The 67,939-nt window shown below is 46.9% G+C and overlaps 6 protein-coding genes across 14 annotated transcripts; 4 read left to right on the top strand and 2 right to left on the bottom strand.

The window, feature by feature from the left end:
• The first annotated feature begins 3,545 nt into the window (after window positions 1–3,545).
• METTL17 (methyltransferase like 17) lies at window positions 3,546–9,951 on the top strand. 2 transcript variants are annotated; one of them, XM_055537172.1, is made up of 14 exons: window positions 3,546–3,702; window positions 3,862–4,015; window positions 4,102–4,236; window positions 5,111–5,189; window positions 5,444–5,525; window positions 5,847–5,920; window positions 6,384–6,478; window positions 6,804–6,874; window positions 7,064–7,171; window positions 7,446–7,514; window positions 8,209–8,259; window positions 8,494–8,586; window positions 8,810–8,994; window positions 9,068–9,951. In XM_055537172.1, the coding sequence occupies exons 1-14, from the start codon at window positions 3,622–3,624 to the stop codon at window positions 9,168–9,170; spliced, it is 1,380 nt and encodes a 459-aa protein (XP_055393147.1). In that variant the 5' UTR covers window positions 3,546–3,621; the 3' UTR covers window positions 9,171–9,951. The 2 variants fall into 2 exon arrangements, with proteins under 2 accessions (XP_055393147.1, XP_055393148.1); XM_055537173.1 differs by lacking the exon at window positions 7,446–7,514.
• Window positions 9,952–10,095: 144 nt separating this feature from the next.
• On the top strand, window positions 10,096–26,745 carry SLC39A2 (solute carrier family 39 member 2). Of its 3 annotated transcripts, none has more exons than XM_055537174.1 (5): window positions 10,096–10,277; window positions 23,230–24,299; window positions 24,490–24,620; window positions 24,845–24,895; window positions 25,840–26,745. In XM_055537174.1, the coding sequence occupies exons 2-5, from the start codon at window positions 24,185–24,187 to the stop codon at window positions 26,470–26,472; spliced, it is 930 nt and encodes a 309-aa protein (XP_055393149.1). In that variant the 5' UTR covers window positions 10,096–10,277; window positions 23,230–24,184; the 3' UTR covers window positions 26,473–26,745. The 3 variants fall into 3 exon arrangements, with proteins under 3 accessions (XP_055393149.1, XP_055393150.1, XP_055393151.1); XM_055537175.1 differs by lacking the exon at window positions 25,840–26,745 and adding an exon at window positions 25,189–25,763; XM_055537176.1 differs by lacking the exon at window positions 25,840–26,745 and adding an exon at window positions 25,189–25,286 and having other exon boundaries at window positions 24,850–24,895.
• A 7,514-nt stretch (window positions 26,746–34,259) lies between these two features.
• Window positions 34,260–42,901, bottom strand: NDRG2 (NDRG family member 2). 5 transcript variants are annotated; one of them, XM_055537166.1, is made up of 17 exons: window positions 42,813–42,901; window positions 41,114–41,180; window positions 40,317–40,397; window positions 39,934–39,975; window positions 39,463–39,568; window positions 39,084–39,204; window positions 38,840–38,902; window positions 37,912–37,972; window positions 37,631–37,717; window positions 37,396–37,452; window positions 37,127–37,230; window positions 36,615–36,659; window positions 36,276–36,327; window positions 35,843–35,890; window positions 35,552–35,587; window positions 35,347–35,398; window positions 34,261–35,104 (listed from the first exon to the last, which is right to left on the bottom strand). In XM_055537166.1, exons 3-17 carry the CDS (start codon window positions 40,389–40,391, stop codon window positions 34,938–34,940), a joined length of 1,116 nt encoding a protein of 371 aa, XP_055393141.1. In that variant the 5' UTR covers window positions 40,392–40,397; window positions 41,114–41,180; window positions 42,813–42,901; the 3' UTR covers window positions 34,261–34,937. The 5 variants fall into 5 exon arrangements, with proteins under 5 accessions (XP_055393146.1, XP_055393141.1, XP_055393144.1 ...); XM_055537169.1 differs by having other exon boundaries at window positions 42,785–42,849; XM_055537168.1 differs by lacking the exon at window positions 42,813–42,901 and adding an exon at window positions 42,155–42,218.
• A 675-nt stretch (window positions 42,902–43,576) lies between these two features.
• TPPP2 (tubulin polymerization promoting protein family member 2) lies at window positions 43,577–56,340 on the top strand. 2 transcript variants are annotated; one of them, XM_055537163.1, is made up of 4 exons: window positions 43,577–44,681; window positions 46,776–47,011; window positions 47,258–47,411; window positions 53,198–56,340. In XM_055537163.1, exons 1-4 carry the CDS (start codon window positions 44,646–44,648, stop codon window positions 53,405–53,407), a joined length of 636 nt encoding a protein of 211 aa, XP_055393138.1. In that variant the 5' UTR covers window positions 43,577–44,645; the 3' UTR covers window positions 53,408–56,340. The 2 variants fall into 2 exon arrangements, with proteins under 2 accessions (XP_055393138.1, XP_055393139.1); XM_055537164.1 differs by lacking the exon at window positions 53,198–56,340 and adding an exon at window positions 48,469–50,580 and having other exon boundaries at window positions 43,594–44,681.
• Window positions 50,542–51,247, bottom strand: RNASE13 (ribonuclease A family member 13 (inactive)). The gene has a single exon (XM_055537165.1). The coding sequence runs from the start codon at window positions 51,035–51,037 to the stop codon at window positions 50,576–50,578; it is 462 nt and encodes a 153-aa protein (XP_055393140.1). The 5' UTR covers window positions 51,038–51,247; the 3' UTR covers window positions 50,542–50,575.
• A 6,183-nt stretch (window positions 56,341–62,523) lies between the features above and the next one.
• On the top strand, window positions 62,524–67,535 carry LOC129621115 (ribonuclease 7-like). Its single transcript, XM_055537161.1, has one exon. The coding sequence runs from the start codon at window positions 62,541–62,543 to the stop codon at window positions 63,009–63,011; it is 471 nt and encodes a 156-aa protein (XP_055393136.1). The 5' UTR covers window positions 62,524–62,540; the 3' UTR covers window positions 63,012–67,535.
• Window positions 67,536–67,939: the final 404 nt, after the last annotated feature.

Raw genomic sequence — 67,939 nt, 5'->3', positions numbered from 1 at the left:
GAAAGTGAAAAATGAAAGTGAAGTCGCTCAGTCGTGTCTGACTCTTAGCGACCCCATGGACTGCAGCCCACCAGGCTCCTCTGTCCATGGGATTTTCCAGGCAAGAGTACTGGAGTGGGGTGCCATTGCCTTCTCCACTGTCAGGGCTAAGTAACACTAATTAGAAGGAAGAGGTAGAACTCTTTTTTACACAATGAGAGCAGAGAAGAATTCATGCAGTGCCAGGAGCCAACACAGGAGTTCCCACCCATGACAAGGTCGTGCGGGAGAGCCCTGATGGGCAAGGCGAGTCAGGGCTCAAGGGTGCCCCCTCCTGGACCTGCCCAAGCATCTACCCCAAAACCAGAATCTGTCTGTTTTACTATTTTATGACTTTTACCAACTCCCCTGACATTAAGGGGGGGCTATCCCTGACCACCTTTCTCAGAAGAAAATCAATTTAGACCTCTAGTTAATAATTCTCCTGGGCATAATAGGAGTGTTTCAATTCAAACCCCTCTGATGACTTTCTAGCTTGCCTGACAGGTTTGTTCAGATTCACAGCCTCCCAACCACAAGAGGCACGGGAAGCTTAAGATATTCTAACAATGCAGAGCTTCTCAGAGAGTTAAAATTGTTAGAATAGAACTAGTAGATTTCTTTGTTGAGCTAATGCTTGCTGCCAAGTTTTCATATCCCTTACCTACTGTGTCCCTGGGAGTGTATTGATTAATATAGTTGGTGTATAGAAATGTAAGTAGTAGCTTTAATATTTGTAACCTTGGACCCTTGAATTAATTCTTTTCTTGTTATAGCCCACCACACTTTTGCCCTATAGGAATGCAACTTTATCTAATGCTTTTGGAGGGTGGCGCCTGACTTTGAATAATCACCTTTAGAGAAAAATAAGTTTTCTGAAGAAAGGTTCATAAAATGTTAACAAGCCTCCTGGCCAGAAGATGATGTAAATCACCTAAAGCTTTTGCATATGATAAGTTTGCAGAAAGAAAGCCTGGCTTCGATAAGGATCAAGGACTGCTGACCTTGCATGACTCTACGCTCCCCCCACTCCCATTATCCTCTATGCACAACTTAAGGTATAAAAACTACTTTGGAAAATAAAGTGTGGGCCTTGATCATCAGGCTTGGTCTCCCCATGTCGTTCTTTCTCTTTCCTTTTCCTTTTCAGGCTGATTCCCTGGAGCCCAGGGGCCCTCTGTGTTCACTTTCTTGCCTGGGCTTCTAAGACCCACTCGAGAAGGTGCCTAAGGTGGGGCACCTTCCACGATTTGAGAGGGCGCCTGCGGCCTACGTGAACAGAGCGAGTCCCGTGCTGGGGCTTTATTGGCTTTCTGCGTAAACCAAGGAATATCAGCCTCTTTTCTCTCCTCTATTTTCTTAACTGCAAAATTCTTTTCTCTTAATTGCCAACGCCATCCTCCCAAGGGAATCCCTGGATCCAACTGGGGCTGGACCCCAGCAATGCAGAACCAAAGTGATCTACTTGGGTGCTTCCCAGAATTCCCATGTAACTGTGAGGCTATATGTACTACAATGTCAGCTGGAGAAAGATATGACTATCAAGGGTTTGGACCATTCAGGATAGAGGGTTTGGGTTCTAATACCAGACATGCCACTATCACAGCTGAGGGCAAGGGGGAATGAGAATGAATGTAAAGGAAGGAGAGGATAACTGCAGCCCTGAAATCAACCACAGTAACAGTGACTATATTTTCCCTCTCCTTCTTCTAAATTTCTCTTCAAAAATGGCGTCCCATACAAAGCTTGAAGGAATCATCTCTTGAACCTGTCGAAGCAGATCTGTGTGGTTCTAGGGCAAGTGTGAAAATGCACTACTCAGATCTCCTGCTGTAGTAATCATAATTAACTGATGACCCCAACTACTAGCCTGTGAATCTGCTATGCTTCTTATGGGCTGCTCTCAGACAATGACTGAGTGTAGCTCGGATACTAAGTCAGGCCTATTTCTCAGGAAGCACAACTTCTCTGATAGCCACCTTGAGCTCAAAGACTCTCAATTAGCCTGGCTGAACCTTTTTAGCACTGTGCCTATCCAACCTGTTTTCTTTCCCTCCGTCTTTCACAGAGGTCAGACCTGCATCGCAGACTGTGATGAGTTGTGAATTAACTTTTATTTGGGGGCAAAATGAGAACTTAGAGGCCAGGAGACAGCATTTCAGATAGCTCTGAGAAACTGTTCTGAAGAGGCACGAGGCAAGGTCCGTATATATGTGATTTTGGTGAAGGAGGGGGAATACAAGCAATCAAGCACAAATTTTTGCAAAAGGTTGCTGCTAGTCATGTGAAGGTTACTGCTAGTCATGGGGAGCAGACATCACCATGAACGATGTTGGTGCTTTTCTAGATACGAGAAGATGCAAAAATTGAGCTCATGAAAATCATCTCCTGAAAACACATGGACTTTTCTGCCAGTTTTTCTCAGAGCACAAAGTGCCTCATTTTTGATCTCCATCCTGAAATCCTTTCAGAGGATGCTACAGGTCAGCAGCTACATCAGGTCATAATTTAATCCTCATAGATGTAGATGGTGGTGGTTTAGTTGCTAAGTCATGTCTGACTCTTGAAACCCCATGGTCAGTAGCCTCCCAGGCTCCTCTGTCCATGGGACTCTACAGGCAAGAATACTGGAGGGAGTTGCCATTCCCTTCTCCAGGGTATCTTCCCAACCCAGGAATCGAGCTCAGGTATCCTACATTGCAGGCAGATTCTTAACCAACTGAGCTACCAGGGAAGCCCCCAGGTAGAAAGTACCAATTTGTTATCGGCACTTGACAAATTGGCACTTGCTAACTTGCATTCTAAGTACCAATACTACCAGCAGAGCATATGTTTAAAGGTAAAGATCAGACTTAGATTGCCAAGGTTTAGAACTTGTTCTCACTTAACAAGCTCTTGGATCTCAAGCAGAATATTTAGCCACCTGAACTTTCACTTTCCTTGGGTGCAAAATCTATCCTTTAGAAGTATGGGGACTAAATAAGCTAGTACCATATAACAGCGCTTGCCACACTACCTGTCACATAAGGTTCTCATGGTAGCTATTTACCTGGTTTAAAAGTACTGGTTTAATATTAAGAGAAACTAACAAGTAAGAAACATTAAATCTATTATCTATTATTCCATCAATTTGGTCTCCTAAATCTGGCTTTCCTTGTTTATCTTCCCATTACTGCAGTCTCTCCATTCCACACAGGAGGTAAAAACTCCAAGAATTCAGTGTTCTCCAGAAGGTAAAACAAAGAACATTGGTAGTTAAAACAAACACAAATTCTTTGCCTTCCTGGGACGCGTTTCTGGGGAATCCAGCATAGGGCCAGCCCATACCTATCTAACCCCGCCCCTCCGATTTCTGGAGGCGGAGACAAATCACAACGCAGCGTGGAAGTCACCTAGCTTCCGGCTGGCTACGCTGGAATTGAGGTGCACAAACGGCCTCCAAGGCGATTTACAGATCGATTGTTTATTGGCTACTAGCAAGCACTCGTTCTCCGCATTGGCTGTTGCTGCCCGGCGCCAATGTTCGCGCAGGATGTTCGCTGCAGCTAGTGAGAGTGACAGACACTGCACCTAAATTTCCGGTTCCGGTTCACCGCTGGCTCCATGGCGACCGGTAGAGGGTCGCGGTATCTGCTGACAATAGGCAGATGGCGCCGCAGCTTTGGAATAGCTCCCCAGTTCCGAGTGAGTACCTATTTTCCCTGCTTTCAAAAGAGGCTGTGAATCTCAAGAACAGCTCCTCTCCGAGGAGGTGCGCTTTCGGCAGTTCCTCCTTTAGCCAGTGCCTGCAGCCATCCTCTGTGCCCCCTCCCCCCCCCCCCATTAGCTTTTCTTTTTCTGCAGGCGCTTGCTGCCCTCGTGCCCGGCGTATCCCACGTGGATAACAAGTCCGATTTCCTGGGGAAGAGGCCCCATCGCCGGCACCCTGGCATCCTGCAGCTGTCATGCGTGCGGCTGCCGCAAGCATTGGCCGAAGCCGCGCAGTTACTGCTGCTGGGTGAGTAAAGGTGGGAAATGGAAGCTCAAGAAGCGGAGATTGGGCCCTGCGTACAAGTGATTCCTCTTTGCATCTTTGATCCATAGGGAGCGCGATGCCCAATATGAAGAAGCAGGTGCAAGCCCTAACCAATTATCTCTGGAGCCGGCATTTACCTGTAGAGCCAGAGGAGCTACAAAAACGGGCAGTTCTTCTTGAGAAAAAAATCCTGGAAAACGCAGGTGGGTCTTAAAAATAAAGAGTAAGCCAAATAGAAAGAGCAGAGAGAAATGAAGAGTGAGTAATAATTCTGCAGCCTCTTAAATAAATACTGCAGTTTCTTATTTGACTTTCTAACCAGAGTAGTTATTCATAATGTTGCCTTTCTAAAAGAAGATAGGTAATTTCAGAGATTGCCTACTAAATTCAGGGCTTTAGTAAAGGTCAATGAGTGCTTCAGTCTACTGTTGAAATTTAGATCTTTTTTTTCCCCCCAAGTCCACTGGATTAAGACCGTCTAAGTTTTTGTTCAGGTAAAATAAAGTCCGTCTCCAGTACTACAGGGAAAGGAGAATTAGTTTGTCAAGTTATTTTCATGATTGTGAGTTCCTTCCTATTAAGAGGCCTGCCTTTTGTTCATCTTGTATTCCCTGAACTTCTTGTAGTACCTGGTTCGTAGTAGGCACTCCGTAGGTAAAACAGTACAGAACTGAACACAATTGTAAGACAAGTTTCCTTTCAAGCCCCTTTCCTTCCTATGGGAACTTTGGAGACATCACATTGTTAAATTTGGGGGAATTGAAGAAATCTACAAGGTACTGTCTTTATCCTATCCTTTAACTTTTTATTACACTTGCTTTTAATACAGAACAAAACCTGTGAGATAGAGTTGGTTGAATTGAAAGAACTGCTGTTAGAGGCAATATATTATCTGATATACTATGGTGGTGGTGGTGGTGGTTATTATTCTTACCTGAAACTCTTCTCTAGTTTGGCTTCTCTCTTAAGCATTTTCCATGTGGGAACTGGTGGGGAATGGCAGGCAGTAAATTCAGATATTGTATCTGAGCCCTGTTCTTCCTAGGTCCTTACTTCCAGTCCTTGTTCTTACCCCAGACTCATGTCAGACAGAGAAACATCATGAAGAAGTCCTGCGCGCCTTACGCAAAACTACCTATCATTGGCAAGAACTGAGGTAAGGGAGACTAGAAGGGCTGCAGGAGAAGGAAGAGTTTGGCTTTTGAGAAGGAGAGTTGGGGAAATACAATTACACCATTTAGTGTTTGAAAAAGTAGTCTGGTTTGTAAGTCTCCCTAAGACGATTCTGTGTTGATCAGTGAAAGGGTTGAGCTGAAAGAGCCCTTTGCAAAGATTTCATTTCCTAAAAGTCTGGAGGGTAGCTGCAGGATAGAGGTTAATTCCCAGTGGTATGTCTGATTTTTCTGGCAGCTACAGTGAGGGACTGAGCCTGGTGTATATGGCAGCAAGATTGGATGGTGGCTTTGCAGCAGTCTCCAGAGCTTTCCATGAGGTGAAATTCCCTCAACTTCCAACCAGAAACTTTTTACTATCAGTTCCCTTCTTCATAAAGTAATCTTCTGGGACAAGATTCTTGGGACATTACATGTGCATTTTTTTCGAGAGGTTGTCTTTATCATCTGAAAGGAATTTTTGACCCAAAAAAGGTTTAGAATCACTGTTCTAAGAGCTTTCTATTCTATAAGGCGTTTACACTGAATCTTAAAAGACATTCACGTGTCATTTCCTCTGTTGCGGTCCCTTAATTCATGTTTACCAAGACCTTAAATGTATGTCTGTCTTCTCCACTGTGGGGTATTGAATATTTCTTCAGATCCAAGCTCGCCTTCCAGAGTTCCAGCCACAAACCTTGATGGACTTTGGCTCGGGTACTGGCTCTGTCACCTGGTGAGTATCTTTCTCTGTCTCTGTCAGTTCCAACTCTATAGAGAGCTAGAGCTAGCTTATACCACGTCAATATCAAGAGACTGGAGAACCAAAGGAAGAAGAGGAAAATTGGGAACTGATGTGTTTCTTCCCTCAGATTAGACAAGGCATGAGAAGATATATAAATTAGGGTGAGAACTTAAAGAAATGTCAAGTGAAAAAACCCACATTAAGAAGGATAAAAAAGGAAAGGAATTTGATCTCGGACAGGGATTTACATATCATCAAGATTTTTGTGTGTGTGTTCATGTAGTTTTTGAGTCTTCTTAAGAGTTGTAGATGAAACAAGAAAATAAGATTGCTAGTTTTTCCAACTATTTTAACATAGCACTCTGTTTCCCCAAGGTTGGGTTAGGGACAGAGGGGTCTCTTGTAGGGACAACTTTGTCATGAGAATGTGATGATTTATTTTTTGCCACTTTAGGGCTGCTCATAGTACTTGGGGCCAGAGCCTACGTGAGTATATGTGTGTGGACAGCTCAGCTGCCATGTTGGAATTGGCAGAAAAGCTGCTGAAAGGTGAGGACAAAATGTAAGGAAGGGCTTTTCCAAAGTTGAAGGCGTTTGCAAAGCAAAGGAGTACCAGAAAGGGTCTTTTATTGGGGAGTACAGGAGAGGCCTGAAAGTTAAAGATGTGTGATGCAATGACCTTGTTAAAGATGCTGGGGGCCTCTGTTGGACTGTGGATGGGAAGGGTAAGAATAACAGGACAAATGACCCAATATTCCCCCTGCCCTTTTTTTTAATGGTTGTCTACTCTGTTGCATCTCATCCTCAGCTAGCATTTTGTCCCTTCAGTTTATACCCACACTCATAGTTGCCACATCTCTACTTTCCTCCATAGGTGGTTCAGGATCTGGGATGCCTTGTGTTCCAGGTGTCTTTTTCAGACAGTTTCTACCTGTATCACCCAAGGCAAGTGGCAGTGTTTAAAGTATGCCAGATGTGGAGTATGCAGATGGAAAACTGTGGCCCTGGCTTTACAACCTAGCATTCTGTTAGAAATTAAAAGAAAGCAGAAGAAATTTAGTGGGATAGACCTTTGTTGTACTCTTTAAAAGAGGGAGATGTCAGGTCGGTCATTTTCCTCGTCTTGTGCACCAGGTACAATTCGATGTGGTGGTAGCAGCCTTTTCTCTCAGTGAGCTGCCCAGCAAGGCTGACCGCACTGACGTAGTCCAGACCTTGTGGCGCAAGACAGGTCATTTTCTGGTAAGTGGAAGCCCCTTTTTCCCTTCAAGTTTTTAAGCAGCTTCATGAGTTTGTTTCATGCCTTTCCTTGTCCCCATTGGAGCTTGTCTTCATTTTTAACCATTTTCATCCTACATAGATCCCTTTGTCCCTCTTTTCAGGTCTCCATCTACATCATATATGTAATACCCGTTTCATTTAGAATCCCTATTCTATTTGAGAATGCTCTTCCAGAGCCACTGACATTTATGTTTTCATGTAATTCGAGGCTTCTTTCTTCCCCTTTTGTAATCAGGTATTGATAGAGAATGGAACAAAAGCTGGGCACTCCCTTCTCATGGACGCCAGGGACCTGGTCCTTAATGTAAGGTTCTTTCTCCTTTCACCTTACCCTCCTTTCCCCACTTATTCTCACCAGTTCTTGGCACTCCCTTGAAAACTGAAGGGACTCGCATATAGTAATAAGGATGACTCTGGAGATAGTAGGCACATGAAGTCATGATATAGGGTAGTAGTTGACAAACTCCGGCCTATGGATCAGATCCAGCCTGCCACCTGTTTTTATATGAGCAGTGCTTATTTGTGCATCTATAACCATGTGTCTGTGGCTATACATCTGTTGCCTGTGGCTATTTTCACCATACAGATAGCAGTAGGAAACAGATTTTGCCTAGTCTCTGGACCTTTAAAAAAATTTTTTTTTGCCAGCCTCTGATCCAGGGTACTTCTGAGCCAAGAACCTTATCTGTTTAGGACCGTATGAACCAGTGTATAATGGCAAATTTCATTGTCTTGAAATGGGGTTTTTTTTTGAGAGTGAAGGTTACTGACAAGGGAGAGCACCATACTATGTGCCAAGTTTCTGCCTTTCTCTTGCTGCAAAGAGAAAGTTCTTTGTTTGGTGTATTAGAGAAACAGCCAGCTTAATTCAAAGAACATAGTTAATAATTACCAGAATTGAATGTTAGAGGAGTCCTCAATTTATTGAGTGCAGAGATTGAGTTAGAACAGACCCCTCAACCCAGCCTAAAATTTTTTTTCATTTCCTTTGATTTCAGGGAAAAGAAAAGTCACCTTTGGACCCTCGACCTGGTTTTGTCTTTGCCCCAGTGAGTATTACTTCTGCCTTTCCCAGCAAGCAAAGATCTGAACTCAGGGCTGGCCAGGAAAAGAGGGCTAGCCACCATCCTCTACTCTTGATTCCTCCTTAGTGATTCCCCTGGCTTGCCCTTTCGTCTGCTCTGTGCTCCCTTATCCCTAGCCCTTCTTGACTCTATTACTCATAGTTTCTAGGTTTTATGATTGTGGTTCTTTTGTCTTACATCATGTCTTTGTGTTCACAGTGTCCCCATGAACTTCCATGTCCCCAGTTGACAGCCTCTAAGCCCCTGGCCTGTAGCTTTTCCCAGGCCTACCATCCCATCCCCTTCAGCTGGGTATGTACTCTGAGAATATTGTGGTAGGGAGAAAATAGCCTGGGAAAGCACAGTGAAAAAGATTCAGAGATGGGAGGATTTGGGAAATTCCAGAGAATGCTTGGAGATTTTAGGGTCTGAATGTATATGACTTATAGAATATGAGAAGAGTCACAGGAATGAGGTTGGAAGAATTTTTTTCCCTCATCTTTTCCTGCAAGCCATCTCTGTATCCTTGTCTTAGAACAAGAAGCCGAAGGAAGAAAAGTTCTCCTTGGTAATCCTTGCCCGAGGATCTCCAGAGGAGGCTAATCGCTGGCCCCGAATCACTCAGCCTGTTCTTAAACGGCCACGCCATGTGCATTGCCACCTGTGCTGTCCAGATGGGCATATGCAGCATGCTGTGATCACAGCCCGCAGACATGGCAGGTGTGGAGGTGTGACCAGAGTTGGTGGGAGGTAGCAAGACCTGCAGCCCACATTGACCCTCTCTTTTCTGTAGGGATTTGTATCGCTGTGCCCGGGTCAGTTCCTGGGGAGATCTTTTACCTGTGATCACACCATCGGAACTTCCTCCATCTGCTCAAGATGCCCCTGAGAGTTGACACGGATGTGTGACAAGTGTTTTCTTCTATCTTGATGGCCGAGGCGGAAGCTACCTGGTGTCCAGGATGGGAGTGCTATTACTGTTACAGCAAAAAAACACTAGTTCAAATATCCTCCATTGTAGTAGACCGTATTCTTTGAGCTTACTTGGCCATCCTCTCGTGTCAGGGGACATTCAACTTTAAGGGATCCAATATGTTGCATTTTCTTTCTTTGTGTGCCATTTGTCAAGGACTCTGTTCCTTATCAGTTCCTGGGATACAGGAACGAGTAGAGCTGTATGCAATTCTCAGGACTGCTGCTGCTGCTGAGTCACTTCAGTCGTGTCCGACTCTGTGTGACCCCATAGACGGCAGCCCACCAGGCTCCCCCATCCCTGGGATTCTCCAAGCAAGAACACTGGAGTGGGTTGCCATTTCCTTCTCCAATGCATGAAAGTGAAAAGTGAAAGTGGAGTTGTGTCCGACTCTTACCGACCCCATCGACCGCAGCCTACCAGGCTCTACCATCCATGGGATTTTCCAGGCAAGAGTACTGGAGTGGGGTGCCATAGCCTTCTCTGTCTCAGGACTGAGATCATGGGAAAGAGCACCTGCTTGGATTCCCTTCAGTGACTCCCTTCAGTGACTCTGTTCAGTGACCTTGTACTTATTAGACTATCCATTTTGTTGCAACTGGTGGAATTTCATTCTTTTTAACAGCTGAGTAATCATTTTACTGAAGATATATAAGCATGCATTTCTTACAAGCATGCTAATAAAATACCCTTGTTCCACTAGAGACTTGGGTCCCCCGCATCCTTCTTTCTGTCTCCAGCTACTTCTTCAGAGCGTGGAAACCTAACGAACTCACTTTCTTGCCCGGGCTTTCAAGACCTCCTTGAGAGGACACCCTGTGCCTTCGTGAGTGGTACAAGTCCTGTGTATGGGCTTTATTGGTTTTCCACATAGCCCAAGGGATATTGCTCTTTCTCTCTCTTTCTTTCTTTTTGTCGACTCCAGTCCCCAGGTCCCGGTCTGTAAAAGACCGCAACAAATGGCACCCGAAACGGACATGGTATTCACCCTTGGCAAACAGGACGGAGTGACTGGGACCTACGGAGATCGGTAAGTGCGGGGTTATGGGACAAACAGCTGGAAAGCCTCACCATTTTTCTACTTTACTTCATCATTTAAAGTTCAAGGACTTCTGGGTTTGTGTCGACTAATAATTTGGCACCGGGTCAAAGAGAATGTTGGAACAAGCCACTAAATGGGTAAAAAATATTCCAATAGATTTCTGGCCCCTATGGACTCTCATTAAAGCTGTGATTCTGCCATTTCAAGATAATTCTAGCCCTCCTGATATTCAACAACAAGCGGAACACTTGTTACATGAATATGAATTAGATGATGAAACTTTTCAAAAGGCCCAATTAGAACATAAAATATTTCAGAATTTTCCTACTAGCCCTGTTCCGGCGGCCCCAAGTGCTCCTCCTCTCGCAATAGACACAAAACCAAAAGTCCCTTCAATTCAAGGACAAAATGACTCTGACAGTGACTCTTCTGAGGCTCTCTTTGACACTAAAGCTGATAATGGTTTTTTGGAAAACAACGATAAGCCTTTAGCACGCACTCGTATTTATGAGAAAAAACTATCTACTCATTCTCCTTCACGACGGAGGCTCTCTGAGTTGCTGGCTTTGCAATCTTGAGTCTCTGAGGCCAATACAGGCTTTTCCTGTATTAAGAAATGTTAATGCCCAGGGGCAAATAATACCTCATTATGAAGGCTTTGATTTTTCTCACATGCAACAAATGAAAAAGGCTGTAACTATGTACGGCCCTCATTCACCTTTTACTAAAGAACTTTTAAACACTATGGCATCTTCTATTGGAAATTTTGTTCCTTATGATTGGCAACTTTTGATAAGGGCTCTTCTTAAACCAGGAGAATATTTTCAATGGACAATGTGGTTTCAGGATATGGCCCAAGATGGTGCCAATTCTAATGCTCAAGCTGGCACTCTCCAAAACCAAATTACTTTTGAAATGTTAACCAATACAAGACAATTTGATTCTATAGAAGCTCAAATACAAAGCCCTCCTTGATGGAAAACTATCTTGACTATAATAATTGTAGTCAGCTTATTCTTGCTGTTTGCTTTTTATATCAGTAACTGTATAATGAACTTTGTATCTAAGTGGCTTAGGCATTTAAGTTACAGATGATTGTTCATGCTCCTGAGGTTTCCACTGCCTAAGGGCCCCTGGATCAGAGACCCTCAATATGAGGATAAGGAGACTATATTGCCTCAACAATTTGGGGTCTACACCCCTTCCCAGCAGGAAGAAGTTACAGAACAATTTCTTCACCCCTGTCCCTGGCAACCATATTCTCCTAAAAGCAGGACGAAATGAAAGAATTAAAGCTTAGGCAAGCAATCCAGGGCCCTTTAAGGAAGAGACAAGCATTCTCACTCATGTTTTCCTTAAGCCTTGTGCAACAATGTATCTTGCCAGAGAACTGACCTTTCTTTAGGTCCAGAGCTGATGATTACACACCACAATGTCTTACTCATGTAAATGCTTTTCCTAGGCCCTATGTTAATGATTTTAATTATAACAAATATTTCCTGGGAATCTATATCTCAAGACTTGTACCCCTGATTACACAGCAACAATATATCTTGCCCAGAGACTTTGTCTGGAACCTGTTCTCCCTGGCTAATCTTGTGCCAAAGTTATCTCAGGATATATGTCTTGGGAAAGGGCCTAATAGAACTCTTAAAATGTTGAGGTATTCTTTTCATCTATTCTCAGCAGCTAGTTGAGAAATATATAAGGTCCCACTTAAACTAATGAGGCAGATACCCTTTCTACCCCCACAAACCTTCGACCTTTTACTTGGCCAATCTAGTTTGACTTCTAAAAGAATTACTGTTTACCCTGGAATAATTGATTTAGATTATAAGGGAGAAAATCAAATTATGATGTCATCTCAGATACTATGGCAATTCAAAAAGGGGAACAAAATTGCCCAACCAGTTCTTTTTACCTTACATTTCTATTAACTCCTCTAATAGTATACAGACAGATAGACTTGGCAATACAGATCGAAAATAATCCTTATGGACATCAATAATATCTGAATATGCACAACCAAATATAAATATCAAAATTAATGGCAAAAGATTTTCTGGTCTTCTTGATACTAGATCCAATATTACTGTTATTTCCAAATATTTATGGCCCAAATGTTGGCCAATACAGAGAATTTCTTGCCAAATTACAGGAATTTCTCAAACCAAAATAACAAGAACTCCATCAAAATACTTAAATTTATCCTTGTAAGGGACCAGAAGGCCAACCGGCAACATTACAACCTTACGTGATAGATGCACCCCTTAATTTAATAGAGATTTACTTATACAATAGCAAGCACAAATATATATTCCACATTTTTCCTAGGGGCCACTGCTCATTTAAGAAACAATGCAATTATTAAAATAACTTGGAAGAATGATGACCCTATTTGGACAGATTGAAATTAAAACTTATTGAGGAATCTTATTCCCCTTGGAACTCGCTCATTTTTGTTATAAGAAAGATATCTAACAAATGGCATATCTTAACAGACCTTAGAAAAGTTAATGCATCTATGAAACCTATGGATGCATTACAACCAGGAATTGTATCACCCACCACTATTCCTCAAAACTGGCATATTATTATTACAGATTTATCGGATCAGATCAGTTGCTCAGTCGTGTCCAACTCTTTGTGACCCCATAAATCACAGCACGCCAGGCCTCCCTGTCCATCACCAACTCCCGGAGTTCACTCAGATTCACGTCCATCGAGTCAGTGATGCCATCCAGCCATTTCATACTCTGTCGTCCTCTTCTCCTGCCCCCAATCCCTCCCAGCATCAGAGTCTTTTCCAATGAGTCAACTCTTCGCATGAGGTGGCCAAAGTACTGGAGTTTCAGCTTTAGCATCATTCCTTCCAAAGAATACCCAGGACTGATCTCCTTCAGAATGGACTGGTTGGATCTCCTTGCAGTCCAAGGGACTCTCAAGAGTCTTCTCCAACACCACAGTTCAAAAGCATCAATTCTTCGGCGCTCAGCCTTCTTCACAGTCCTACTCTCACATCCATATATGACCACAGGAAAAACCATAGCCTTGACTAGATGAACCTTTGTTGGCAAAGTAATGTCTCTGCTTTTCAATATGCTATCTAGGTTGGTCATAACTTTCCTTCCAAGGAGTAAGCGTCTTTTAATTTCATGGCTGCAGTCACCATCTGCAGTGATTTTGGAGCCCAGAAAAATAAAGTCTGACCCCGTTTCCACTGTTTCCCCATCTATTGCCCATGAAGTGATGGGACCGGATGCCATGATCTTCGTTTTCTGAATGTTGAGCTTTAAGCCAACTTTTTCACTCTCCTCTTTCACTTTCATCAAGAGGCTTTTTAGTTCCTCTTCACTTTCTGCCATAAGGGTGGTGTCATCTGCATATCTGAGGTTATTGATATTTGTCCTGGCAATCTTGATTCCAGCTTGTGTTTCTTCCAGTCCAGCGTTTCTCATGATGTACTCTGCATATAAGTTAAATAAACAGGGTGACAATACACAGCCTTGACGTACTCCTTTTCCTATTTGGAACCAGTCTGTTGTTCCATGTCCAGTTCTAACTGTTGCTTCCTGACCTGCATACAAATTTCTCAAGAGGCAGATCAGGTGGTCTGGTATTCCCATCTCTTTCAGAATTTTCCACAGTTTATTGTGATCCACACAGTCAAAGGCTTTGGCGTAGTCAATAAGGCAGAAATAGATGTTTTTCTGGAACTCTCTTGCTTTTTCTATGAACCAGCGGATGTTGGCAATTTGATCTCTGGTTCCTCTGCCTTTTCTAAAACCAGCTTGAACATCAGGAAGTTCACGGTTCACATATTGCTGAAGCCTGGCTTGGAGAATTTTGAGCATTACTTTACTAGCGTGTGAGATGAGTGCAATCGTGTGGTAGTTTGAGCATTCTTTGGCGTTGCCTTTCTTTGGGATTGGAATGAAAACTGACCTTTTCCAGTCTTGTGGCCACTGCTGAGTTTTCCAAATTTGCTGGCATATTGAGTGCAGCACTTTCACAGCATCATCTTTCAGGATTTGAAATAGCTCCACTGGAATTCCATCACCTCCACTAGCTTTGTTCCTAGTGATGGTAAGGCCCACTTGACTTCCCATTCCAGGATGTCTGGCTCTAGGTCAGTGATCACACCATCGTGATTATCTGGGTCGTGAAGCTCTTTTTTGTACAGTTCTGTGTATTCTTGCCATCTCTTCTTAATATCTTCTGCTTCTGTTCGGTCCATACCATTTCTGTCCTTTATCGAGCCCATCTTTGCATGAAATGTTCCTTTGGTATCTCTGATTTTCTTGAAGAGATCTCTAGTCTTTCCCATTCTGTTGTTTTCCTCTATTTCTTTGCATTGATCGCTGAAGAAGGCTTTCTTATCTCTTCTTGCTATTCTTTGGAACTCTGCATTCGGATTGCTTTTTTACTATACCTTTACACCCTCTAAACCGAGAGAGATTTACTTTCTCTCTTCCTTATCCTAATCACACCAGGCCTCATAAACGATACCAGTGGACTGTATTGCCTCAAGGAATGATGAATTCTCCCACCATGTGCCAATACTATGTAGCCAAAGCCCTTGAACCTACAACAAAACAATTTCCTTTCTTGTTATTCATTATATGGATGATGTATTGTTTTCAACTCCATCTGTTTTAGAAACTCAACACATGTTTGAACAGCTCAACAATGCTTGAAAGACTGGATTAATCATTGCCCCTGAAAAAATTCAAACCTCTACACCTTACCATTACTGAAGATTTGTTATTAATATACAACATATTACTCCCCAACTAAAACAGATTTGTACTGATAAATTATCAACCTTGAATGATTTTCAAAAAATTTTAGGTGATATAAATTGGATTAGACCCTCTTTCAGTTCAGTTCAGTCGCTCAGTCGTGTCCAACTCTTTGTGACCCCATGAATTGCAGCATGCCAGGCCTCCCTGTCCATCACCAACTCCCGGAGTTCACCCAAACCCACATCCATCAAGTCGGTGATGCCATCCAGCCATCTCATCCTCTGTCATCCCCTTTTCCTCCTGCCCCCAATTCCTCCCAACATCAGAGAATTTTCAGATGAGTCAACCCTTCACATGAGGTGCCCAAGGTACTGGAGTTTCAGCTTTAGCATCATTCCTTCCAAAGAATACCTAGGACTGATTTCCTTTAGGATGGACTGGTTGGATCTCCTTGCAGTCCAAGGGACTCGCAAGAGTCTTCTCCAACACCACAGTTCAAAAGCATTAATTCTTCGGCGCTCAGCTTTCTTCATAGTCCAACTCACATCCATACATGACCACTGGAAAAACCATAGCCTTGACTAGAAGCACCTTTGTTGGCAAAGTAATGTCTCTGCTTTTCAATATGCTATCTAGGTTGGTCATAACTTTTCTTCCAAGGAGTAAACGTCTTTTTAATTTCATGCCTGCAGTCACCATCTGCAGTGATTTTGGAGCCCAAAAAAATAAAGTCTGACCCCGTTTCCACTGTTTCCCCATCTATTGCCCATGAAATGATGGGACCGGATGCCATGATCTTCGTTTTCTGAATGTTGAGCTTTAAGCCAACTTTTTCACTCTCCTCTTTCACTTTCATCAAGAGGCTTTTTAGTTCCTCTTCACTTTCTGCCATAAGGGTGGTGTCATCTGCATATCTGAGGTTATTGATATTTGTCCTGGCAATCTTGATTCCAGCTTGTGTTTCTTCCAGTCCAGCGTTTCTCATGATGTACTCTGCATATAAGTTAAATAAGCAGGGTGACAATATACAGCCTTGACGTACTCCTTTTCCTGTTTGGAACCAGTCTGTTGTTCCATGTCCAGTTCTAACTGTTGCTTCCTGACCTGCATACAAATTTCTCAAGAGGCAGATCAGGTGGTCTGGTATTCCCATCTCTTTCAGAATTTTCCACAGTTTATTGTGATCCACACAGTCAAAGGCTTTGGCATAGTCAATAAGGCAGAAATAGATGTTTTTCTGGAACTCTCTTGCTTTTTCTATGATCCAGCGGATGTTGGCAATTTGATCTCTGGTTCCTTTGCCTTCTCTAAAACCAGCTTGAACATCAGGAAGTTCACGGTTCACATATTGCTGAAGCCTGGCTTGGAGAATTTTGAGCATTACTTTACTAGCGTGTGAGATGAGTGCAATCGTGCGGTAGTTTGAGCATCTTTGGCATTGTCTTTCTTTGGGATTGGAATGAAAACTGACTTTTTCAGTCCTGTGGCTACTGCTGAGTTTTCCAAATTTGCTGGCATATTGAGTGCAGCACTTTGACAGCATCCTCCTTTAGGATTTGAAATAGCTCAACTGGAATTCCATCACCTCCACTAGCTTTGTTCCTAGTGATGCTTTCCAAGGCCCACTTGACTTCACATTCCAGGATGTCTGGCTCTAGGTCAGTGATCACACCATCGTGATTATCTGGGTCGTGAAGATCTTTTTTGTACAGTTCTTCTGTGTATTCCGGCCACCTGTTTTTAATATCTTCTGCTTCTGTTAGGTCCATACCATTTCTGTCTTTATTGAGCCCATCTTCGTATGAAATGTCCCCTTGGTATATCTAATTTTCTAGAAGAGATCTCTAGTCTTTCCAATTCTGTTGTTTTCCTCTATTTCTTTGCATTGATCGCTGAAGAAGGCTTTCTTATCTCTTCTTGCTATTCTTTGGAACTCTGCATTCAGATGCCTATACCTTTCCTTTTCTCCTTTGCTTTTTGCTTCTCTTCTTTTCACAGCTATTTGTAAGGCCTCCCCAGATAGCCATTTTGCTTTTTTGCATTTCTTTTCCATGGGGATGGTCTTGATCTCTGTCTCCTGTACAGTGTCACGAACTTCATTCCATAGCTCATCAGGCACTCTATCTATCAGATCTAGGCCCTTAAATCTATTTCTCACTTCCACTATATAATCATAAGGGATTTGATTTAGGTCATACCTGAATGGTCTAGTGGTTTTCCCTACTTTCTTCAATTTCAGTCTGAATTTAGCAATAAGGAGTTCATGGTCTGAGCCACAGTCAGCTCCTGGTCTTGTTTTTGCTGACTGTATAGAGCTTCTCCATCTTTGGCTGCAAAGAATATAATCAGTCTGATTTCCGTGTTGACCATCTGGTGATGTCCATGTGCAGAGTCTTCTCTTGTGTTGTTGGAAGGGGGTGTTTGCTATGACCAGTGCATTTTCTTGGCAAAACTCCATTAGTCTTTGCCCTGCTTCATTTCGTATTCCAAGGCCAAATTTGCCTGTTACTCCAGGTGTTTCTTGACTTCCTACTTTTGCATTCCAGTCCCCTATAATGAAAAGGATATCTTTTTTGGGTGTTAGTTCTAGAAGGTCTTGTAGGTCTTCATAGAACTGTTCAACTTCAGCTTCTTCAGCGTTACTGGTTGGGGCATAGACTTGGATTACCGTGATATTGAATGGTTTGCCTTGGAAACGAACAGAGATCATTCTGTCGTTTTTGAGATTGCATCCAATCAATGGTGTAATTGGCCACAAACATTAATTTTCCTGATTTAGCCTGACATCTGTCCCAATGAATAGGAGTATATTTAAAGTTTTTATATGTAAACCCTTTACATAATGATTTTTGTCCTTTTCCTAGAGTTTCAGTAGTGTTGACATGGTTCTCATAGAAAGAAAGGGTAGTAAACTGTCCAAGCAATGTCCGAAAGTTCTTCTTTGGAGGCGGAATGAAAGCCCATGTTTGTCGGCTTAAGTTAATGCATAATTCTGTTGAACCTATGCATAGACGAAGGACTTCATACCCTAGAGAAATATTAGTCTTCCTTTTTTCTCAGGATGAGAGGGCCCCTCCAAGCTCCAAGGAAGAAGCATATGTACTGAGTCATCAGTGGATACGATTCGTCCTTTATCTGTCCATTTTATAACTGCAGTAAAGGGGGCTTGGGTATATAGGCCCAGTAAGTATGATTCATTAATTCAGCGTGAGCAGAGGCCTGATGAACTATGGATGGAGGTTTGTGACATTGTACAGGAGACAGGGATCAAGACCATCCCCATGGAAAAGAAATGCAAAAAAGCAAAATGACTGTCTGAGGAGGCCTTACAAATAGCTGTGAAAAGAAGAGAAGCGAAAAGCAAAGGAGTAAAGGAAAGATATAAGCATCTTAATGCAGAGTTCCAAAGAATAGCAAGAAGAGATAAGAAAGCCTTCTTCAGCGATCAATGCAAAGAAATAGAGGAAAACAACAGAATGGGAAAGACTAGAGATCTCTTCAAGAAAATCAGAGATACCAAAGGAACATTTCATGCAAAGATGGGCTCGATAAAGGACAGAAATGGTATGGACCGAACAGAAGCAGAAGATATTAAGAAGAGATGGCAAGAATACACAGAACTGTACAAAAAAGAGCTTCACGACCCAGATAATCACGATGGTGTGATCACTGACCTAGAGCCAGACATCCTGGAATGGGAAGTCAAGTGGGCCTTACCATCACTAGGAACAAAGCTAGTGGAGGTGATGGAATTCCAGTGGAGCTATTTCAAATCCTGAAAGATGATGCTGTGAAAGTGCTGCACTCAATATGCCAGCAAATTTGGAAAACTCAGCAGTGGCCACAAGACTGGAAAAGGTCAGTTTTCATTCCAATCCCAAAGAAAGGCAACGCCAAAGAATGCTCAAACTACCACACGATTGCACTCATCTCACACGCTAGTAAAGTAATGCTCAAAATTCTCCAAGCCAGGCTTCAGCAATATGTGAACCGTGAACTTCCTGATGTTCAAGCTGGTTTTAGAAAAGGCAGAGGAACCAGAGATCAAATTGCCAACATCCGCTGGATCATGGAAAAAGCAAGAGAGTTCCAGAAAAACATCTATTTCTGCCTTATTGACTATGCCAAAGCCTTTGACTGTGTGGATCACAATAAACTGTGGAAAATTCTGAAAGAGATGGGAATACCAGACCACCTGACCTGCCTCCTGAGAAACCTATATGCAGGTCAGGAAGCAACAGTTAGAACTGGACATGGAACAACAGACTGGTTCCAAACAGGAAAAGGAGTACGTCAAGGCTGTATATTGTCACCCTGCTTATTTAAATTATATGCAGAGTACATCATGAGAAACGCTGGTCTGGAAGAAGCACAAGCTGGAATCAAGATTGCCAGGAGAAATATCAATAACCTCAGATATGCAGATGACACCACCCTTATGGCAGAAAGTGAAGAGGAACTAAAAAGCCTCTTGATGAAAGTGAAAGAGGAGAGTGAAAAAGTTGGCTTAAAGCTCAACATTCAGAAAACAAAGATCATGGCATCTGGTCCCATCACTTCATGGGAAATAGATGGGGAAACAGTGGAAACAGTGTCAGATTTTATTTTGGGGGGCTCCAAAATCACTGCAGATGGTGACTGCAGCCATGAAATTAAAAGACGCTTACTCCTTGGAAGAAAAGTTATGACCAACCTAGATAGCATATTGAAAAGCAGAGACATTACTTTGCCAACAAAGGTGCTTCTAGTCAAGGCTATGGTTTTTCCAGTGCTCACGTATGGATGTGAGAGTTGGACTGTGAAGAAAGCTGAGTGCTGAAGAATTGATGCTTTTGAACTGTGGTGTTGGAGAAGACTCTTGAGAGTCCCTTGGACTGCAAGGAGATCCAACCAGTCCATTCTGAAGGAGATCAGTCCTGGGATTTCTTTGGAAGGAATGATGCTAAAGCTGAAACTCCAGTACTTTGGCCACCTCATGCAAAGAGTTGACTCACTGTAAAAGACTCTGATGCTGGGAGGGATTGGGGGCAGGAGGAGAAGGGGACGACAGAGGATGAGATGGCTGGATGGCATCACTGACTCGATGGAAATGAGTCTGAGTGAACTCTGGGAGTTGGTGATGGACAGGGAGGCCTGGCATGCTGCGATTCATGGGGTCACAAAGAGGCAGACACAACTGAGTGACTAAACTGAACTGAACTGAACACCATTGATTATTGGAGACCCCATGGTATGTAGTTGTCTAACTGCTCAGATGATATTAACAGCACTGTATATGATTATACTACGCAAGTAGCATAAAAGGTTACTAATACTACAATGGACTTCAGTGTATTAACAAAGGACTTCTTGGCTGGCTTGACGGTGGAATGGCACCCCCTCGACATCGAATCATCCTCAATAAACGGATTGGGCCTGAACAATGGGACATCTGGAAACTTGCCGCAAGCACTGAAGAACTTGGAACTTGGACTGGGTATTTTATGGGGACCAGTCATAGTCATAGTAACTATTCCTTTCATTATAATCATTCATATTTCATACAAGCTTGTGTTCCCCCTCCTTTTGTTATAGCTATAGGGAACTTGCAGTTTAATAAGACTTTATGTTTTGTGCCTTGTATAGATTGCAAATTATATGCTTGTTTTAATTCCTCTGTCTCTTTGAAAAATGAATCCCTTTTGATTCTTCATTCGCGTCGTAATCTATGGTTGCCAATAGATCTCCAATGACCCTGGGAAGAGGGTCCCATGGCAGGTTTTGCCTCCCAGCTACTTACAAAATCACTTCAATGATCTAAACAATTCATTGGATGGTTAATTCTTGGCATTTGGGGATTAATGGCCATTTGCACTACTGCCGCTGTTGCAGGCATTGCTTTACAAACCTCAATTCAAACACACAACTTTATTCAAAATTGGACCAAAGATGCTCATACTATGTGGACCACTCAGACTCAGGTAAATGAGGAAATTCAAGATGAAATACAAGAAATAAAAATAGCCATCCAATAGGTTAGAGATCAATTAATAGATTTGCAAAAACAAGCTATACTAAAATATAACTGAAATTCTACTCAATTTTGTATGACCCCCATTCGGTTCAACTATAGTGCCTACAATTGGGAACAAATCAAATTTCATTTGCAAGACTTACATGATAATGCTTCCTTAAATGTACAATTATTACCAAAAGAAATCTTTGAAACTTTCTCTAACAGTCTACCCGCTTCCAAAAATCTGGAAACCTTAGCTGAACAGCAACCTGATTAATTATCTGGGCTAGACCCTCGAGAATAATTTCAAAGCATTATACATAGTATTGGATCTGGAGCTATGATGCTGATAATTATCCTGATGGTTATATTTGTAGTATACTGATGCCTTTCAACTAAAATTGTTCAAACTAAACAAACTCATTTGGTCAGGGCCTTTTTCACAAAAGTATCTACAGTCACCCACAATTATGAAAAAATTAAAAAAGGAATTGTCAGGGGATGGTCAACTTTAAGGGATCCAATATGTTGCATTTTCTTCCTTTGTGTGCCGTTTCTCAAGGACTGTCTGTTCCTTATCAGTTCCTGGGATACAGGAACGAGTAGAGCTGCATGCAGTTCTCAGGACTGAGATCATGGGAAAGAGCACCTGCTTGGATTCCCTTCAAGTGACTCCCTTCAGTGACTCTCTTCAGTGACCTTGTACTTATTAGACTATCCTTGCAACTGGTGGAATTTCATTCTTTTTAACGGCTGAGTAATCATTTTACTGAAGATATATAAGCATGCATTTCTTATAAGCATGCTAATAAAATACCCTTGTTCCACTAGAGACTTGAGTCCCCTGCATCCTTCTTTCTATCTCCAGCTACTTCTTCAGAGCATGGAAACCTACTGAGCTCACTTTCTCACCCAGGCTTTCAAGACCTCCTTGAGAGGACACCCTGTGCCTTCGTGAGTGGTACAAGTCCTGTGTATGGGCTTTATTGGTTTTCCACATAACCCCAGGGATATTGCTCTTTCTGTCTTTTTCTCTCTTTCTCTTGGTTGACTGCAGTCCCCAGGTCCCGGTCTGTAAAAGACTGCAACACTCTCATAGCTGCTTTTCTTTCTTAATTGCACTTCTCAAATGATTGCCTTCTAGCCAGAATTGTACTGTGCACCTGGTGTTTACTTCTCCAAGAAAACACTCCCTAAAACTCCCTTCCCTTGTGAGCATCATTCATTCCAGAAAGAAAGGTCATGCATGGTGTGATCATCTCAAGGACCACCAGAATCAGTCCCAGGAGCACCTAACACCAACTTTGACAATTTTGAAAGTTTCTGGAAGTGAAGAATGCAAGCTTGATCTACCCTGATCCTTATCTATAGTCCTGGTTTCCACCCTCAAACTATAAGACCCCTTGCTGTTCTCTTTCGAGGGAAGGCACAGTCTGTAGGACATTAACCTGCAGTGGCCTCCTTTGCATGGCACAATAAAAAAAAACTACTCTTTTATACTTCACCCAAAACTGTCTTTATGTTTCTGTTCACTCTGGTGAACAGAGACGAGTTTCAGCAACAGTACCCCTATATACCTGTGTTCACTTAAAGCTTTAATAATAATAACAAGTTTTCAAAGAATGGAAATGAATCTTGCGATTTCTTAAAAGGTAGAGAGGTCTGTTGTCATGGCCTATCCTATAATGAAGAGAATCCTCAGATTTTCAGTGGTCCCCACACAAGTCTTCAGCTCATCCTCTCCTGGAAGAATCCTGCTGCTTCCACCAGATAATGGGGGGAGGGGGGAGGGGGAAAGTCACCCCCAGCTTCCTGAGAACTGGCTTAACAGGTCTCAGGATTGTTAGGCAGTCCACCTGAACAGGGTAATCAACAGCTGCTTGGCTTCTATTTTTTTCTGCCTTCTTCCCTTTCAACTTTCTCAACTCCCTCAGAGTTAACCCCATACACATTTGCCTCAAGAGTCGGTTCCCCTCAGGCCTCAATGTTCCATCTCCATCTTTACATGTCCAGGCAGGAGCCTTCAGTATACTTGGTTTGTTTCTGTTTTCCTCTAAGCCTTGCTGTTTCAGAACTAGAGCAACTTTCTTCATCTTAAAACTCTCATTCCCTTTTCTATAATTTATATCAGGAAAAAGGCATAGTCAAAAGTTGTAACAGTATCACTGTTGTAATACTAGAAATCTCAACTTCCTTCTAGACATTTCCATGCCTGGAGCTATTTCTCTGGAGTGACAGGATAGCGGAGTCCCCTCCTCTACTAGTTCTCAGAGTGGTGGCAGCGCTACTTGCCAGCCCCACCTCTTTATTCCTGCTGCTGCTGCTGCTGCTGCTAAGTCACTTCAGTCATGTCGGACTCCGTGTGACCCCATAGACGGCAGCCCACCAGGCTCCTCCGTCCCTGGGATTCTCCAAGCAAGAACACTGGAGTGGGTTGCCATTTCCTTCTCCAATGCATGAAAGTAAAAAGAGAAAGTGAAGTCGCTCAGTCGTGTCTGACTCTCAGCGACCCCATGGACTGCAGACCACCAGGCTCCTCTGTCCATGGGATTTTCCAGGCAAGAATATTGGAGTGGAGTGCCATTTCCTTCTCCCCTTCTTATCCCAAGTGGCCCCAAATCCCCTTTGAAAGGATGCAGTTCAGGTATCAACAGAGCAACCTAAAGGACTTGAGACGGAGTAGACAGGGTATGAAAGGCTTAGATCAAATGTCCTGAGCGAGGCAAGATCAGATTGTCCCCAGGACAAAACAGCTGGGGAGAGCTACTATACACACTCTGGATTAGAACAGCCCCAAGCCAGAACTAAGACTCGACAGCCCCTGGATTAGTCACAGCATTGAAGAGGAGGAGAAGACACTGCACCAGGCCATGCCTGGCAGAGAGTCTGGAGTTTCTGGTTTCTAAATTCAGGAAGGCGTCAGCCAGGGGAGGGGCCTGCATGTAGGGGAAGAGCGAGAAACTGGGGCTGGGCAAGCTTCCTATGTAAGGCTACACAAGAAGAGGCAACATAGACCAGAAAGAGGATTCCTGATAGCCTCCTGAAACTCAGGAGGGTGAACAGTCCAGCTCTGACCACCTGAGACACCCCTCCTGCTCCAAAGACTATAACTCCACCTGTCTTTCTGAGGCCTCTACTAACCCTGTACCACAAGGATGGAACCACTGCTAGGAGCAAAAATTGGCTGCCTGTTTGCCCTGCTGGTGCTCACTCTGGTCTGTGGCCTTATTCCCATCTGCTTCAAGTGGTTCCAGACTACTACAGCCACAGGTACAGCCCTATCACATCTTTGTCCCCACAACCTAAGTCTGACTTCAGCCTTGTCACCCTGTCCTGATATCTTGCTCTGATTCTCTCATCATCCCCAGTCTTCGGACATTGAGTGCTGCCCGTGGCTCCTTAGTCACCTTCTTCTTATCTCCTCTTTGCCAACTGGATTGTAACTCCTGCTTTTAATTAGGTTGTCACCGCCGGGTCCTCAGTTTCCTGGGCTGCACATCTGCTGGTGTTTTCCTGGGAGCGGGGTTCATGCACATGACTGCTGAAGCCTTGGAGGGGATTAAATCAGAGATCCAGAACTTGGTGATACAGGTGAGTGGCAGACCGTGAGGCCAGAATGATGAACAGAAGGAGGGGAAGAAAGGGGGGAAAGTGACAAGGTCAAAGACAGCAGGAACCACGAGGAAGATGATGGCTCTTGTGTGGAGTGATGGAAACAGGTCAGATTGGCCTTGAAGGAAAGTGGTAGAGCCAACGGCATAGAACAGGAAGCTGAGCTGCTTTCCCTTATATAATTTGTGCTTTCTTCTCCCTAGAACAGGACAAAGAGTGAGGGGCATTCTGATGATGATGCTGATTCAGCTTATGTAAGTGTCTCCCACCAGCCCTTACCTGGACAGTAAGGAGAACCAAAGATTGCTTTCATGCCCAGACCTTTTTGAGAGGATTTGTGTGTGGAATTCTAAGAATTCCTCCTGCCTTCAGCTCTAACATTGTTGTTGGCAAGGAAAGGTGGAGCCACTCAATCCTTCTGGGCTTATGAAACCCAGAGAGAACTCTTGTTTAACCTTCCATTCTTTCTCTGGACCCTTTGATATATGCTTCATATCATTTCCCTGTATTTCTAACCCTATTTATATTCTTTCCCTTATTTCCTCAGGTTTTCTTGCGGTCAAACATCCATGTCTCCTCTTGGCTTCATTCCCCTTTTTATGTTCTGTTACCACACTTCCAATTCTCTTCAGCCCAGTCCCTGCTGCTGCTACTGCTGCTAAGTCGCTTCAGTCGTGTCCGACTCTGTGCGACTCCATAGACGGCAGCCCACCAGGCTCCCCCATCCCTGGGATTCTCCAGGCAAGAACACTGGAGTGGGTTGCCATTTCCTTCTCCAATGCATGAAAGTAAAAAGAGAAAGTGAAGTCGCTCAGTCGTGTCTGACTCTTCGTGACCCCATAGACTGCAGCCTACCAGGCTCCTCTGTCCATGGGATTTTCCAGGCAAGAGTGCTGGAGTGGGTTGCCATTGCCTTCTCTGTCAGCCCAGTCCCAATCCTGTGCAATTTCTTCCCTTCCTTACTTCCCCCAGGGCTTAGCAGTAAAGAAACCACCATCAACGCAGGAGACTCGAATTCGATCCCTGGGTGGGAAAGAACCCCTGGAGAAGGAAATGGCAACCCACTCCAGTACTTTGCCTGGAAAATCCCATGGAACCTGACGGGCTACAGTCCAGAGGATCGCAAACAGTTGGATATGACTGAGCACAAGCACAGCACACTTTGCCATCTCACAACACCTCTTTCTGTTCCTACCAGATGGAGTATCCCTACGGAGAGCTCATCATCTCCCTGGGCTTCTTCCTTGTCTTCCTTTTGGAGTCGCTGGCATTGCAGTGCTGTCCTGGGACTGCTGAAACACCCAAAGTGCAGGAGCAGGAATTGGGTACAGCTCATGAGCTTGCACCTCACAGCCATGGACCTCTACCCTCACCCTCACGGGGTCCCTTTCGAGCACTCATCCTTTTGCTCTCGCTCTCCTTTCACTCTGTGTTTGAAGGTCTAGCTGTGGGGCTGCAGCTCACAGTCGCATCTACTGTGCAGCTCTGTCTTGCTGTCCTGGCTCACAAGGGGATCGTGGTGTTTGGCGTAGGACTGCGGCTGGTGCAGGTAGGCACTAAATCACTTTGGGCCGTGCTCTCCATCCTGTCTTTAGCTCTCATGTCCCCCCTGGGCCTAGCCATAGGGCTGGCCGTGCCTCAAGGAGACTCTAAAGCTGGGCAAGGTTTGGCACAGTCTGTGTTAGAAGGCATGGCAGCTGGTACCTTCCTGTATGTCACCTTCCTGGAAATTCTGCCCCGGGAACTTGCAAGTCCTGAAGCCCCTCTGGCCAAGTGGAGCTGTGTAGCTGCTGGTTTTGCTTTTATGGCTGTCATTGCCTTGTGGGCATGAGAGATTCCTGACTTTTCTGGTGGACCCAAGATGACCTCCCTATCCCCAGGAAAAGCTGCTCAAATGACTTCGCCCTCTGACATTTCTTCCCTGAGACACAGTGACATTTACTAGGCATTGTGCCGTAACCTGGACCCCAACTTTTCACCACATGAGATGCCATTTCTCATACTGAGAAAAAGTTGTTTTGGTTGAGTGCTTATAAATGAAAGGATTTGACTCTTGTCCCGTTTGTGCTGTTATGTGTAATAAAATGTCATTTTGTCCTTCCCCTTCAGCTGTGCTGTGCTTCATTTCTCTGGGTTGCCTAGGAGGTGCCTGGTCAGGAGGTGGTGGAGTGGCGAGCGGGAAGGGTGAGTGTGGGATACAGTCTTGTTTTCTGGAATTGGGCCCCCAGTCATTCATTCTGTCAGTTGCAGGCCCAGCCCCTCCAATTACGGGAGCATTGCTGAAATTCCAACAACTCACTACCACCTTATGCACGTACGTGTGTCTGTGTGTAAGTTGCTTCAGTCACGTCCGACTCTGCAATGCTATGGACCATAGCCTACCAGGCTCCTCTGTCCATGGAGTTTCTCCAGGCAAGAATACAGGAGTAGTTTGCCATGCCCTCCTCCAGGGGATCTTCCCAACCCAGGGATTGAACCTGCATCTCTTATATCTCCTGCATTGGCAGGAGTGTGGTTTACCACTGGCACCACCTAGGAATCCTCCTTATGCAAAGATTTGAGAAACTGAGCCAGAGCTCCCACATTCAGAGGGAAGAGATTTAGGGATCTAGATTTTTCTCCTATGCTATCCACACCCACCCTACTCCCAGTGCCTGTTATCAGCCTCCCACAAAGTATCCAACAGACTCTTGAGATAAAGCTAAATGGAGGCTATTTCCATATGCTTCCTCTGTTTCATGCTGAGCCCCATGTGGCTTCAGGGACATTCTTGCTCTTCTTGGAGTCTCTGTTTCCTCCCAGCAGCCTCATGCTGAGGGATTAAGAAACAGTGTGTTTGGAGAGAGAGAGAGATGCCAGATAGATGTCTGGGGTGATTACTGGGCTCACCCCATGACTTAATGACTTTCTTTCTGCCTGTCTTACCTGCCACTATGGCTGCAGCCCCCCCTTTCTAGACCATTTGCCTTTCAGTTTGAGTAATTCTTACAGTGTGTTGCTTCTCTTAAGAGCTGCTAAGGACATATACATTATCTAAAACCGAGGGGGAGCAGATGACAGTTGCCCAGCCACTGACCCATGGGATGGAGGAATATATCAGACTTAGTGGAGAAATAGGGAAAAAGAAGGTGTGCCCTGTGTGCTCAACTGCTCACCAGCTTGCTCCTTCTCATATTTTTGGTATTTAACTGGCCTTAACACCGACAAGGTCTCCTGAGTTTCATTCTTGTCTCAGTCTGTCTCCTGTCCATCCCATTCCCCTTCCCGTAAATTAAGATACACAAACCTCCCCACCAACCCAGCTTACACTCATAGGGATCAGTGAGAAGGCAAGCCTCGGGCAAAGCTGAATAAAGATGTCTGACAAGGGAAATAATTTCCCTGAAGCATCATCCTATTTTGTCTTCCCTTCGGTATTAATTGCACTCACATGGAATACACGCTAATGTAGTAATGATAGAATTTCTATGCTGAGCATCTGGCACGGTTCTATTGCTTTCACATATATTATCTCACCTTCCCAACTCTACCAGGTAAATATTATCCCTATGGTAAGTCAAGGGAAGTACTAGAAAAGTTAAATAACTTGGTAGCTAAGTGGGCTTCAAACCCATGTTTCTGTGATTCTAAGAAAAACTCAAGATGTAGCTTTTCTTCTCCTACCTTACCTTTCCCTCCCCATCTTCCACATTAGGGTTTCATAAGAAAGCAGAGAGCACATTGGATAAGTGAGGCAAGTTTAATAAAGGGAGTATATAGAAAGGTGTTGGAGAAGACTCTTGAGAGTCCCTTGGACTGCAAGGAGATCCAACCAGTCCATTCTGAAGGAGATCAGCCCTGGGATTTCTTTGGAAGGAATGATGGTAAAGCTGAAGCTCCAGTACTTTGGCCACCCCATGCAAAGAGTTGACTCATTGGAAAAGACTCTGATGAGGAGGAATTGGGGGCAGGAGGAGAAGGGGACGACAGAGAATGAGATGGCTGGATGGCATCACTGACTGAATGGACGTGAGTCTGAGTGAACTCTGGGAGTTGGTGATGGACAGGGAGGCCTGGCATGCTACGATTCGTGGGGTCGCAAAGAGTTGGACACGACTGAGCAACTGAACTGAAGTGAACTAATAGAAAGGTGTGGGCAGGGTTTAGACAGAACAACAAGGAATGGTGCAATTCCTTGAGGCTGAGTAATAACAATGCTGTTACCTGGGCTGAACAGAGGGAGTAGCAACCAGAAACTAGAGGGCTGTCCAATAAGCTGTGGCCTTGGTTCAAGGATACAACCAACCTGCAGGGACCAGGAGGAAGTCAGAGGAATATCCTCACTCTCCTTCTCCTCTGTGGTCTGCTGCCAGTGTCTCCTGTCGGCCATACCCAAACAGGAACCAAGGACAAAAATGTCTACGGGTGATTGCACATAGGTCAGCCTTGTGAGGCACAGGTCCTAAAGAACTCTGGAAGGGCAAATAGAAGACATTCCACACACCATCGATTCTCTGCTGCCTTCGACTCCAATGATCTTGCCCGGACTTTGGAAGGGACACGATTATATGGAAGTTAGCTATTTCTGGTACTGAGGATTTGTATGCCTATAGAAAGGAGGCTTGAGGAGGAGTACATTAGACTGTAGGGCTCTCCATATGTTTCTGGGTCACTGATGCTATCAGCATTTGACGACAATGAGCAGAGGCTGGAGATTTCAAGCGTGAGTGGTTCATGCATTTTTTTTGCTTCCTCCCAACCCACGGGCCTTTAGATTTCCCTTCTCCTCCTCTGCTTTCAGCCATCCTTCCAAAGTCCATTTCCTTTTCCTTTCTCAAGATTCTTACCAACCAGGAACCATCTTTAGTTTGACCCATATTGTATCAAGAGCTGGAATAGAGCTAGGGAATGCCACATGGAGAGAACACTGGGATGAAGAAAAGGAACAATCTTAATCATTTTCAAAAGTTCTGAATCCCCAGCCAGGAACCAGAAAGGGCTCTAAGGGAGCAGAAGATGAGTGTGATTTCTGAATGAGCTAGAAATGAGGAAGAATGGAATAAGAACCATAGGACAGGAGGGAGAGCTGAGTTAACTGGGGCCTGGTGACTAGAAGACAGATTCAGGAGTGAACCCTGATTCACACAGCCTTGAAAGATAGATTGTAACTGAGGAAAATTAGAATCATGAGAGTTGAAATATAAAAATCAGAGGGAAGATATACAGGTTGGAAGAGTGAATAATAGGAGAAACTAGTTGGAATAATCACAAGAGAATTTATACAAATAGTTTTTCAAATCTTCTCAAGTTTTCTTTCTGTGTCTCTTCCTCACCCATCTTCTCCGCGCCATCTATTTTTTACATATTTAAACAGGAAAAAACAATCTGAAACAAAAGAATGAAACCTCCAACTTCCTTCCCACTTTGAGCCAGCTTTCCATTTTTGCACCAATAAATGATTCTCTGGGAGAGTTCCTTGGTGATCTAGTGGTTACTTTCACTGCCAAAGCCTGGTTCAATCTCTGCTCAGGGAACAGATTCCACAAGTCTCGTGGAGTGACCAAAAAATAAATTAATTACAAATAAGAAAAATAAATAATTCTTTGAAGTAATCCTTGGGAGCTCCCCACCTTTCCTTTGCTTATGAGCTAAGGGTTGGGTTTGGATGTTGCTGTTGTATGAAAAAAGGGAGATGAGGAACAGCATACTGAACAGTATTCAGTGAACACCTCAGAGCCAGGTGGGAGGCCAGGCAGAGAACAACACATGTGAACAAGATACACCCAGGAACAAAAACCAAAGCGCTCTGAACTAATTCTTATGAGGCAATTCATGCATTTCACCCCTCCCCTGAAGGACAGTTTTCCAATGTCTTGCCAGAGGAAATGGTCCCTTGCTCCTGGCTCTGGATGATAGAGTAAGAAACAGCTAATTGGGGTGGGTTGGTAACGTGAGTGTGCCAATCGGCCAGATACCCTCACATTTCAACCCCCCCAGCCCAGCCCCCAACCTGAGGGAGAAGCCCATGGTTACTAGCAAAGGTGAAGCAAAAAGGGGTACAGACAGGGGTGACACCCACCCCCACCCTTAGTCTGTGAAAATGCTTAAAAACACCAGTTGTCAATTATTTCCTTTTTTATTTCAGTTTTGGTTGTGAGTTACTTTTTTATATAACTTTATTTAAATAAATAATTAATGTTTAAATAAATAAAATTATATTTAAAAAGTAACAACAAAAACTGAAATAAAAAAGGAAATAATTGACAACTGGTGTCTTTAATAATCTCCACAGACTGGGAGTGGAGGTGGTAACTTTATTTGGCCTTCCCTGGTGTCTCAGATGGTAAAGAATCTGCCTGCAGTGCAGGAGGCCCAGGTTCAATCCCTGGGTCGGGAAGATCCCCTGGAGAAGGAAATGGCAACCCACTCCAGTATCCTTGCCTAGGAAATCCCATGGACACAGGAGCCTGGAGGGCTGCAGTCTATGGGGTCGCAAAGAGTCGGACACGACTGAGCAGCTAACACACAGATTGGTTTATCTGGCTGTGCAGGGTCTTCACTGCTGTGTGAAGGCTTTCTCTGACTCTCTAGTGGAGAGTGCGGGGGCTACTCTCTAGTTGCGGTGCATGGGCTTCTCATTGCGGTGGCTTCTCTTGTTGCGGAGCACAGGCTCTAGACTCGTGGGCTTCAGCAGTTGCAGCACAGAGGCTTATCAGTTGTGGCTCTCAGGCCCTAGAGCTCACTGGCTGCAAGAGTTGTGGTGCGTGGGCTTCAGCGGTTTCAGCTCCTGGGCTCTACGGGCTCAGTACTTGTGGCGCAGGCTTAGTTGCTTCACAGCAAGTAGCATCTTCCCAGACCAGGGATTGAACCCATGTTTCCCTGCATTGGCAGGCAGACTTTTATCCACTGTACCACCAGGAAAGTCCCTGAGTTACTTTCTTTAGATTCATTGAAAGTGAAAAAAACAGGAAGGAAGCATTCTATTTTTACTGTATTTATCCAGTTGGAGGAAAATTCTAATGTTGGTGAGAAGAGAAGGTTATGTGGTGTCTCTGGGCACTGTTTACCCTGACCACGCCCCTGGCCTGTGGTCAGAATTGACTTACACTTTCCACTTTAGTCCTAAAATCTCTGTAGAAAGGTGCTGTTCCCTGTTAGAGGACTGCTCTCTAAAGCTTAACACCTATCCTTCCGCTGCAGTTTCACTGCTTTGTGTGTTCCTTCAGAGAATCACCCTTTCATATCTCTTTAGTAGCTCTGGAATTTTTAAGGGCTCTCATCACTGTGTTCTAGTTTTAATCTCCTTCCCATGGCACCCTTGCTTAGCTATCTTGGGCTTCTGTCCCTAAAGTCAGGGAAACATTCCTTGAGAACAAGAGGAAGAGAGAAACAAGAGTCCGAAGCCTGAAGCCAAGACAAAAGAGAGGTAGTTTGTGGTTTGACATCTGTAAAGTCCCTTCACCTCTCCTCTAAGCTCTGATCTTGAGAATGGGCAAGAGCCACAGACCACTGCTGACCATGGTAGCAGGCCTTCCCTCCAGAGCTACCACTAGAATCACAAAGAGCTATGGGAGACTTTGGAAGGGACCTGGGAGCTGGGAAAAATTAGGAAGAACCATGCCAACCACGGGGGGGCACTGCATCCCCATGGGCCAGCCTGGAGTGTGCAAGACCAACAAAGCAGAGAGGTCAGTCAAGGACAGCAAAGCCCCTCTCCCTTGCTCCCAGCAGACAGCATCTCTCCCTCCACTTAATTCTTGGGTTTCCTAAAGATGCAGACACATCTGTAGGAGAGAGAGAGACAGTCACCACCCATTCACACCCACCTCCATGGCAGATACACATTCTGATATGTATACACAAATGTAATTTACTCCCTCTTCTGAAGAGTACCCTGATAACAGTGTTATCTTTGCAGGTGAATGTACTGAGAAGACTGGCCTTCCCTTCCATAATGAACAACAGCAGGTATTGCTGGTCAAGGCTGTAAGTTCTCTGCCTTTTCTGCATGTTTATCTAGGAGCTGGTTGGTCCAATGTTCCAATTATGCTGTTTTGTTTCTTTAGCATGGCATTTAAGCCCTGCTTGCTGTCTACCCTGTGTGTGGTTGGTCAACACCCTCACCATCCATAGCCAGCTCTGTAACTTCTGTATTTCTGTGTGCGTGCATGCGTGCTGTCGCTTCTGTCATGTCCAACTCTTTGTGACCCAATGGACTGCAGTCTGCCAGGCTTCTCTGTCCATGGGATTCTCCAGGCAAGAATACTGGAGTGGGTTGCCATTCCCTTCTCCAGGGTCTGTATCTCTGCTAGTCACCTAATACTGCCCCCTTCTGATCCTGGCCTACTGCATTTAAGATAGATTTCATCCTGTGTGAGACAGTGAGGAAATGCTCAAGATTCAAGCATACATTCCACACTCCACTTTGATGCCAACGTGTCAGCACCAGATCTCAAGCTACATTAGTCCTTAGCTCAATTCCAGAGGAAAGTGCAATTGCCTATGGCATTTCTATTATATGAAGTAATCTAACAAATGACCTTGTAACAATCCATCTACAATCCTCTTGCCAGTAACGCTATATGGTGCCTTCTCATTTTCATTTCTTGTGCCCCAAGAGCATAAGAATCAGCCTGCAACAGCCACAGACTATCTGAAGTCCTCTTGATCATTGTTCTTACTTGAAAAGCTTCTCAGAGAACCACACGCATAGTCTAATTGACTCCCTGATTCACAGAAGAGGAGAAATACCTGAGAGGAAGTCCTCTCTTTTGCTGTAACTCTCCTGAAGGAGTCTTCAGATTGGGATCAACTATGAGCAATCCAACCTTTCTAGCAACTGCATGAGGCCTTGTCTACTGACTGTATCGATCAATCGAAAATGAAATCTACAGAACCCTAGGGAGGATCCTGCAGAAAATGAGTCAAAAGATGTCCTTGGACACTTGCGTCAGTTTTCTATGCTTCCTTCTTTAAATCACGATGTTGGTGATGTCTCTAAAATCCTATGGCATTTCTCAGTGGGTCAGTCTCTTAAGATCTGAGTTCCTCCTTTGGTTCCCAACTGGGATACCCTATCAATATCAAGGGCAATACCATGCTATTGGAGTAGGGACCAGTGACCAGGAGGTCACATTTTATAGCGTGTCTATGCTATACAGGGGCTTCCCTGGTGGCTTAGACAGTAAAGAATCTGCCTACAATACAAGAGTCCAGGGTTCAAACCCTGTGTCAGGAAGATCCCCTGGAAGAGGGCATGGCAACCCACTCCAGTATCCTTGCCTGGAGAATTTCATGGACAGAGGAGCCTGGCGGGCTGCACAGTCCATGAGGTCCACAAAGAGTTGAACACAACTGCGTGACTAACACTTTTGCTATACAAGCCCTCTTCTGTGGTTTTGTCACCTTGAGAAGAGAAATGTAAGGGCTGAGCAGGGAGAGGCAGAAAAGGGGCACGAGGCAGGCATATTTAGACCCAGAAGAATAATGGAGCTCAGATTCCTCTATAGTTTATTGTTACAGCAGAAGTTGTGGGAGACAGGAGGGCACCCCCCACATATAACACACTGTGGTCAGAGCCCCAAGGCAGCCCTTCCCACCCCCATGCCAAGCCCCAAGCAGCCACGCCCAGCTTGGCTCCCCCCCACCCCCCTCTAGACACACGCTGTCTAGATAGCTACCAAAGTTAGAGCAGCCGTTGGCCCCAGTCCCCTTGCTACTGCCCAGCTCCAGCCCTTCCGTCACACTTGTTCACCACCCACCACCTCCCATTCCAACTTCCATTTCCACACTGAACGTTTCTGGCATGTCCTGAGGACCACTAACCCACCAGCAGTGCTCCTCTGTCACACGTTCATTGAGGCCCATGCCCTTCAGAGGCACGAAGGATTAATGCGACACTATGCCAGCTTTGGTGAGAGGAGCCCCAGCCCAGAGCCCTTTACCCTTGCAATCTGGGATAAGGAGGGAGAGTCTGGGGGAGTCACCATGGACAACTTCCACAACCTCTTGTCCCTTAGCTACAGACACCCAGATTAGGGAGCAGGGATACATGCCTTCTCCGCCTAACACCAAGATGAAGGAGAGGGATCATTTAGGGGTCTGGGTCCCTAAGAGATATTAGGACATCTCTCCCAGGAGCTGAGGGAAATCACAGGTTAGAGGTCAAGGTTAGGGTAGCAATCAAAGATCAAGGTCATCTCCCCACATGATCTGCCCAGCTTCCTGTGCTCACTCGGGCCCAGTGCCCTGGGCACCTCCCAGGTTAGTACTGGGGGAGGTGAGGGCTGGGTCCCACACCAGGGCAACAAGGGTCATTCAACAGGAGACCTCCATGGTGTGCCCCGGGGGCCCTGAAGAGAGAGTCCCAGACTCGCTGCTCTGGGACAGGGTGCGAGAGCGGGACCGGTTGCCATCAATGGATGCTGCGCTGGTCAGGGAGGCCGTGCGAGACCGGGACAGGCGAGTCATGCAGGATGAAGCCACTGTGGAGACGGAAGGGAAAGCCAGCAGTCAGAGCGGAGGTGGGGAGAGAAGCAGGCAACTCAGAGTGGGGCGCTTGGGTGGAGACGAGAGTTACAAATGGGGCCAGGGGTCAATGAGCTTGATTTGACAGATGGCGATAAATCCAGGAATTAGCCTGAAGTGGTTCCTGCCCCCCGTGGCCCTCCCTCCTCCTATGCCACAACCTCTTGTCTTCATGACAGCCTCTGACCCCCATACTCACTATAGCCCATGCCCTGCAGGAAGTACTTGAAGGCCTCGGTTAGCTTGCCTGGCTGTGAAAGTAAAATGAGGAAAGGGAGACAGCAAAGTGAGGTTAGAAACTGAGCTGGAGCCCATAGCCGTGGCAGGTTAGAGATGGGGTGTGTAGCAAAGGGTATAGTTCAGGGCCAGTAATATCCCACCCCACGAATGGCAGGGGCGCTCACCTGAGTCAGCTGGGGCTGTCCCCCAGAGTCAGCCATCTGTTCAGGAGAGAGTCATCCAGAAAAAGTGATATACATATACACCAATGAGCCATGCCGAGAGGTACGAGAGGGCTCTCTTCCCTAGGCTTCCCACTCCAGGCCGTTGGGGTGTTTTCTGTTTCTTTTACTCCACCCACCCACTTGCTCCCATGTAGGACCCTGGAAGCCAGCCTAGCAGCTGAATCTGGAGAAGATCTATGGCTCTGGACCGGGGGCCAAGAGTCAGGCTGAATGTGGAATAGGGTTACTGACCTTGAGGAAAGAAGTCTGGGTGGGGTCCAGTTTTGAGTTACATTCCACCTGGAGTAGGGAGAAGGTTGAATGAATGAAGTCACACTCCCAGTGGCCCCTCCCAACCAAAGGACCCAGGGGCCCAGACCCAATTCATTTTTTTTTTTTTTTTAATTTTATTTTGCACATACCCACAACATATGGAATCTTAGTTCCCCGACCAGAGATCAAACCCATGCCCCCCGCATTGGGAGCATGCAGTCTTAACCACTGGACCACCAGAAGAGTCCTCCAAGTTCCTTTCTTATCAAGCCTCTGGCCATTTCCTTCTTGTCAGGAATCAACCTCTTATGCCCCAAAGTTACTCTCCCCGTCCCCAAACAGAGCTTGCTTCTTGGCAAGATAGCCCTCTGACTGCCACCCTCCTTCACCCACCCCAAGACTCCCTACTGACCACTGCATCTTCATGGGGTGCTTGGTCTCCTACCACCAGCATCACAGGGCACCTAGAGGCATAGTGTTGGGGAGCAGGTGGTGAGCCCCTGGCACTCCCTCCTCCGCCTCCTCCCAGAAGAACAGTTGGCTCCAAAGAGAAAATAACCTTCTGAACCCCGCTGACCCCACCAACAGAGTTCAAAGGGGTAAGACCTAGAGGGTGGTGGTTTGCTAAACAGGATAGGGGAGGAGGTGACAAGAAAATTCCCTGGCAAAAGACTCTCCTTCTAAAGAGTATAAGCATCTACTAGGGGAAGATCCAGGGAGAGAGGCAAAGCTTTATCCCTTAAAGTCTTACTTGAGGGTGGTATCGCCTCCACGCACAAAGTTCAGGTCTCGGCGACTAAAGAGGGTTCAAAAGAAGAGTAGAAATTTTAGGCAAGCAGTGCTACCCACCCAGATGTAAGCCAACTTCCCCATGAGGAAGCAATCTTCCTCTCCTAAATTAGAGTTGAATATTGGTGATTACAAGTGAGAACTGAAGGAGAAGGTGGCAGACAGGCCTCAAGCATGAGCCCTATGGTCACTTGTGCCCAGGGTCTCTGGTCAGAGGGCAGTGAAGGGGATGAAGGGCATGAGGACCGGAGATCATCTTACTTCAGGGAATCTAAAAATCCAAGGAAGTAACAAGAGAGAGGGGGCCGGCTTCTCACAATTCTCCCCCCCAAACCCCCGTCTGTTCTGCAGCTGCCCCCTACTGCCCAACAATCCCCGCCCACCTCGCACAGCCTGCTTCCCCTCCCCTTGGCCCCTCTGTGCCTCCCATGACCCCCATTCCCACTTCCACATTTCTCGTCCATGCCCACTTACTTGTTGTAGCTGTTCCAGTACAGTTCAATGTTATCCAGGTTGGGGGCATGTGCAATGATATTTCTATACTTTTGTATCAACTCAGAATTTCCGGACAGCTCTTCCTGAAGGAAAATAGAGGAAGAATAAATAGGGCTGGGTAGAGAACTCAAAAACAGTTACTAGATGCAAACTTCCCTCCCCAAATCAGTCCCAAGTAAGGAAATCACCCCACACATTCCAGTCCTTGCTGGTTCCCTCTACTTCTTCCATCTTCCACAACCACTTACCTGGCTGAAAAGATGTCCAAGGATCATCTCCGAAATGGAAGAGGTGAGACCTGTTAGCTATGAGGACAGGGCAGGTGAAAAAGCTCAGGACATTATGAGGAGTAGAGACCCAAGTTTCTTTCCTGCTCCTTCCCCCCTCCCTGAAGCTCACAGGCCAGCCAGTTATGTTGTTAGAGCCTAAATGGACCCACACAAGGGGAAGCCCCCAAGATCTCAGTGCACAGGCCCCCCAAACCTTGTGGGCTGCCCAATCCATCCAGCCTTTGGCGTTGGGATCAATGTTGATGAGGACAAGACCCTCGACGGTATCAGGGTGGGTAAGCTGAGGGGCAGCAGAGGGAAGTCAGAGGCAGGCATGGACTTATCCCCTCCCCACTGAGCTCTGCCCACCCCAGGCTCCATGGGGCCTGCTTCCCACCTTCGTACGCACAGCCTCCCCCCAAGCACACACTGGTAACACTGCCTGGGCCTTGGACCCGCCTTTTGCTTATCTGGGTTTTTTTTTTTATTTCTTACAGCGTATCTCGACAGGACGTAGGCCCCAGCTCCAACACCAATTCCAATTATTGTGGAGAAACTGTGAAAGGTAAATGTAGGTCTAATGGGTCCGGGTATCCAAAACTTTGACTCTCCAAACTCCTCACCCTCCTTCCTAAGGCCATGGGCACAAAGGACAGAAAGGGACCTTCCTTTGGGGGGATGCTGAAAAAGAAGGTGCTAAGGAGCTAAAAAATGGACACTGTAGTCTTTTCCCAGCTCCCTCCAGGGAGAGTGAGTGTCTTGAAACACCCACATGCCAACCAACCAGACACTGTTTCCTATGTAGCTCTTTGTCCATTCTCAATTTTCAGGAGCTAGTTCAACTAGTTCTGTTTTCCTTCCTGGTTCCTCTAGAGGAACTGGGAAGGGGGGCACTTAAAGCAAGATATTAAAAAAGATACAACTTTGGTGAACAACAGGAAGTATCAGGAGAAAGAGCCCAAGAGGTGAACCACAGCTGCCCAGGGCCCTGATGCCCAGGAAAAGCCAAGTCAAGGACAGAGCCCAGGTGTCATCAGCACCAAGTATGCACCGGAGAGGCCACACCTGACTTCCTTTTCCTTCTCTCACCCCCTCTGCCTCGGTCTGGAGGAGGCACAGGGAGTGGGAGGGAAAGACAGGCTTGTCTGGTTCCTCAGGGACTGTGTCGCCCCCTCCTCTTCTCTAGCTTCCAGATCAGAGCGGACCCTCCTCAGCCTGAGGCAAGGCCAGGCACACAGCTCCCTTTTCTTCTCCTCCTCCCTTAGGGCTACTCTGCTGACTCAAGTCAGCTTTCCAAAGCCACCCACTTCCTCTCAACTGGAATAGACAACATCTAGTCCAGACAGAACTCGCTCAGGAGTTCTACGGGCCGCCTTGTGCTGGAAAGAGAACTCTGGCTCGGAGGGGTCCCCAAGCCTCTCACTTTAAGTACTGCAGGATGCAAGGGATCATGTCCGCAAGCTGGTCCAGAGATGGGTACTGATACCTGGGAAAGAAAAGAACGTTAAGGAAAACACCAACCTGCCCCCATGGCCCCCACCTCCATGTCCTACTCATTCTCTCCCAGGGTCACCATTTGCCCTCCCCTTCCTCCTCCCTGATCCAATCTACTCCATACCTGCCATGTGCCTCACAGCCTGATGAGGAGGGAAGGAGCTAATTCTCACCCCAAAGGGAACACGGGAGCCCCCTCTTCCATGCCAGGGGCATCCACATGAACCCGCACGAAGTTCTGAATGATTTCCTGCATATCCGCAAATTGAAACAGCGGCTGGAAGCAGGATTTATCTAAAGAGAATCCCCATCACCCCAACAGTAGAGTCAGACGGGGAAAATGTCCCCAGGTCAGAATCCACCCTCTTTCTTTCATGCCACATTCAGACGAGGAGAGAACTTCCCCTTGACATGCCACATGGCTCCCTTCCCATACTGGCCCTTCCCCTCACACTGGAGTCTTGCCCTTCCCCTCACACTGGAGTCTTACCCTCCCCCTGCCCCACCAGCCTTTTTCCAGAAAGAAATGGGAGAGGAAGAGAAGGTCCTTACAGTTGAGTCCCACATCATGGTAGGTGAGTATCGCTGGCCGTTTGGGTTTGGGGGTGCCATAGACAGTAAAAGTGACAGAGCCATAAGGTGTCTCCACAGAGTGAGTCTGCAGGAAAACAGGTCACCATCAGGCAGGAGTCAGGCTGAGAGGAAAAGAGGCACGAGAGGAGCCTCCATGAAAGTCGGGGCATTGAAGGAAACTGGAGCCAAAAAGTGGAAGTAGGATCAGCAAGAATTTAGGTAAAAATGACACCGGAAGATGATTTAGGGGGTAGGAAAGAATAATGAAAGATCGAAGAGCATCAGGGAACTCAGAAAAGAGGGAGGAGAAGGCAGGAAAGCAGGCAGATGGGGACAGGAAAGGACTGGAATAGAAGGAGAAAAGCAGAGAGAAGAAAACCAGGCAGGGGCCCCTCCTTCCTGGAGCAAGAAGAGCCCCTCCTCCCACCTGGGGCTGCCCCAAGCTGTTACCTGTCCCTGGTCCAGGAGGATTCGGGCAGCTAACTCAGCCTCCTGGAGAGATACACACAGACAGATACACACAGAAACACACAGTAGAGTCACAGAGAGAGAGTCAGACACAGATAAAAGAAAGGTAGGTAAAGAGGCCAACGGAGACCAATGACAGAAAGAGATTGACGAAAAAGAGACATGGAGAGGATGAAGGTTAGCATAGTGAGAGGAAAAAAGCCTGGACTCTCAGCCGTGGTGTTTGGGGAGAGATAACATGGGGAGACGTGGAGAGCGTAGTGGGGTGTGAGTGACAATGAGACCATGAGTCTGGAAGGGGAAGAAGTGAGGACTATGCTTGGAGGTCTGGGATTCCGGCCTGGGAGTCAGGGGTCTCTGATAACCTTGGCCACCTCGGGTGTCTGCCCTGGCAACAGCGGCTTCTCCTCCGTGATCTGTACTTCCCGCAGCTCTGCCATGGTGACCTGGCAGGGTGAGGAAACACAGAGACTGGGGAGGCTGCCCCCACACCGCACGCCTCCCCCAACCCCTGGCTTCCTCTCAACACTGGACAGTGCTGAGTTCGGAGGGCCCCAGGAGCTGAAGACTACTCCAGGACACAGAGAGAGGTGGTCCGGCACCCCCAGCTGTAGGGCCAGGCCACTAGGAAAGAGGGCTTGGGGAAGAGGACTCAGGACACCACTTCCTTTCAGCCTGGCCATCCCAACACCCCTCAACACCGACACCTTCCGTACCCCCTCCCCTATCCTGGATGGAAATATCAGGGTGGGGCAGCAGGGCAGCTCAGGTTTCCCAGGCTATATTTAGGGGCCACCCCACACTCCTAGTTAGGTAGGGGGTGAAACTCGTGGCTCAGCGACTGGGTGCTCTAAAGATACCAAGGGATGGGTATCGAGAGTTCACCACCGACTGTGACCTTCAACTAAAGCGCCAAGGTCAGCAGCGCAAAGAGAAAGGGGCTAAAAATGACCTGAGTAACATGACCAAAGGGGGGAGGGGGAAACCAGAAAAGAAGGACATGGGACATCTGTGTCCAACAGACCCAATGCCTCCCTTCCTCCCAAGACTCCTGACTTGGAATAAAGTAGCATGTATTCAACCTTTGGGGCCAGTGAGGAGCAGAGCACCTGTGCAGACGAGCAGAGTAAAGGGCCAGCAGCCCGGAGGTGGGGTCACTTACTTGGCTCCTATTGGCTGGATGAAGTAGGGTTAGGGGTCAGGGTTCTCACTCCTCCTGGCTCTGGGGTCTGAGAAAACAAGGCAATGAGGTGAATGACATGGGAGACAAATCCTGGATCTTTTAGAGACAAAAAACCTAAGCCAAGACCTGGACTATCTGGGTCACCAATCCCTGCCAGGTCACTAACCCTCCCAATCTGTACCCACGAGTCCAGTGAACAAGTCTTCTCCAGGCTTCAGCTAGAATCAATACAGGCTGGCTGGTCTGCCGGGCAACACAGCAGGTATCAGTCCAGGCTTGGGAAGGGGGGCGGGGGGCCGGGGGCGGGGCGGGAGAGGAGAGAAGGAAGTGCTGATGTGGAGGAAAGAGCGTGTCTTATGTCAGAACCTCTGGATTCTACCCCAGGCTCTGCTGCTCCCACTGTGACCTTGGCTCCGTCTGTCACTACTCTTGTGCTCAATTTCTTATTTGCAAATTAAAGTGGGGACTAAGGGATCCCCAAGATTTTTGACAGCTCTCGAGTGAGATGGGGTGAGAGAGCACGACTGTTTCTTTCCACCATTAAAAAAAAATTTTTTTTAAGCCTCGTGCTTTCGCTTCTCTCCTCCACCCAGTCTCGGTGTGGATCCCGAAAGTGGAGAAGGGGTGTGTGTGGGGCGTTTCCACAGTCTCTCCCCAGCGTGCCCCGACGACCCGCAAGGGCCGAGAGCCAGCTGGGAAGGGATGGGGAGGACAGATGGGACTGACTGGGCCCAGCCCCCGGAACCTGTCCCTCCGAGTCCCCTCGCTGCCATCCGCGTGGGGACTGACAATTCGCGCGGCTGGCGCTGAGAGCCCTGGACCCCGGACTCAACTTCGTGCACGCCCTAAACACGCCCTGCAGCCCGCAGAGCCTCCGCCTCTGTGCGCCGCGGCCTCGCGGCCCTGTGGGCCGGCTCCTGCCCACAAGGCGTACTCTCCGAGGCGTTGGGATCCAAGCGCCTCCCGGCACCCCCAGGCGCCAGCCTGGCCCCGCGGCCCCACTCCCGCCCTTCCCCCTACCTGCTGCCGCCGCTGCCGCTTCCACCTTCACTTGCCTTTGACTCCCCGGCCCGCCCCGGCTCGGCCTCCCCACAGACCCGCCCCCGGCCCGCCCCAGCCCGCCCACCGGCCGCCAGTTCCCCGCAGATCCGCCCCAGACCCCTGGTAAACACGCCCCCCTTCACCCCGCCCGGAGCCTCCCACAGCTCCGGGAGGGGCAGCTCTGGGGGCCCGAGGGGAACGCTAAAGAAAGCCAACTGCTGGGTGCTTCCAGGCTCCGGCCCGCGCTCCCCACAACATTCACCACCCTCCCCGCCCCCCCGACCCCGGCAACCGGGCGGCTGTGGGTGTGGGGGATCCCTTAGTCCCGTAGGGGATCCCCACGCCCGCTCTCAGCACCGCCCCCACCCGTGATCTGGCCCTGCCTGTAGCACTCAGGCTCCTTCCTGCGCCCCGACTCCGAGGTGGGAACGGGTAAAAGGGAGACGAAGCCAGGGTGCTGGCACCCCACGATTTTGACTCCACCCGCCCGGAAACAGAGGGCTAGGCCAAAGAAGGATCTCTGCTGAGGAGGCGAGGGTCTCGACCGCGGAGAGGAGAGGTGTGCCTGCACCGACTAGGGAGTGGGGGCGTCGAGGGCGCGGGAGTTACAATTTCTGGACGCCCAGGGTCCTGGTACCTCCTCTCTCTGCAGTGTCCCGGCGACTGCTCTCCGGGTTGCTCCCTGAGAAGTTGGAAAACAAGGCGGGGAGGGGGGGTGGATGCGGGGGGCCGCTATAAATAGAGGGAGATCGCGGGAGGGGGGGGAGAGGATGGCCAACGGGGACTCCCGGGTCAAGGCCCCAAGGAGGGGCGGAGGAGGGGCAGGACCCCCAGGGGTGCTGACTCTTGGGTAAACAGGCACAGGGGTGGAGTTAACTCTGTGGAAGTGGGGTGGGGGTTTGGGGAGGACGCAGTGTCCCGGGCTGGGACCCAGGAGACCCTGTGGCTTCAGTGCTAACCCCTTCTGTTCTGGCACAGAGAAGGAGGCCGGCTCGGCCCAGCCCAGGCAATGGTTTCTCAGGGGCAGCGGCGTCTCTCAGGGCCTGGGTGGGTGTGACGGCCTGGATCCCTCACACTCTGCTCTCTCCTCACCTATATGCACCCTCCCTGTGCCCCTCGGGGAAAAGTCACCCAGAATGAGATAGTTATGAGGCTAAAGGGATTCAAAGTTGTCTTACACAAAAGGACACAGACTGGATTTCTCCCCACCTGCGCCCTTTCCAGGTTCCCTTCCCCCAGAGGTCCCCACCCCATCCTCCTTCAGCCTGGTTCCTGAGTTGCCATTTCGGGGGCTGGGCGCCAGGCCAGCTGGGAACAATGGCCAATGGAACTGGAGCTGCCAACTGCAACACCAGCTCAGACTGCCCCCCCAAGACCCCTAAATTGCCTTCCCCCTCCTGCCTGGGAACCACCCCCCACAACCACCCTCACCACCCCCTCCCATCCAAGGAACATCAATGCCCCTTTCATCCCCACTTGGCAGGGTCTATTGGAAAGGAGGGGCCAAGAGGAAGGAGGTGACCCAGAGTAGATCCCGACTAATCAAATCCAGCTTTTAACAACCCCAAACCTAAAGGATTCCCTCTAGACCCCCCAATTTGGGGCACCCAAGTTTTCCTCCATTCCCTTCCCCACTCCCTTCATAACCATTTACCCAGAAACTGACACAGAAGCTGGGCACCCCTGGCTCCTTGCCTAGTTCCCTCTCTCCTCTGGATGCCAGTTTAACACTCTCCTGGACAAGGAAAAGCCTGCTGGAATTGGGACTGTAGATAAAAATGCATAGGACAGAAGAGAGCTCTCCCAGCCCAGCTGGAACTGGGGGAGAAAAGAGAGCCTACAGTGAGAAATTCTGCCTGCCACCTCCTCTGATGTATCTAAAGTAGGTCTTACTTGGAGTGGGGGAGGGAAGGACCTGGAGGTTCCAGCATCTAAATCCGTCTCTGGGTCAGGATGACTCAGGGGGAACCTGATAAGGGGCCTACGCAGGGGCGTAGGGCAGGCAGGAGTCAGGAAATTTCCACTGGGATCTGTTTGCTTCCTAGGCTAGGGGTCTCAGCCTGCCACAGGCAGTAAGAGGCTGCTTCTGCTCTAAGATGGGGTCCCTCCTTATCAGGGCAGATCTCAGCCTGGTCCAGTGTCAGTGGCCCAACAAGAACATTTTCCCTAACTTCCTTCTCTTGGACCAAGAAGCAGCTTCAAACTATACCTTCCAGTTGGCAACAATAAGGACCTGCTCTGAGCAAGCCACTGTATAGATGGAATTCAAAGAAGTGTGAGTCTAGTCATACCTCTCTAGAGCTTAGGATCCAGTAGTTGAGAGAAGATACAAAGATAGAAAACGTTCAGAATGATGTAATAATATAAGATTAATTGTTTACACAAAAAGTCCTATAGGAAGAGTTTCCCATCCTTTTCAAGTGGGAGATCAGAGACTTCCATTCCCAAATGATGATTTTAAAATCCCCTGATGGAGACCAACTGTGAATTCAGCAAATACTTTCAGGTAAGTTTGTTCAGTCTTCTGGTAATTGTAACATCTATGCATGTATGCACCTCATGTGCAAAGTTAATTATTTACTCAATGACCAGTCTTCTGTGTGTGTGTGTGTGTATGTGTGTGTGTATATATATACATACATAGGTTCCACAGGCCCTCAATAACTCAGAAACCCTTGCCCAAAGAAGCTGCAGCCCACAGGCTAAGAACCATTATCTTAGTATAATTCAGAGAAGGAAAGGGTTTTGTTCTTAGGGTAAAGCATCCTATGAGAAGTACAGTACAGTACTTGCGTGAGAAGGAGGGGCATTCTATCAAGGCAGAGAGACCGTAAGGGAAAATTTAGGGACAGAAATACACAAGTTAATTTGATGAACTGCATAGTAGCTACTACGTGGAAGGTAATTCCTACATAGTATCCCCCCCCCCCCAATACTATAAGATAAATATTATTGTCCTCACTGTACAGATGAAGAAATTAAAGCTCAGAGGTGTTTAGTCTCTTGCTCAATGCCACTCACTAGTAAATTATTTATCTAGGACTTAAATCCCTGGATTCAATCCTCTCCAAAGTTATTCTGTCTCTACCAGGCTTCAGGTAGCCTCTGCAGCATAGAGTGATTAGGTCATTATGGCCACAAATGCAGAGTAATACTGATGAAATGTGACATCTGGTAAGGTGGATTGGAGCCAAGTGTGAAGGTCCTTGAATGACAGGTGAAAAGGGTTGACTCTTCAAAAAATTTTGAAGATCCAGAGTGTTCTTGATCAGGAACAATGGATAAGTAATTGTTTTGTGAAAATAATCTGATTGGGAGCGGAGGGTTAAGAAGAGATGGATTATGGAGTGGTTGAGGGTAAGGCATTTGACTTAGGAAAGAGGTCATTTAGAAGCCAGAATAATCAACTAGATATGAGATGACAGGGACTTGAATAAAGAGTGGGAGTAACAGGAATGGAAAGGAAGGAGTGGATTTATAAGACAAGGGAAATTACAGAAATTGGTGACTGATTAGATGGGATGGGGAGGGAAGTCACCGACCTAGTGGCTCTATTTTAGGAGCCATGAAGTTCATTCCTCTAAATGGTTTCCAGCAAGAGAAAAGGCCAAAGAGAAACTCCTTCTGAAAGAAGAAACAACACATGTAGTAAAAACTGAATAAAATTACAGCATTACTTTAAAAAGAGAGGGGAGGGCATTCCCTAGTGGTCCAGTAGTTACTCAGAGCCTTCACTGCCAAGGGCCTAGGTTCAGTCCCTGATCAGTGAACTAAGATTCCAGAAGCCATGTGGCATGGGAAGAAAAAAATATCCCTGACCTGCATAGAAAATTAAAATTATCTGGAAGATTTTGAGAGTCTGAGGCTCACCCTCACCCTAACCCAGCCAGGTATGTGACCCTACAAGGCCCACACTCTTTCCGTGTGGGGCCCAAACTGGAAGCCATTTCAAGTTCCTATTGAGCCTGGTCTGCCAAAGCCAGTGGGATTCTCCATGTGGGTCATTAACCCGGCCAGGAGATGAAAAAAGGACAGTGCTAGACTGATGTCAACCTGTTTCCCTTAACTCCTTCCCTGAGCTCTCCTCAACTTTTGTTGAGGGACAGAGCATAAGACAGTTTAACTAGGACCAGAGGACTGGTTCAAGCAGGGCTGAACCAAGGAGGGAAGCTTGGTCACTTGCAGAGATCAGGAGGTTAGTAACATGCTCAATGCAGCATGCAAGGTAGGGACCCAAGACCCCCTCCCCCAAGATTAGAGCTGTAACAGGGGCTGAAAATGATGTCACATAAACATTGCTGAGGTCACAGAAACTTCCCTCTCCTCCCCTGTCTCCCTCCCCACTGCCCCCCAGTCTCCTCAGCCAGCCGGCTCCCACGGATCTGCACGCACTTACCTACAGAGGCTGGTTAGGGTCAGACACCATCCGGGCACTCTCAGGTACACAAAAGTGGTGGGGAAGTGGTTGGCAATGGCGATTATTCAGTATGTAGGATCCACATTAGTATCCCTCCTACTGGGAACAGTAGGTTGGACGGGTGTGTTTGTTCCTGTTGCTGATTCTGATTTTACTGTAACCTTCATCATTCTTACTCCTCAGTCCTCCCCCCTCCCTCACCCCCAAGCCTCCCCCCTTACTGTCCTCCCCCACCTCCTGTTGACCATGGCATCAGAAGCAGAAAGAACGTTCCAGCGGTTTGCTGTCTTTGGAGAATCATCAAGCAGTGGCACTGAAATGAACAACAAGAACTTCTCCAAGCTGTGCAAAGACTGTGGCATCATGGATGGCAAGACGGTCACCTCCACTGACGTGGACATCGTTTTCAGCAAAGTCAAGTAAGGGACCAAAGACGGGAGTGGGGGTGGTGAGTAGAACAAGCAAGGTCATGGGATGTGGCAGGGTTTCTGCAGTAGAACATTTGTAACAGGTCTCCTGAGCACCTACTGGGTGCCTGGCTCTGCTAGACCCTGACCTCAAGACATTCAGTGTGTAGAGGCCCCGTCTGAGTAAGAGGAGGGCTGGACCTTGGAAAGCGATGACTTCATGTTCCTCAGTTCCTGGATTTCTGTCTTACTGACCAGGGCCAAGAATGCCCGAACCATCACATTCCAACAGTTCCAGGAAGCAATGAAGGAACTGGGCCAGAAGCGATTCAAGGGGAAAAGCCCGGATGAAGCCCTGGAGAACATTTATAAGCTCATGGAGGGCAAGGACCCAGCTACCACTGGTGTTACTGTGAGTGACAGACTTCATTCCTAACCCTGACTCTGCTTCCCTGAGTCCCTGCTGCTCTCATCTCCCCTCCTCTGCACCAATGTCTCCAACCCTTTTCAATAGCAGCAGGAAGACAGGGCAGAAGGCCTTTCGGCATTGTTGGTACTGAAACAGACTAATTTAGAGATCATCGAGTCATTTCAGAAGTGAGGAAACTATGAGAAGAAGTGACTTACCCAAGGTCCACAACGATTTTATTTATTTACTTATTTTTCTTTTCACACCTATTTTAATAGTAAAACTTAGACTCATTCCCAAGTATCCAGGATCTGGGCCAAGCCACCAGGGCCAGGTGGCTTTGGAGAGACACTGAGCACAGAGCACAGGCTACCTGCTCCCTACTCCTCTTCGCGCTCTTATGTAAGGTCTAATATCCAACTTCTTGCCTCACACACACCTTTCTGTTCCCTATTTATCCCCTCTCTACTAAAAGCTCTTTCTACTGTGGGTTTAAAATAGGGCCTTCCCAGCAGGACAGAGGGGCTTCCCTGATGGCTCAGATGGTAAAGAATTTGCTTGCAATGCTGGAGACCTGGGTTTGATCCCTGGGTTAGAAAGATCCCATAGAGGAGGGCATGGCAACCCACTCCAGTATTCTTGCCTGGAGAATCCCCATGGATAGAGGAGCCTGGAGGGCTACAGTCCATGGGGTCACAAAGAGCTGGACAAGACTGAGCGACTAAGCACAGCACAGCAGGACAGAACTTGTGTTTTAGGTCTGCGGTTGAAGTCCTCTGGCTGCAGCCTAGTCAAAATAGCTTCTCTGGAAGCAGAAAAATCCACACACACCTCCCTACTCATTCCCATGCCCCGGATTCCTTTCTCACGAGTGGATGGCTTTTATTGTAGTTCCTCCTCTCGTCTGCACCTGAGCCCTAACCAGGCAGCACCATGCCAGGGGTTGAACATGGGCTCAGACAACTAATAAAACTACTCGAAGGCCATCTCTAGAGAAGGGCTGTGACAGTGGAGGGGAAGAAAGGGAGAAGGCTCAGGCTCCTCACCCTCTGGCCCACAGAAAGCAACAACAGTGGGCGGGGTGAGCCGGCTGACGGACACCAGCAAGTACACCGGTACCCACAAGGAGCGCTTTGACGAGAGTGGCAAGGGGAAAGGCATCGCGGGACGGGAAGACGTGACTGACAACTCAGGCTACGTGAGTGGCTACAAGGGTGCTGGCACATATGATAAGAAGGGCAGCAACTAGGGAGTAGCCTCATCTTCGCCTGTTGGCCCTTGACCTTGCATCTTGAACACCAGGGAGCTTGGAGGGGACAATAAACATCTGTGTGTGCAGCAGTTCATGAGCTCTGTCTTCCACCCGGGGAAGGATGAGGGACCCTTGGTGCAGAAACAGAGAGAAGAGCCGAGAAACCCAAGGGTAGGCCTTCCCAGAGGCACGTCCTTCATTCTACTTGGCCTCCTCATCACTGGGTAGCATCCCTCTCAACAGCTGCTTCTAAGAACATGGCTGAGGAATATACTTGGAGATAAGCGATAAACTAGCTGTGGAGGCAAAAGTATTTGCTAGTTGTGCTCACACATTACCAGTATCCATCCCCCCCAGCATCCCAAAGGGGAGTAGCAGTTCCCGATTTGACATAGCATGGCCCAAATACTAGCAATGAGACCGTTCCCCGCCCCTCCACCTTCCTCATCTGTTACAGTCCATGTTCTGTTGGGGAAGAAATAGACACCAGAGATCCGGAGGCCAAGGATCAAGGATCTACTTAGCCTAACTCCTGTTATGAGCTTATTCTAGAGCTAAGGGTTTCCCTGGTGGCTCGAGAATGTGCCTGAAATGCTGGAGATGTGCAGGAGACATGGGTTCTATCCTTGGGTCAGGAAGATCCCCTGGAGTAGGAAATGACAACCCACTCCAATATACTTGCCTGGAAAATTCCATAGACAGAGGAGCCTGGTGGGCTACAGTCCATGGGGTCGCAAGAGTCAGATACGACTGAGCACACAACACAACAAGGGTAAGGAGACTTCATTTTCAACCCAGTCCAGAGCTGAGTCTTACCCCACCCACCTCCATCGTGGTAGACGTGGAACAGAAGATCCTACTGACCCTACTGCCAAAGGGTGGCCCAGGAAGGTGGCCAGAGGTGGGTGACTTCCAGGACTCTGAGAGTAGGAGTTCTGATGCATTGCAGGAAAAGTAATGAAATCAGAACTAATTCAGATGTGCTTTTTATCTTTTTATTTTGCAATGATTAGACTCACAGGCAGATGTAAAAAAAAATACAGAGAGATCCCATGTACCCTTCTCCCAATTTCATCCAATGGTTGTATCTTACATAATTCAAATATGGTTTTAAAACCTTCTGTGACCACAGCTGAGCCCACTTCATCCCTGCCTTGTCAGAGGCAGATCCTGGATTTGGGGGGATATCAGAAGGAGCTTCGGGAAGGAAAAGGATGCAGGAATCTCTGCGAGAACAGGTCAGAGAAGATAACTTAAAACTCCAGTGGTCCAAGGCGAGAAGGATGGAAGGAAAAGAGGTCAGAGAAAGAATACAGGATGACTAAAGAGGTTGGAGGTGTTGGGGAGAGACTGAGAGCTGAGGGGGATGTCCTGGAGAAATGAAGCTAATATGAGTCTAAGACTCTTAGGGAGGGTCGTACAGCTAGAGATAGCCACCATACGGGTGAGTGAGTGGAAAATCGTAAGGGAGATGGGGAAGACCGAGAAGGGAAAGGTGGCAGGGAGAGGATTTGAGACTCGGAACCGGTGCCATGGTGTGAGCTGAGGCTCTGGGACTCCGGCCAGGATTCAGGATCTGGCCCAGTAGATGGACAGTCGCTGCCAACTGGACACAGTCAGCTTCTTGGGTGGGTAAAACGGTCTGTGGGAGAGTGAGAACGGTGGCGGGGGTGGTAGGGGGAGGGAAACAAGACGGAAAAGGCCTAGAAGACAGTACAACGTTGCATGGTGACCAAAAGTCTGGACATACTTCCTGCCTCCCTGGTCTCTTGGGAGGGGACTCTGCTTGCCTGTGAAGCCAGAAAGGAAGCCTTGTACCAGAAATCTGAGCTTCGGGAGTGGGGACAGGCTAGTGTGTAGCAGTGGCCGTGCACGGGGAGTTGCAGGGGTGGTTTTAGACCGAAGGCCTCCCTTCCTAGTAGAGGCCAATGATATCTATGGGTTCACCATCGTACTTTTCAGAGCAGAGCAGATAGAGCCTTTGGTTGGTCAGGGTGCTGTTGTAACGGCAGCTGGTCGGCGGCTGTCTGGGGTACAGGGAGCAAATTGTGAGCGGGATGGAGTCCTTGGTGAGCGTGCAGTATTCATTGTAATTCTCACAGAAGCTCTCACTGTATTTGCAGAACTTCCAGATGACTGTCCAAGGGGCATGTAAGACATAATGGATCCTTGGGCAATACCAGCTTTCTTGCCTGCCCCGAACATAGGACATCAGACCATTGCAGTAACCTTGGAAACCTTGGGCGTAGGTAACCTTGGGATAGTCAACATGTAAGGTACGGAAGTTCTTGATGGCAAGCTGAGTCTTGATGTTTTCAAGCAAAGCTGTCCCTAGAACAACCTGGAGGAAGAGGAGCTGGGCCACAAGTGGTGCCATTCTTCCTGCTGGCAGAGTTAAGGTGGTTGGAGACAGAGGTGGCTGGCTGTCCCTGCCCAGAGCCTCCAATGTGCCTCCAGCCTCCCCAGTGTGCCCTCCCCTATGCCTTCAAGGCCCAACTGTCCCTCAGAGATCATCCAGCCCAAGTCCTCGTGCATCAGAGAGAGGAGACATTTGCCCAAGGTCACCCCGCTGGTCGGCCGCCTCTAACCATTCCCCCTGTCCCTGGGTCCACCTTAGAATCTCAGCTTCACCCCATCCATCTGGGAGCTGTGGCACTTACGAAATAAGAGGTCCAACTGGTCCCTGGGTAAGAGGCACTTCCTGGTTACCCTGGCCTGCTTAGTCCTTCGGTAAAAATGCAGAGGGTCCAGAAGTGACAGGCTCAGCAGCACTTCCCTGACTGCAGCTTAGGAGGGACGGGAGCTGGAAGGCAGCGGGACAGAGGCGGAGTCTTCCTGCCTGAGGCCAAGGACAGCCAACAGGTGAGAGAAGAGGCTAGAAAGGTTGGTGGATAAAGACTGGTGTGGGAGGAGAGCATGTGCCCTGGGATTGAGGAGCCCCTGGGCTGAGGGGGCTGGATGAGGAGGAGGAAAGAGCCATTTACCTTCTGCTCTCCTCCTCTCTGGTGTCATCAGAACACTAAGTTCCAGTCTCCTTGCCAGAAATCCCCCGGTTCTTAGGCTTCCTTTGATGTCTTCTCTGGTTCACAGGCCCTGCTCCCGTGGAAAGGTGATAAGGAAAGCACTGTCGTGTTTCTGAGAAACAAGGTGCTGCTTATTCCTGACCCTCAGAGAACAGGGGGTCTCCCACTCTATCATCCCACTCCTGGGGGCCCCGGGGCCACATATACAAGGGAGCCTCCCTGCCGCCTGAGTGCTGGGCTAAGAACCAAAGACCATTCTGTGGACCCCTCACCGTCTCCGTCACCAACTGCACTCCAGTAGTGATCACTCTTACCTTGTAACCTCAGGCCCTTTAGCGTCAGGGCACTCCTGGAAACCTATGAGTGCTGACCCCGAAGGCTCAAACTTGTCAGGTGAGAGTAGACAGCGTCACCTGGGCTGGAGGTGGTGTGGGCCGGTGCCCAATAGATCAGATTCTTGCTGTTTAAAAAAAAAAAAGGGCCAGGCTACTAAATCGTTTTCATCAACCCCTGCCCCTTCACAGTCCTGGACTTCCACAGGCTTCTCGGCCTTGCCTCCACCACCTGTTGTCCAGGTTGTGTCTTAGGACAGCTTACCATTCTCTCCCTGGAGAGCAGGAAAGGGGAGTCAGAACAGAACCCTGAGTGTTCCAAGGCTGGTGTGTGATTCACAAGGGGTAGGGGGCATGGGGAGATCCACGGGTGTTCCTCATTCACAGCCCCCCTTAACCTTGCTCTTTCTTTTTTCTTTTAAGAAATTTTCTTTTTATTTATTTATTTATGGCTGTGCTGGGTCTTCATTGCTGTGCACAGGCTTTCCCTACTTGCAAAGAGCAGGGGTTACTCTCTGGTCATGACGCGCAGGCTTTTTTCAGTGGCTTCTCTCGTTGCAGAGCGTGGGCATACAGGCTTCAGTAGTTGCGAGACTTAGTTGCCCCAAGCCATGTGGAATCTTCCTGCACCAGGGACCAAACCGGTCACTCCTGCATTGGCAGGAGGATTCTTATTCACCGCACCACCAGCAAAGTCCAAACTTGCTCTTTCCGACAACACAAGGCAGACTCCAAAACCAAACCCATCCTCCTCCAGCTTGCTTTCCCTCCTGCCTTGTCTGTTTCCTCAGTTACCTCTGCAAGAAATCTGAGAATGATCCTCCACCTTACCTTGTCCCGAATCCCATCCATTTGGAGGCAGTACTACAAGATGGTTAAGAGCAAAGCTTTTGAGTCAAACAGACCAGGAATTGAATCCTGGCTCTGATGCTTCCAGGCTGTGCATCATGGATCTTAGTTCACTAAACCAGTATAAGTTTCAGTTTCTTCGTCTGTCAGTGAGGATAATATTCCATACCTCGAAGCAGTATTAGGATTCATGAAGATGTATATCAGGAGCTCTTAGCTCAGGGCCTGGCACTGATATGAGCTCGAGTCCATCAGTCACGCAGCCCTGACAATCTCTTAACTAAAAATTTCCTCGAACCTGTCTCTTCCATTCCTATTTCTTCTCTTGCTCAGGATCTCCCTTCTCTTGGACACAACACACTCTCCAACCACAAGAGGACTCTCCATCTCATAGGGCAGAAGACCTCCGTGGCGTGGCCCGCACCATGTCTCCAACTGCATCTCCATCCCTGCCTGCTTCCACCACATCTTGTTCATCTTATCTCCTCTACCCAGAATGCTGCTCTCTCCTCCCACTCTCACCCCCACCCTCAGTTCTTCTGAGCCAGTTCATGTGGAGATCAACCCAGAGGTCATGTTTAAGAAGCCTCTGTCTGGAGCATCTCCTTAGGGAAGTGTACACAGCTAGACAGGTGAGGGGAAAGCCCACACAGGCAGGTGGTTCATCTGTATCCTTCAGGCTGGTCTATCAGCCAACACCCTGTGGGAGCCCATGCAGGGTGGTGCCAGAGCCTGGCTGACTCAAGTCTTTGTTTTGAGGAAGCTAGCATTATGTGGCCCCAGTCTCAGAGCATGCCATCTCTTCCTTATTTGCTCAAGGCTGCAACTTCCCTTGGAAGAGAAAGGGGGCTTTTCGTGCCTCTTTGTCTTCCACTTCCTTCATTTGCTACTCTCCCTTCATCACTGACCTCCACTTGCACAATTACAGAAATGGAACAACACATCATAAAAAGTTTGGGATATGATCTCAGGTTAACCTACTGAGCTTCTGTTTCCTCTTCTGGAGAATGGGATTGATGCCTTCCTTTCCTCATGAGGCTGTGAGAATAAAATGAGACAGTCAGTATGGAAATGCCTTTTAGTCATTCAGTCAGTTCAGTTCAGTTCAGTTGCTCAGTCATGTCCTACTCTTTGTGACCCCATGAATCGCAGCACACCAGGCCTCCCTGTCCATCACCAACTCCCGGAGTTCACTCAGACTCACGTCCATCAAGTCAGTGATGCCATCCAGCCATCTCATCCTCTGTAGTCCCCTTCTCCTCCTGCCCCCAATCCCTCCCAGCATCAGAGTCTTTTCCAATGAATCAACTCTTCACATGAGGTAGCCAAAGTACTGGAGTTTCAGCTTCAGCATCATTCCTTCCAAAGAACACCCAGGACTGATCTCCATCAGAATGGACTGGTTGGATCTCCTTGCAGTCCAAGGGACTCTCAAGAGTCTTCTCCAACACCACAGTTCAAAAGCATCAATTCTTCAGCACTCAGCTTTCTTCACAGTCCAACTCTCACATCCATACATGACTACTGGAAAAACCATAGCCTTGACTAGACGGACCTTTGTTGGCAAAGTAATGTCTCTGCTTTTCAATATGCTATCTAGGTTGGTCATAACTTTCCTTCCAAGGAGTAAGCGTCTTTTAGTCATTAAACAATATATAGTTGGATATCTAGTTATGGTCCTATACCAACTTACTTTTTATTCCCAACTCACTCAACATTGGCAAGTTTTACATTCCCCAAATGAGCCAAGTGACCTCCCCACATCCCCACGGCCAATCTAGAGCCCTCTGTAATGCCTGAAAAGCACTACAACAAATATTGGGGGAAATAGAAAAGTAAATGAGACAGTTCCAGTCCAGATTAAATTTACAATTCAGTAGGAACAACACACGGATGAACATATGTTACAAAGTCATGATCATGGAACCAGAAAAAAGTGCTGAGTGTATGATTGGCCTTTGAGTTTCAATCTTCAATCCTTGTGGTTTGGTCTTTAAAATCCCATCCTGATCCATAGTATTGCTTCATCCATTCTGACATCCTTGTCATGGTTTCATCTGCACCTGAGGCCTGAGATTTGTTAAATTGTTACCCAGTTATACTGGACTTTACTTATACAACAATCATCCTAGAGATGAAGAAACTAACTTTTAGAGAGGGACAGCAGCTTGCTTGAGGCCACCTGTCTAAATCAGTGGTTCTCAAGGGGGAGCAGTTAATCATGTCTGGAGACTTTTTTGGTTGTCACAACTGGGAGGCGCTACTGGCATCTAGCGGATAGAGGCCGGAGATGCTGCTCAACGTCTTCCATTGCATAAGACAGCTCCCACAGCAAAGACGCACCCGGATCAAAGTGTAGCGTGTGCTGAGGTGGAAAGCTTCTGGTCTAGTGACAGAATCAGATTCCCTAACAAGAGCAAACTATCTAAGACTTAGAGATTTTTTGTTTGTTTGACTTTGCTTGTGAAGGCACTGGTTCTTCTGCCAGCCAAAGGACTGCTGACCGTTCATCACTGGAACACCCTTTTGTTCTTTTTCCCCTGACACTGACTCTCTACACACAGCCATGTACACATTCTCTCCCTCCTCCCCTTCCCAATGGTAGGATTCTAGAACCACTGGCTAGACTAACAAGTGCAAAGATGATTCCCTATGATCGAGGGGGAGCCCTAAGTGAGCTCACTACAATCTTGGTGGCTTTACCTTTGCCTTTTCCAAATCAAATGGTTCCAATAGCAAACTGTCCTGGGTTGTCCTTGAACTCAAAGGATTGTTTCAGCCACTTCAACCTCCTTGCCATAGTCTGACCTTCACCCCAGGGTTAGAGTTCAGCAGCTGCACTGTCAGTTCCTCAACTGGGACTGGGATCATTCAGGTGATACCACCTGGGAATGGGATCACCCGAGGCCAGGACAAATGTCTTCTAACATTGAATTTGAATCCTTTAGGGTCACTAACTGTGCTATATCCTGTGGGAAAAGTCTAACAGATGGTCCGTGTCTTCTGGGAATTGACAGTCAAAACTGGAGGAAAACAAATATATATGAAGAAATAACCAATGATTCAAGGCAGAAAATTATACATTTTGAAGACAGTAAATGTAGGAATTTAAAGATGAGAGAGATCCCTCTGAATTAGGAAGGCCAAAGAAAGCTTTTTGGAGGGAAATTGAAACCTTTGGATGGATCTCAAGGAACAATTAGGTGGATATAAAGAGAGTTATGAGCCTACTGTATAGCACATGGAAACCTGCTCAATGTTATGTAGACACCTGGATGCAAGGGGAGTTTGGGAGAGAATGGATATAAGTATATGTATGTCTGAGTCCCTTTGCTGTTTACCTGAAAGTATCACAATGTTGTTAATTGGTTATATTCCAATACAAAATAAAATTTTAAAAAATATAAATAGCATGTATAACATATATTTTAGAAAATGTATGAATTTTTGCCCAAAAAATTTGTGACATTTTGATTCCACTTGTTTGACTTAGTATGAATAGAATACTAAATTTCTAATTAAAAGAAATAGATACGCATCAAGCAGCAAAGCTTTACTGTCTAGCACAGGGAACTATAGTCAGTATCTTGTAATAACCTCTAATGGAAAATAATCTGAAAATAGTGTACGTGTATATGTATAACCTGAAACACTAAGTCAAGTGTACTTCAATAAAATGTCCTGAAGGAAGAAGAAAGGCGAGATAGTTGCAGCCTCAAAGCTTGAAAAAAAAAAAGAGGGGGTGGGGAGAATTATGAAAGGCATGTTTGAGGAAAGAAAAAAAAACCATCCTGGCTAAGACTGAGGCACTCAGTGGGAGAAAAGTCAGAGACAAAGTTAGAAAGGTAGGTTTGCCAGATGGTGGCAGACCTTGAGTATCAAGCTAAGGAATTTCTAACTTACTCCATAGACAAACAAGGAACAGGCAATGGCTTACGGGACAGAGTGACCTGGTGAGGCCTCTCAAGCCCACACCAGGTTCCCCACCCCTACATCCTGGCTGGTCTAAAGGCACTGGTCTAGGAGCCAAGGATTCCAAACTTCCGTCACTGCTGCCTCCTACAGATCCCAGCTGTTCCAAAAGAGGTCATGAGAATTCAAAGACCCAAAGCGAATCCCACATCTGACCCCAACTTGCTATTTGTTTCACTTTCCTCGTCTGCAAAAATGAGTCCATTACCTTTATATATCCTAGGAGCAACACAGAATAACAGAGCTTGGATCTGCTCCTGCTTGGAGGGAAAGGCTCATGGACTTTCCATGGGTCTCCAGAGGCTGTGTAGAACTCCAGAAAAGAGAGAGCCTAGGCTCTGAAGGGTGGGCACCAATCCAAGTTCAGCCTCCTCTCTCCCAGCCCCCTTCAACCCCTCCTAGCGAGGGCTAGAGGAAGTAGCAGCTGTTGTCCTGAGGGGAAGACAGGCAGAGGTCCACCTGGCACTGTTGGGATTTTTACAACACCCACCCCAACAACTTTAAACACACACACACATGCACCATACACCACACACACACACAGCAGTGGCCCAGGGAAAGGTTAGGCCTAGAGCAGAGACTATGACACTGAAGGAGAAGGAGGCTACCTTGCAGCCCTGCAGAGAGGCTTGCTTCCCCCTCATCTTCTCTCCCACCATTCTGTCTTCTTCTCTCCCCTCTTTAATTTTTCTCTTCTCCCTTCTGCCAGCCTTCCCGACCAGTCCTTGGCCTGATGCCTGACTCCTTTTGTTCTCCCTAACCTTATTCCCCTTCCTCCATCCTTTCTCGCCCTGTGAATACAGTGAAGGAAACATGGCAAAATTATCCTACAGAGTGCAAAGTGAATCAGATCTTGGAAACTGTATGGTTTCAGTGAATAAATAAATGAAATCACCTGCCTTATCCAAATAATGGAGGCAAAGTAAGGGTTTCAGCCTGAACTGTGTAAACAGTCGGTTTAACTGTTCAGTTTTCACGTGCAAATCTAAATGTTGACTCCCTCTTCCCTTTGACCTGAGACAGTGTGGCTGTGTTTACTTTCACAGAGCACTAAGGTAGACTTTTTTTAGAACCCCACACGATGAAGTCGAAGAGCAAACTGGATAATTATGTTAACAGGAAAACACAAGAGCAGAGGGCAAGCTGTGGTTTGGAATCATCTCACTCTAGAATAATAAGAAGTGAGGAGGAGTCCGGCAGGCGAGGAATCCAAATGAGCTCTTGGTCTTTCCACCCCCTCTCTAACCCCAGCCTCCAGTCCAGGGCAGGACTGGCCTGGGCTGATCTGCATTCTGTCCACATTCTGCTTTAACCCTTGGATTCCTACAGCAGCAGAGGCATAATTCTCTACCCAGAAGTTCAAACAAGAATCAGGCACCTGAACAAAGCAGTGAATGCTGTTACCACCGCCAAGGCCTCACCAAGGGGGAGCCAGGGGAGTCAGAGGCCTGTTAACCTGCTCCTGGTTCTCTGCTGCCATCTAGTGGTGTTTCTCACTCCAACACCATTTTTTCTTCCAAAGATTCTCCATCCTGACCCACAGCTGTATTCTCGAGCTACTAAAATGACGTCCCCAACCTCAAAACAAACACCCCACCTCCCTGACTCAAAATCCTAACTTCTGGACCAGAACACAAACTGTATGGCTCAGGTTTGTACGACCTGGATGGTTCGTGTGGCTTCTCTGCAGTCACATACACACAACAGCCAGGGAATCTTTAAACAGATAGATCTACTCCTCTGCGTGTTTTTGTTTTTGTTTTTGTTTTTTTTTTTTTGTTGTTTTTTTTTTGTTTGTTTTTTACTACACAGCTTGCAGGATCTGCTTCCTGACCAGGAATTGAACTCAGGCCATGGCAATGAAAGTCTGGACTCCTAGCCGCTAGGCCACCTGGAAACTCTCTTTATTCCTCTGCTTAGCAAAACTTGTGTGTGCATGCTCAGTTGCTCAGCCATGCTCAACTCTTTGCAACCCCATGGACGGTAATCTGCCAGGCTCTTCTGTTCATGGAAACGTCCAAGCAAGAATACTGGAGCAGGTTGCCATTTCCTATTCTAGGGGATCTTCCCAGCCCAGGAATCAAATCTGTGCTTCCTGTGTTTCCTGCATTGGCAGGCGACTCTTTACCACTGAGCCACCACAGTCCTTTCTTTTTTTTCTTGTTTCAGCCCTCCACCACAGTCCTTCTAATGGTCTCTGAGGCTTCCATGATCTGGCCTCTGGACCCCTCTGACCCTATCACTTACCCGCTCCAGCCACACTGGACTCTTACTGTTCCTCCAACCCCCCCGGCATCCATCTGCTATAGGGCCTTTGCAGTGCTGTCCCCTCTGCTTTTTCATACTGGAGAGGGGACAACATCACTATGAACAAGGCTAGTGGAGGTGATGGAATTCCAGTTGAGCTATTTCAAATCCTAAAAGATAATGCTGTTAAAGGGCTGCGCTCAATATGCCAGCAAATTTGGAAAACTCAGCAGTGGCCACAGGACTGGAAAAGGTCAGTTTTCATTCCAATGCCAAAGAAAGGCAATGCCAAAGAATGTTCAAACTACCACACCATTGTACTCATCTTACACGCTAGCAAAGTAATGCTCAGAATTCTCCAAGCCAGGCTTCAACAGTACGTGAACTTCCAGGTGTTAAAGCTGGTTTTAGAAAAGGCAGAGAAAACCAGAGATCAAATTGCCAACATCCGCTGGATCATTGAAAAAGCAAGAGAGTTCCAGAAAAACATTTACTTCTGCTTTATTGATTACACCAAAGCCTTTGACTGTGTGGATCACAACAAACTGTGGAAAATTCTGAAAGAGATGGGAATACCAGACCACCTGATCTGCCTCCTGACAAATCTGTATTCAGGTCAAGAGGCAACAGTTAGAACTGGACATGGAACAACAGACTGGTTCCAAATAGGAAAAGGAGTACGTCAAGTCTGTATATTGTCATCCTGCTTATTTAACTTATATGCAGAGTACATCATGAGAAACGCTGGGCTGGAGGAAGCACAAGCTGGAATCAAGATTGCTGGGAGAAATATCAATAACCTCAGATATGCAGATGACACCATCCTTATGGCAGAAAGTGAAGAGGAACTAAAGAGCCTCTTGATGAAAGTGAAAGAGGAGAGTGAAAAAGTTGGCTTAAAACTCAGCATTCAAAAAACTAAGATCATGGCATCCAGTCTTATCACTTCATGGCAAATAGATGGAGAAACAATGGAAACAGTGACAGACTTTATTTTCTTGGGCTCCAAAATTGCTGCAGCTGGTGACTGCAGCCATGAAATTAAAAGACACTTGCTCCTTGGAAGAAAACTATGACCAACCTAGACAGCATATTAAAAAGCAGAGACATCATTTTGCCAACAAAGGTCCATCTAGTCAAAGCTATGGTTTTTCCAGTAGTCATGTATGGATGTAAGAGTTGGGCTATAAAGAAAGCTGAGCACAGAAGGATTGGTGTTTTTGAACTGTGGTGTTGGAGAAGACTCTTGAGAGTCACTTGGACTGCAAGGAAATCCAACCAGTTAATCCTAAAGGAAATCAGTCCTGAATATTCATTGGAAGGACTGATGCCGAAGCTGAAACTCCAATACTTTGGCCACCTCATGCGAAGAACTGACTCACTGGAAAAGATCCTGATTCTGGGAAAAATTGAAGGCAGGAGAAGGGGATGACAGAGGATGAGATGGTTGGATGGCATCACCAACTCAATGGACATGGGTTTCAGCAATGGACAGGGAAGCCTGGCGTGCTGTAGTCCATGGGATTGCAAAGAGCTGGACATGACTGAGTGACTGAACTGAACTGAATCCCTCAGCTTGGAGCCTTCTTCCCCAAACAAGCATAAGTTCACTTTCTCACCTTCAAGTGTTTTTCCAGTCACCTACTTCAATGACTGTTTAAAAATCACTGCCTACCAATCTCCATTTGTTCTTTTTTCCTTAGCAATGATCACTTTGAGCAAAATATGTATTTTTTAACTGTCTTTCCTCCAACGTAATGTAAAGATTCTCTTCCCCAGTGAAACGTAAGCATTCCAAAGGTAGGGACTTTGACTCTTTTATTCACTGGTATATCCCAAGCTCCTTGGCCCATAGTAGATGCTCAACAAATACTGACTACGTGAACGAACCTGAATCCACTATTCTGAGATCACTTACTGCTTACAAGTAAATCCTGAGAAGAAGAACACTGTTCATGTCCATTTTCTAGGCCTTCCCATCCACCTGCAGTGATGCTTCTCTGCCTGGGTATCTCAGTCCTTCTGAGTCTCACGTACCGAGCTCACTGGAGCCACAGGAGTGGCATTGACTCCAGCTCTCCACACAGCTGTAACTGCCACGAGGAACAGGGAACACCGGTGGAGGAAGGTCTAGTTAGCTGTGGAGCAGCATCCCCACCAGCAGCATTCTCAAATTTGGACACTAAGTGCTGAAAATTTTAACAGAGCAGTAAGGGAAAGAGTGAAGGAAGAGAGGTGTTGGCATCATCTCCAGGTAAAGCCAGGTGACCTTGCTTGATGACCCTGGAACAGGAGGGACCCAGAAGGATGAATCACTGTAGAATGGTTGAGTTGGAATGATGCTGGGAATAGTGGCTGTGATGATTGGTCCGCTTCCCTGTCTCCTCCAAAAGATTAGCAAAAAGTCCTGATGACAGGAAGTCACGCAAAGTAACCACCTAGGCTATTCCATCTGTATCTCAGATCAGAAAAAAAGCAACCCTTACCACCACAGCCATGGGCTTTTCCCAGAATAAGAATCAGAGGTGTATATAGGAGAGGATAAATGACAGCTGTCATTTGGGGTAGACACCTGGGTCAAGTGTTTTATCAGAATCATTACAACCTTGTGGCTAGAGGCCAGATCTACTCTTTGAGTATGCCGATTCAGACTTCCTCATTGCAAAAGATGTTTAGGCAGGTGTACTAGCCCCACTTACTACACTTGGAATATGTAAGTGGAAAGGCATGAACCTGATTCATTTCCTGATCCAGGGCTGCTTCCCAGCCCACACCCAAATAAAGGCACCACAGGCCAGGCCAGCTCTTAAGGAGTTCGTGGTAGGAAAGGAGGCCCGCAGACATCTGAAGACCAGCGGACGGAAGCTGTGCTCACTGAGCCAGCATTGCAACAGGAAGACTCACTGACGAGGTGAGGCCACAGTAGAACGTGGGTGAGGAGAGAAGACAGGGAAGGGATGGGTTCTGGCCAGATAAGAGTACCCTCAGGTGAGTGACAAGGTGGACAAAGGAAGGACTCAATGTGGAGGGATGAGGACACAAAGGGGAGAGGAGAGAGATGCTAGGGGCTGGGGGCACAAACTGGGGCTTTGGAGGAGATGGAGATGGAGTCATGGAGGGTACAAAACAGAGAAAAGGATAGAAACAGGGACACAGAAGGATGGATGTGAGGGAGAGGAGACAAAGCAAGGAGTAGGAGATGTGTGGGACAGAATGAATGAAAGAAGATAGGGACACAAGATGAGGGGGACAGAGCCCTAGGATCATGGGAAGGGGTCATAGCAGCTGTGGGCACACAGAGAGGAGGTGAAAGACACGGGCAGAGGGAGGAGGAGACAGATGGGGAGGGAGACGGTGATCAGCTGGAAGGAGCAGGTTCAGGAGGGCTAATTTCCACCTCCTGCTCTCCATCCCCAGAGACCCCACTCCTCCCTTCTAACTGTGCCCCCTAAGAGAGATGGCTCCAGCCAGAGCAGGATTCTGCCCTCTGCTGCTGCTCCTGCTGCTGGGGCTGTGGGTGGCCGAGGAGGCAGTCAGTGCCAGGCCCGGGAACCTGACCCCAGCTCAGTGGTTTGAAACTCAGCACGTGCAGCCCAGTCCTCAAGGCTGCAATGCTGCGATGCGCAAAATCAACAAGTTCTCCAAACACTGCAAAGACCTCAACACCTTCCTGCATGAGTCCTTCTCCAATGTGGCCACCACTTGTCAGACTCCCAACATAACCTGCAAGAATCGTGAGAATAACTGCCACCAAAGCCAGAAGCCTGTATCCCTGACTGAGTGTAAGCTTACCTCAAGGAGATACCCAGACTGCAAGTACAAGGAGAAGAAACGGGTCACTTCTTACATCGTGGCCTGTAAGCCTCCCAAGAAAGGGGACTCTGGGAAATTCAAGCTGGTTCCAGTCCACCTGGAAAAAGTCCTTTAGTTTTCCAGGCTTCCTTGTGCTTGAGTTAATTCCCTCTCCAGGCCTCTGGACCACTCCTCCACCCAGAAGTTTCTCTTCTGACATCTCTTGGGACCCTTCCTGGCTCAAGCTCCTCTGAAAAGAAAGGGGCCTGGAGGGTTGAGGTGATACCTTAGCAGGCTAAGCTCTAGAAGAGGTGGTGATCTCTCAACTTTTTATTGCTGTTTTTTCAGAAGTTTATCTGCAATAAGTTTAGGGGTGTGGGTTCCTTGGTCTGTGCCTCATACATCTCTCCCATGCCCCCATCTTCTTATGGCAGCATGGCACGAGGGAGAAAGGACTGGAAAGAGAGTGTATGGGATTTAGGAAAGAGTTACTACTGTTCCTAAACTGGGCCTCTTCCCCAGCCCTGATGTGGTAGTGAGGTGGCCTGTGTGCAGGGAGGCAGCCAGAAGGGAAGAGGAGGAGGCTCATCACAATGACATGGCATTTCAGGCTCTTCACGGTGTGTCCACGTGCATCCCTTGTGAGACAGACTTGACAGGGATTACTTCCTTCTTTAGGGATGAGGAAATTGAGGTTTCAGACGGCTTTATTAATTAAAGAGCTTGTCAGGGCGGTTAGTAGCAGCATTTGGACTTGAAACTGGGTTTCCTGACTCTGCATGCAGTGCCCTTTCTATTTAATCACTGGGCCAGAAATGGAGACCTCTACAGGGACCAGAGGGGCACTGGGTGAGAGTTCACCTGTGAGGCAATGTCGGAGAGCTCTGAAGAGCCAGTTACACCATGTTGGCTGCAATAAAGGTCATTACCTCTCTAGCCAAGGGACTGTTGATGAGGTGTTCCAAGGATCGTAATCCTCTCTTCTCTCCACCCCACCCCCACCCCGCCTCTCTGCCCTCCCCCTTCTCCAGCCCACTACTCTTCTGTCCTGGGCCCTGGGCCTGGCTCTGGCTGGCTTGATCACTTAGCCCTGAAGGCACAGTGTCAGGGGAGTGTCCCAGCTTCATCCCGCTGTTCCAGGATCACATTTCCCTTGACCTCAAGGGACTTCCGTGGCCCAGTGCCTGCTTGTCACAAACAAACTAGTGGGAGCTGCCAGAGCTTCCTTCCTCCTGATAATGATCTCTCCTGCCTTGGTGCTTCCCTGGCTCTCCGCTCTGGCTGTCTGCCCAGGCCAGAGGGGTTGAGATGTGGAAATGCCGCCTCCTTGTCCCCCAAGGGCTGCAGACACCAGTTCTCCCTTCCTGGTGAACAGAACTGGAGAAACTATGGGTTTCCGTCGGCTCAGTCCTCATAGCCTCCCACTCATAGCCCCCACCCAGCATTGCCTGCAGCCCTGACCATCACCAGCCCCTTCTCTCTCCCTTAATCTCAGTCCCAAACTTCACTATGCCCATGCCTACCCTAGCTGAGCACCTAAAGACTACCTTGTTAGACCTTCCCTTCCCAGCTGCGGAGTCTACCACCTACCTGTCTCTCCCCAACACTCCAGTGTTCCTTTATGCCTTCCCAGAGTCAGGTAAGCTTTGGAGCCAGATACAATTGGGTATAAATCTTGGCTCAGTTCTTTGTGACTACATGTCCTCAAGAAAACCCACACCTCTTTGCAACTACGTTTCCATATATATTGGAGTAATACCGCCTACCCAATAGGATTTCAGAAAGACTTAGAAATGACACTTTTGAAGCATCAGTCAACCCCAGGCACTGGTAGGCAGTTAATAATAATAGCTACTAGCAGGGAGTAGTAGCAGTAACTCTATTATATCCACCTTTGGCTAGACAGACTGGGTGGTTTGAGATGGTGAGGGAAGGGATGACAAAAAGAATGGGGAGCAAAACATTGAACACTTCAAGCCAAGTGTAGGGCCAATACATTGATGAGCCTTAAAAGTAGAGGGGCAATAAGTATACTTTATAGCCAAATGACTGGATGTAAAGTCTACATATCTATGGTCACTGTGCTACACATTCATCGCTCTAAATAGATGATTTTCAACTGAGGCATATGGATAATCAAGACTGACGGGTAGCTGATCTTTTTCTTTTCACTTTTTTCTTTTTTAACAACTCTTTTTATACTCTTTATTGATGACTTTTCTTATGGATATTATGGTTTTGGAAGACATCCTCCTCACAAACTTCTTAAGTGGTTAAAATTAATGTATTCTCTCAAAATAAAAAGAATTTCCAAATATAATTTTTTTTCTTGAAGGACTCATAATCTCAATAGTAGCTAAAAATTAAACATAATTTTAAAGCAATCTATGATGACAGTGGTCAGAATAGTGCTAGCCTTAGGGAGTACTAACTGGGAAGGTGTGGGAAGTAAGCTGCAAATGTTTGATTCCTGCTCTGGATATGCTTACTTTGTGAAAATTTACTGAGTTGCACACTTATGATGTGTGTACTTTACTGCATGGAAATTATACCTCAATTTTAAAATCTTCCAAAAAAGTATAGTTTTTAAAGATTAGTTTATTTAACATGAGAAATGCTAATACATCAATTCACAATTATTATAATAAAATCACAGAATCATGATCTAATCCATTTCTATTGTCCCACTTTGTACTATTTGTTAAATTAAATAGTAGTTGTACTATTTACCCACATCTGGGTACAGCATAAGCTCTCTTGGAGGAGGTCATCATTGACCCCATAGAGCCACCAGAACTTACACAGGACTGGAGAAACAGACTCTTGGAGGGCACAAACAAAACTCTGTGTGCACCAGGACCCAGGAGAAAGGAGCAGTGACCCCACAAGAGGCTGACTCAGACTTGCCTGTGAGTGTCCAGGAGTCTCCGACGGCAGCATGGGTCGGCCATGGCTGCTGCAGGGGCAGGGGCACTGAGCGTGGCAGTGCATGCACAGGACCTTTTGAAGGAGGTCGCCATCATCCCCAGGTCAGTGGGTGCCCAACATGCTACTGGAGAAGAGTGGAGAAATAACTCCAGAAAGAATGAGAGACAGAGCCAAAGCAAAAACAACGCCCAGTTGTGGATGTGACTGGTGATGGAAGTAAAGTCCAATGCTGTAAAGAGCAATATTACATAGGAACCTAGAATGTCAGGTCCATGAATCAAGGCAAATGGAAGTGGTCAAACAGGATGGCAAGAGTGAACATCAACATTTTAGGAATCAGTGAACTAAAATGGACAGGAATGGGCAAATTTAACTCAGATGACCATTATATCTACTACTGTGGGCAAGAATCCCTTAGAAGAAATGGAGTAGCCCTCATAGTCAACAAAAGAGTCCAAAATGCAGTACTTGGGTGCAATCTCAAAAATGACAGAATGATCTCTGTTCATTTCCAAGGCAAACCATTCAATATCACAGTAATCCAAGTCTATGCCCCAACCAGTAACACTGAAGAAGCTGAAGTTAAACGGTTCTATGAAGACCTACAAGACCTTCTAGAACTAACACCCTTTTCATTAAAGGGGACTGGAATGCAAAAGTAGGAAGTCAAGAGTTACTTGGAGTAACAGGCAAGTTTGGCCTTGGAGTACAAAATGAAGCAGGGCAAAGGCTGACAGAATTTTGCCAAGAGAATGCACTTGGTCATAGTAAATACCCTCTTCCAACAACACAAAAGAAGACTCTACACATGGACATCACCAGGTAGCCAATACCAAAATCAGATTGATTCTATTCTTTGCAGCCAAAGTTGGCTAGAAGCTCTATACAGTCAGCAAAAACAAGACCGGGAGCTGACTGTGGCTCAGATCATGAACTCCTTATTGCCAAATTCAGACTGAAATTGAAGAAAGTAGGGAAAACCACTAGACCATTCAGGTATGACCTAAATCAAATCCCTTACAATTATACAGTGGAAGTGACAAATAGATTCAAGGGATTAGATCTGATAGAGTGCCTGAAGAACTATGGATGGAGGTTCATGACACTGTACAGGAGGCAGTGATCAAGACCATCCCCAAGAAAAAGAAATGCAAAAAGGCAAAATGGTTGTCTGAGGAAGCCTTCAAATAGCTGAGAATAGAAGATAAGCAAAAGAGAAAGGAGAAAAGGAAAGATATACCCATTTGAATGCAGAGTGCCAAAGAATAGCAAGGAGAGATAAGAAAGCCTTCCTCAAAGATCAATGCAAAGAAATAGAGAAAAACAGAATAGGAAAGACTAGAGATCACTTCAAGAAAATTAGAGATACAAAAGGAACATTTCATGCAAAGATGGGCACAATAAAGGACAGAAATGGTATGCACCTAACAGAAGCAGAAGATATTAAGAAGAGGTGGTAAGAATACACAGAAGAACTATACAAAAAAGATCTTCACTACCCAGATAACCACAATGGTGTGATTACTCACCTACAGTCAGACATTCTGGAATGTGAAGTCAAGTGGGCCTTAGGAAACATCGCTACAAACAAAGCAAGTGGAAGTGATGGAATTCCAGTTGAGCTATTTCAAATCCTAAAAGATAATGCTATTAAAGTGCTGCACTCAGTATGCCAGCAAATTTGGAAAACTCAGCAGTGGGCACAGGACTGGAAAAGGTCAGTTTTCATTTCAATGCTAAAGAAAGGCAATGCCAAAGAATGTTCAAACTACCTCACAATTGCATTCATCTCAAACGCTAGCAAAGTAATGCTTAAAATTATCCAAGCAGGCTTCAACAGTTCGTGAACTGTGATCTTCCAGATGTTCAAGCTGGATTTAGAAGAGCCAGAGGAACCAGGGATCAAACTGCCAACATCTGCTGGATCATCAAAAAAGCAAAAGAGTTCCAGAAAAACATTTACTTCTGCTTTATTGATTACACCAATGCCTTTGACTGGGTGGATCACAACAAACTGTGGAAAATTCTTAAAAAGATGGGAATACCAGACCACCTGACCTGCCTCCTGACAAATCTGTATGCAGGTCAAGAAGCAATAGTTAGAACTGGACATAGAACAACAGACTGATTCCAAAT

The sequence above is a fragment of the Bubalus kerabau genome, chromosome 10, assembly GCF_029407905.1.
Source record: "Bubalus kerabau isolate K-KA32 ecotype Philippines breed swamp buffalo chromosome 10, PCC_UOA_SB_1v2, whole genome shotgun sequence".
NCBI classification, from domain to species: domain Eukaryota; kingdom Metazoa; phylum Chordata; class Mammalia; order Artiodactyla; family Bovidae; genus Bubalus; species Bubalus kerabau.
Note: the sequence above shows the minus strand (reverse complement) of the source record. Positions and strands in the feature narration are given on the sequence as shown.

What these genes read in the sequence shown, in the direction of transcription:
- METTL17 (XM_055537172.1), top strand. Translation starts at nt 3,622, where the DNA reads ATGGCGACCGGTAGAGGGTCGCGGTATCTGCTGACAATAGGCAGATGG. An exon ending in GAATAGCTCCCCAGTTCCGA is followed by an intron (nt 3,703 to 3,861) that starts GTGAGTACCTAT and finishes CTTTTTCTGCAG; the next exon opens with GCGCTTGCTGCCCTCGTGCC. An exon ending in GGCAGAAAAGCTGCTGAAAG is followed by an intron (nt 6,479 to 6,803) that starts GTGAGGACAAAA and finishes TTTCCTCCATAG; the next exon opens with GTGGTTCAGGATCTGGGATG.
- SLC39A2 (XM_055537174.1), top strand. Translation starts at nt 24,185, where the DNA reads ATGGAACCACTGCTAGGAGCAAAAATTGGCTGCCTGTTTGCCCTGCTG. An exon ending in CCAGACTACTACAGCCACAG is followed by an intron (nt 24,300 to 24,489) that starts GTACAGCCCTAT and finishes GCTTTTAATTAG; the next exon opens with GTTGTCACCGCCGGGTCCTC. An exon ending in TCCAGAACTTGGTGATACAG is followed by an intron (nt 24,621 to 24,844) that starts GTGAGTGGCAGA and finishes TCTTCTCCCTAG; the next exon opens with AACAGGACAAAGAGTGAGGG.
- NDRG2 (XM_055537166.1), bottom strand. Translation starts at nt 40,391, where the DNA reads ATGGCAGAGCTGCGGGAAGTACAGATCACGGAGGAGAAGCCGCTGTTG. An exon ending in TTGGACATCTTTTCAGCCAG is followed by an intron (nt 37,231 to 37,395) that starts GTAAGTGGTTGT and finishes ATTTTCCTTCAG; the next exon opens with GAAGAGCTGTCCGGAAATTC. An exon ending in CACCCCATGAAGATGCAGTG is followed by an intron (nt 35,891 to 36,275) that starts GTCAGTAGGGAG and finishes TCCCTACTCCAG; the next exon opens with GTGGAATGTAACTCAAAACT.
- TPPP2 (XM_055537163.1), top strand. Translation starts at nt 44,646, where the DNA reads ATGGAGACCAACTGTGAATTCAGCAAATACTTTCAG. An exon ending in AATTCAGCAAATACTTTCAG is followed by an intron (nt 44,682 to 46,775) that starts GTAAGTTTGTTC and finishes CTTACTCCTCAG; the next exon opens with TCCTCCCCCCTCCCTCACCC. An exon ending in CAGCTACCACTGGTGTTACT is followed by an intron (nt 47,412 to 53,197) that starts GTGAGTGACAGA and finishes TCTCTTGCTCAG; the next exon opens with GATCTCCCTTCTCTTGGACA.
- RNASE13 (XM_055537165.1), bottom strand. Translation starts at nt 51,037, where the DNA reads ATGGCACCACTTGTGGCCCAGCTCCTCTTCCTCCAGGTTGTTCTAGGG.
- LOC129621115 (XM_055537161.1), top strand. Translation starts at nt 62,541, where the DNA reads ATGGCTCCAGCCAGAGCAGGATTCTGCCCTCTGCTGCTGCTCCTGCTG.